General features: G+C 46.3%; 2 protein-coding genes across 6 annotated transcripts in view; both read right to left on the bottom strand.

The window, feature by feature from the left end:
• CNNM3 (cyclin and CBS domain divalent metal cation transport mediator 3) overlaps positions 1–1,723 on the bottom strand; it is a 16,859-nt gene extending 15,136 nt beyond the window's left edge. For both annotated transcript variants that reach the window (XM_073653692.1, XM_073653693.1), the window contains exon 1: positions 273–1,723. In XM_073653692.1, the coding sequence (XP_073509793.1) occupies positions 273–1,716 (1,444 nt within the window). In that variant the 5' untranslated portion in view covers positions 1,717–1,723. The remainder of the gene's footprint in view (positions 1–272) is intronic.
• Positions 1,724–14,100: 12,377 nt separating this feature from the next.
• Positions 14,101–65,089, bottom strand: CNNM4 (cyclin and CBS domain divalent metal cation transport mediator 4). 4 transcript variants are annotated; one of them, XM_073653688.1, is made up of 9 exons: positions 64,003–65,089; positions 52,030–52,393; positions 48,278–48,421; positions 36,222–36,359; positions 35,401–35,570; positions 33,586–33,685; positions 33,414–33,464; positions 27,697–27,872; positions 14,101–18,170 (listed from the first exon to the last, which is right to left on the bottom strand). In XM_073653688.1, exons 1-9 carry the CDS (start codon positions 65,017–65,019, stop codon positions 17,982–17,984), a joined length of 2,349 nt encoding a protein of 782 aa, XP_073509789.1. In that variant the 5' UTR covers positions 65,020–65,089; the 3' UTR covers positions 14,101–17,981. The 4 variants fall into 4 exon arrangements, with proteins under 4 accessions (XP_073509789.1, XP_073509790.1, XP_073509791.1 ...); XM_073653689.1 differs by having other exon boundaries at positions 27,697–27,869; XM_073653690.1 differs by lacking the exon at positions 33,414–33,464.
• Between the last annotated feature and the right edge of the window lie 7,000 nt (positions 65,090–72,089).

Below are 72,089 nucleotides of genomic sequence, written 5' to 3'. Positions count from 1 at the left end.
GGATACTGAATTAGGGGACTTATTTCAAGGATCTGATCTGGTTCTCGGATATAATAAATCTTGAATGCAAATAGTTCTACAAAGTTTATAAATCTTTCCCAATCTAACATCTATACTGCTGGTATTGAGCTCAAACCTTCTCACGGCCACAGACCTTCACTAAATCTAGCAGAGCTTCTCCTACTTTACGCAACTTTATTTTTTTAGTTTTTAAACAGCGGACACAGGAATTTGCATCTAGACCCTCCTTGAACATGGTAAGAACCCCTCACCCTTCTTGAACTCCTCCAGCACGGCGTCCAGCTTGGTGTCACTGAATACAAAGTGGACAGGGTGACTGTAGAAACGTGTAATGGTGCTCAGAGGGGTGCAATCTTCGGGGTCCACAAAGGCCAAATCTTTCAGGTAGAGGATGTCCACAATGTTGGATCGCTCATTCTCGTACACGGGAATCCGGGTGTAGCCGCTCTCCATGATGCTGGACATGGTGTTGAAATCTAACAGGGCATCGCCGGGTAGCATGAAGCAGTCTTTCACAGGGGTTAATATATCTTCCACCGTCCTGTTCCTCAGCGCCCCCTTGCTGAATTCATCCCGCACCAGCTCGCTGTAGGGATCCCCACATCGGGCCAGTTCTAATATCCGCAGTCTCAGGCGACAGCAGCTTGGGTCCTGCCCAAACACCTTCTCCAGGACCCAGGATAGAGGAAATGAGACCGGCACGGGCAAAAGCAAGAAGAAGTGGGTGAGCCACAGACACTTGGATGCCAACCAAGGACCCCAGACAGCAGTAATGGCAGCTGGCAGGGCCTCTCCAGCAAATAAGAGCAGTCCGGCTGCTGAAAAGATGGCGCCAGCTATGGAGTCTAAGGCATAGTAGAGCAGGACGGCCACAGCGGCATTAGTGATACAGCACAGGGTGAGAAGGGAGAGGAGCGTGTAGCCGCCCCATCGAGTCCTGAGATAATCCAGGCGGGTGGCACCGGACCTTTCCGAGGGGGAGCCCCAGTCCTTCAGGATGCCCAGTTCTGGGGGTTCCAGAATGAGGGTGCTCAGCTGTAGGCCCCGAAGCAGGCCGGAGAGCAGGACGCAGACCACGATGAGTAAGGCCAGCAGCCACACATCCAGGTAGTCCCTCTGCGAGAAGAGTGCGCCCTGGAGCCTAGAGGTGGGCGAGAAGCGGGCACACTGCTGCTCGGCCCTCACCCAGGGCGGCTTCTCCTCCTCATCCTCTGCCACAGTGACCACAGTGTCACCCCCGGGGTACACGCTCCAGGCTGCCCCCTGCCGGACACACAGGTTGTACAGGAGGCCCTTCCCCCCTCTCAGCCCGTCCTGCACCCGCACAGTGACCAGGCCCGAGTGCTCCCCGCACACCACGAACTCCTCCAGCAGGTGCACGGGGGCGGCAGTCGCAGGGGCGCAGCCCTGGCCCTCGGGGGCCCCAATGGACAGCCAAGGCCAGGTATCATTCCGTAACCCGGAGCCATAGAGCCGGAGACGGAAAAGTGACCCAGGACGAGCCCTGATTACACCTCCACTCATAGATACTCCACTGCCATCTTCCAGTCGCAGTCCTACCACCTGGGCCTGGTCCCCGGCCTCACCTACCAGCGAGGCCGCTCTAGTTACCCCTAATGCGGCCACAAGCAGAAGCCGCACAGCCGCAGCGGCCATGTTGGTAGAGGCAAAAGGTAAAATAGCCGTCCCACACATACACCAAGTCCAGCAGCCAATCACAGGGCGCCGCTCCTACTGCAGTCCAACCAATAGGAATGGCCGCAATCTCTACCAACCAATAGAAATCAAAAGGTATGCGCACTGGGCGTGGCTACAAGCCGGGCTGCTGTAAACAAGGAGGGGAGCACGGAGAGACTTAACCCCTTGTGCCCCTGGAGGTCAGGATTAAAAAGAACGTAGAGAAAAGATTACTGCACAGAACAGAGGACGCATTATGTGGGGACTGGCACAGCGAGTACCGCGGATAAAGCCGGGGGGCAGCACCTGGGCCAGCAGCAGCGGAGGGGACACATCCGCATTCTGTGCATTCCAAGCCGGGCATCAAATTACATCCCTGCAGTCTGTCATTGGAGTGAATGGGAGTCACAGTGAAAACCGCGTCGAACACGTGCAGCTGCTGCGGCCGCATACACCTCAGCTGTCAAGAGCTTGGCTTGCTGTCAGTGAATGAATGGGCAGTGTCCCTGTGCGTCCTGGGCCCGGACCTCCCTCCTATGTGACAGGTGCACACAGCCCAGCACATGCTGCCATCCAGTCACTGACAGCAAGCACAGATCTAAACTGTCAGATCCTAAAATACAAAGTATATTAGAAAAGTGTCAAACATTTCATTATGGAAAAGATAAAGTGCCACGCCGGGGTCAAACAAACAGATATAAAAAGTATATTTTGGGTGGGGGGCAGTTGGACCATTTTCCATCCTTATGTCCGTTTTTACACCAATTAAAAAAAAAATGATAGAAAGCCGTCAGATTCTTATATTAATAATTGCCATGGATCAGTGAGGACCTGATGTGCGACGGCTGGATGGTTTTCGTACGTTTTTGTTGCGCACCCTGTGAGTCACATCAGCGGAGCGCACCCTGATAGTCTTTCCTTCCGCTTTCACACTGCGTTTAGTCGGGATTTGGACGACAGGTCCATAGACTATAACGAGGAGTCGCCGTCTGCTCTGTCGTGCATCATTTTCTGGCATATACTCCTACCGGAGGTGGACACTTACACTGCGGTCACACGTTCAGTATTTGGTCAGTATTTTACATCAGTATTTGTAGCCAAAACCAGGAGTGGGTGATAAATGCAGAAGTGGTGACGTGTTTCTATTATACTTTTCCTCTGATTGTTCATCTCCTGGTTTTGTCTTACAAATACTGATGTAAAATACTGATCAAATACTGATAGTGAGACCGTAGCCTTAGACACAGTCTACTACAGATCCAGGTGTATGTTCCGTCACTCAGTAAATCAAGTCCTGTTCTCATCCATTTCTGTATATCAGACTCCGCTATTCAAGTCTATGGGAATCAAAACAGATAACATTCAGTTTTAACTGATTCATTAGTAATGGAAAAAAAAAAGTCTCAGACACTTTACCTCCTTCAATTTTAAAAATGGAAGAGGGAAAAAAACAATGAAAAATGAATGTAAAAACGGGCAAAACTGATGACACACGGGGGAGGAAAAAAAAAATGATGGTCCATTTTGACTGATGTATAAACTAAAACGAATGTTCATAAACAAAGCAGCTTTATTTAACCCATGACATAAAGACAAAAAATGCAGCATCAAAAACATGATTAACATGTAAGTAACCTACCGTAATTCACATTACTGGCGCAGAAATTCTGCAGCATCAAAAACTCACCAGAAGCCGATGGTGGGAGTGTAGCTTTAGGTCACTAAGGCTATGTGCCCACGTTGCGGAAATGAAGCGGAAAATTTGCTCTTCATTTCCGCATGTCCTTTCCAGGAAAAACGCATGCGGAATTTCTCAAGCGTTTTTCGCGCGTTTTCGACATGCAGAATTGCCTTGCGTTTTTTATTGCATTGAAAAGGCAATTCCGCATGCGGAAACGCAAAATTGACATGCTGCGGATTTTAGTGCGCATCAAAAATGCTGCGGAAAAATCCGCAGCATGGGCATAGAACTTGCGGATTCTCATTGGGAACCATGGGGTGCGGATTAACAAGCGTTTTGCAAGCGTTTCCGCTGCGGAAATTCCGCATGAAATGCGCTTGTAAAACGTTACGTGGGCACATACCCTTATTCCTCTCTCCATTGAGAACACATGCACACCCGGCCCTGCTGAGTGCTCTGTATATAGAGAAGGCACACAGAATAACTTCCACTTGCAATGCTCATGATACAACTTTTGCTCCCCCAGAATACCTGGCACAGGTCATGGGCATTAATATTGGACAGTAATTTGTAGAATTTATATGCAAATTGCCTCTTTAGAGAAAAAGAGGTCTTGTACTCTATAGCGCCACCTATTGATTTTATATAGTACTAATAGAAAAATAGGCCTTGTTGCCGGTAGCAACCGATCACAACTCAGTCTCAATTGCGCATGCGCATCGCCCTACACTCATGTTTTAAAGGGGATGGTTTGACATGAGTTTTATATATATATATATATATATATATATATATATATATATATATATATATACACACACACACACACACAATACACATTTCTATATTGCTTATTAGCCTTTGGAAAGTATCTGAAATCCATTAATATTGGGTTTGGGGTCGGTTCACTATATTATATCTTATTTACTTGTTTCTCATTTCATTTTTTTCACGTTTCTTCTAGTTCTTTTTCTTCATGTAATTAATTTTACGTTTAATCACTATGGTGGGGGAAACAACCCCATCACTTCTAAACACATTTATTGTTATGATACTGTAGCACCCCGAGGACTCGGCTGCTACAGGGGTATTGCACCTCGAACCAGAGGTGTGGTATTCCACTCCCGGGTAAGGATGGAGTGTGGGACTGAGCTCAGATTGCTGCATGCACTACACTCATCCCATTTCCGGGGGACAGAACTACGGTACTCCCACCAGTTAGATGTGCAGGTACGACAGCGTCTGTCCCTGGCTGGAGTGGGAGGGGGGGAGGAATATCCCAGTGGTGCAGGAGCAGAGAGGGGAGGGACTCTGGGCATAGGAAGGAGCCCATTGGTGGCTAGTCACCTGGGCTCGGGTGTCAGAGGGAGTATAAAAGGTGGGCACCATCTTAGGAGTTCAGTCAGACAGAAGAAGAGGAGAAGAGTAGTGACAGGGAGCAGCAGCCCTGTCTGGGTGCTGCTCCTGAAGGGAGCAAGAGAGAGAAAGACAAGAGGAAAGGAACAAGGAACAAGGAAGGAATGGAACCTGGAGAAAGGCCCAGAGACATGAAGGAAGAGGGAACCCGAACAAGCTAGGAGTCAGCGGGTGAAGGGTTGGCAGATCAGGGTACCGGATCCCGAACTGGTGGAGGCCACTTATCCTCAGCCAGGAACCGGAGGTTGTGGCCACGTCTTGGCGCGACCACTCACTACACTCAGCACGAAGGCACGCCACATAGGGTCAGGGAAACCGGAGATAGGTTTCGCCACCAGAAGGCCCGAGGAAGCTGGACATGGGTGGGTCCCTAGTGGGGACGGCCAGAGAAAGGAACGGAGAAAGGAGTTCAAGGTCACACTCTGGAACTGCCTGGGGGTTGGTCGAGCCCCGTACCTGGTGGACGCAGCACGGCTCGGGTCGTCATCACCTGCAGGACTGACACTGATAACATCTGTGAGTAAAGCATTGAAAACTGCAATCAGTCTCTGTGTTCCATCGCACTACCAGCACTAAAGGTACCGGGACGCCCTTTCTATCACTCCCTTCACCCGCACCAGCTGCCCTGGGGCCATACCCCTCCCGTTGGGGGTTATACCATCTACGCTGCACAACCATATCACCGGCCTCAGCGGTCTGCCCTGCAGCGGCGGTCTCATGACCGCATTCAACGGGTGGCGTAGTCGAACATTTCTAACATCTACTGCAAAACAGTGCCGCTCAGTTTGACTCCCTGGGCACGGACCGGGTCACCGCCACGAGACTACTACTCCCATCGGATCCGGCTCCGGGTAAGCCCTCCCCCGTGCGCGCGATGCCGCGCAATGAAGGCCCAGGGGCGCGTCAACTTTGGCGTAGTCGGCAGGATTACGTGCCCGCAACCACCGGGTACTGCGTGCCTGAAGAAAAGCTTATATGTACCGTAAGAAGAAGTCTCCCGCCAATTCCAGAGGGTCCCCGCCATCGGACGCCATCTCGGGTCGTTTCCCGCCGCTTGCCCGCCATCTGCAGCCTTTTCCCGCCATCCACGGAGTTTCCCGCCATTAGGAGACGATTCCCGCCATCTGAGACGATTTCCCGCCCTGGCAGAGCGGACGCCATTATGGGCGTGCCAGAGGGTGGCAAGAGACCACCTCCCATCGTGGGCCTGGTCCCAGAAGAGCGCCAAAAGCGGAGACCGCCCCCACCAGCGGAGACTGCAATGATAGAAATGTCCATCAGAGCGAGGGGTCTGCCCCTGGAACTGACAATCACCAAGTGGCCCCGGGACCACCCTCAGTATGGGCGGATCAAGAACAAAAGAGAGAGGATGGGTGCAGCCTGGAGGAGTCTGGAAAGATCGCACCCGGAGATGGAGGGAGAGTCAGGCAGCACCGACCCTCTGGTCAGGAGCCTGTTGCAGGCCGCCACCCCAGAAGGCCTGGTGGAGATCCTGGCACAGCTCCCCAAAGATCGGGAGCATGCACAGACCGCGCTGGAGGGCTTGGCTCGGAAGATGGCCCGAGTGCAGCAAGAAGTGCTGGCCGAGTGGAGCAGAGAAATGGCCCTGCAGGCTGGAACCCGCCAGCAAAGGACGCCACCCGGGACGAGGAGTCTGTCTGCCTCTGAGGATGGTGCAGGAGGGACGAAGGCCGGAGACGACGCCGTGGAAGGAGCTGAAGAGATGGAAGCAGGTAAAGGGGACGTCACCACCCCAGGCCTAGTAGCCGTGAGCCTGCCCCAGCTCCCCGTCGCAGAGCCCAAAATCCCCCTTACCGTGCCCGTTGCTGCACCGCCACCGCTCCAAACTAGGCCTCAAGCGGCAGGAGCCGCGGCCACGCCCCTTGTGACGTCACGCGCCTTAATCCAGAGCGCGGCCAAGCAGGAAACGCCACCGGCCTGGTCGCAAGGCCGAGTACCCCCGGGCGCCGCCGTATCCACAGTGCCCTTCTCCTTCAGAGTGCCACCGGCCTGGTCGCAAGGCCTGGTGAATCCGGGCGCCGCTACCACCACCGCGCCCTCGACCTCCACAGTGCTGCCCTTAGGTGAAGACCTGTTCGCACAGCATACTTGCCCGGATGGGCAGCCCTTTGAATGGCCACCGGAGTACCTCAGTCCCCGACTCCGGAAGGAAAGGCTCCTGTGTGAGCCCCTGATCCCGGCTCCGGCGCCCGCCAAGATCACCCCACTCCCGTTGGAGGAGGCGCAGTTCGCATGGGACCCCACCGGTGAAAACCTCATGGGGTTCACCCAAGAGACCCGGGCGGCCGCAGCCTTGCGTGCGGAGTGCTGCCGACAACAACTAGAGATCTTCAACAAAGAACGGCGAGAGAGGCGGGTCCGCGAGGAGCGGCTGCAGGTCCAAAGTGCGGAGCAGAAAAGCCGGACCCGGCGAAACCCCCGTGCAGCCCACGGTCCCCACGCCACCGGGACTGTAATCAAGTTCCAACTGGAGCACGGTTGGGGCTTTATCAGGGATCACAGAACCCCCGGCGACGTCTTTGTTACCCGCAGGGATGTCGAGTCCCATCTGCCAGAGTGACACCGTGGACGTGACCTTTACCTGGGTGACGAGGTCACCTTCACCCGGCATCAGTGTGCAAAAGGACCATACGCCCTTCATGTGCACCGGCTGACGGAGGAAGAGCTGCGGTATGAGGAGGAACAAGAGGACCCGGAGGGGTCTGAAGATTACCCTCAGGAGGAGACAAGGAGAGGACACCGCTGCTGAAGGGAAGTAGCATAAACTGAAACTGTATATAGTTACCCGTAGGGGTACTTGTCATGCTGCCAATTTAAGTGTGGTCCCCATTGGGACTAGTGTGAACTGTTTATCTGTGTGTCCCTATCCCTAATCAGGCTGAGGACTGTGAGCAGCCATCCCTTATCCCCACTGGCCGAGGACTGAGAGCGGCCATACCCTGTAAATAGTTGCGCTTCCTAAGGCGCCCCCTACCGGTTTTATAGGAGAACTGCTGTTTTTCTTCCAGTGACTGTGGCACTTTACCTGGTCACAAGTTGCACCGTGGCCAGAAGATCAAGAACGTTTATTATGGAAAAGTTTTATATCAAAAGTTTATACTGCTAGAATAATATATAAGAAGTTACCTGTCATGTTATATTTGCTGATAATGTTTATGATGTTTTACCTGTTAGTGTATGTTTTAAAAAGTTTGTATGTTTTGGTATGTTTTACTCTTTTCCAGCCCGAGGACGTGCTGTGGTTTACCAGGGGGGAATGTAGCACCCCGAGGACTCGGCTGCTACAGGGGTATTGCACCTCGAACCAGAGGTGTGGTATTCCACTCCCGGGTAAGGATGGAGTGTGGGACTGAGCTCAGATTGCTGCATGCACTACACTCATCCCATTTCCGGGGGACAGAACTACGGTACTCCCACCAGTTAGATGTGCAGGTACGACAGCGTCTGTCCCTGGCTGGAGTGGGAGGGGGGGAGGAATATCCCAGTGGTGCAGGAGCAGAGAGGGGAGGGACTCTGGGCATAGGAAGGAGCCCATTGGTGGCTAGTCACCTGGGCTCGGGTGTCAGAGGGAGTATAAAAGGTGGGCACCATCTTAGGAGTTCAGTCAGACAGAAGAAGAGGAGAAGAGTAGTGACAGGGAGCAGCAGCCCTGTCTGGGTGCTGCTCCTGAAGGGAGCAAGAGAGAGAAAGACAAGAGGAAAGGAACAAGGAACAAGGAAGGAATGGAACCTGGAGAAAGGCCCAGAGACATGAAGGAAGAGGGAACCCGAACAAGCTAGGAGTCAGCGGGTGAAGGGTTGGCAGATCAGGGTACCGGATCCCGAACTGGTGGAGGCCACTTATCCTCAGCCAGGAACCGGAGGTTGTGGCCACGTCTTGGCGCGACCACTCACTACACTCACCACGAAGGCACGCCACATAGGGTCAGGGAAACCGGAGATAGGTTTCGCCACCAGAAGGCCCGAGGAAGCTGGACATGGGTGGGTCCCTAGTGGGGACGGCCAGAGAAAGGAACGGAGAAAGGAGTTCAAGGTCACACTCTGGAACTGCCTGGGGGTTGGTCGAGCCCCGTACCTGGTGGACGCAGCACGGCTCGGGTCGTCATCACCTGCAGGACTGACACTGATAACATCTGTGAGTAAAGCATTGAAAACTGCAATCAGTCTCTGTGTTCCATCGCACTACCAGCACTAAAGGTACCGGGACGCCCTTTCTATCACTCCCTTCACCCGCACCAGCTGCCCTGAGGCCATACCTCTCCCGTTGGGGGTTATACCACCATTGCTGCACACATACCACCGGCCTCAGCGGACTGTTCTGCAGCGGCGGCCTTGCGACCGCAAATCAACGGGTGGCGTAGTCGACACTTAAACAACATCTACAAAGACTGCCACACACTTAGTTTGACCACCCTGGGCACGGACCGGGTCCCCGCCACTCGGAGACTACTACCCCCATCGGATCCGGCTCCGGGTATTCCCCCGCGCACACGTGCGCCGCGTCAATACATCTTAAAAAAATGTCATAATTGATATGTAGTATTATTCCGATCAAGTAACAGACATTATAGCTTGATTATATCTTATTTGTAAACGTAGTATCAATCTAAGAATGCTGGATATGGGATATAGTATCTTAAGATCTTACCGGCAAATAGATTTGTGATATATAGATGCCTCCATTCTTTCCTCTGCTCCCCTCGCGGTGTAACTTGCATTGGGCACTGGTGATCGGCTCGCGCATGCGACTCACGCTCTCGCGGGGGGAATCCATTGACAGCTTCAATATACCTAGTGCGCATGTCTGTGACGTCAAAATGGGATTTCCCTATGACGTGCGCGCTACGTGAATGCTGGAAGTGGATTCTTCCTTCCGTGAGTGTAGGGCGATGCGCATGCGCAATTGAGACTGATCTGTGTTAACTCCACTATAAGAAGCTGCACAGTACAGTGGTGTGAGTACCTCCTTGCTGATAAAGCTAACGCGAAACGCGCGTCCAAGGGTGTCTCCTGGGTGTGAGTGTCACAGTTAGAATGGGTAAGTCACCTTAATATAAACAATAGTATGTAAAAGCTGCATAGCTGTATAGCCGCATAGCTACATAGCTCTTTATTTGTATCCTATGCTTAAGGCAGGGACTGACTCTATATGTGGTTATATTGACAGCATGTCTGCATACATGAGGATATTAGTGTTGTAAAAATATGAATATATTCGGATGACCTACTACATCATATGTGTTATTGCTCACCTTGCAGAGACTATATATCGAGTCTCTCCAATCACACCTCTATTTATTTTTAATCATCTTTGTGATAATTGTATTTATGTATATTTAATAAAGTTAATGTCATTTTATTAAGCATACGACTCCGACTGGTGCTTGTAGGTTATATATTTATTATGGAGTGCGCTTTCCATAAAATATCATGTCCTGATTGGGATAAAAGGTGGGCGACGATTATGACTAATTAGCTAATCCTCACCAAACATGTGGTATTCTGTGAATTCAATAATAGTCTTATTTCTTTTTAACTGCCCTGAAAATTAAGAACTGCACTGTGATTGGTTGCACTGGGTAACGGGGCACATAGTTTTGAAGGACGGCCCCATGTGATAACTTTGTAAATTTGTCCCATTTGCATTTTGGGCCCTTAGCATCCATTAGATAGATAGATACAGCGCGCACACACGGTCAATAACCCCGCTCACTTCAGTGCCAAAATAGCAATCCCACTGACAGCCATGACGGGACTTTCCCCTCTTCTGCTAGGGTGCAACACAAGGTAAGAGGAGTCATAGCCATTAATATGGGGCTCCTCTGGTCAGGACGGCACAAATATCCCACTACTTCTGTGGAGGAACTACAAATGAAAGCATATCCTTTTCACTTTAGGTGCAGTGTTCTGGGATTTGTAGTTCTACAACTGAAGACAAACCTTAATTCTATATATAAGCACAATTATAGACAATATTAGCACAGCCCCTCTTCTACTAATGGAGTGTGTCACACACACTCTCTCCCTGCCCTCCATGTGTAGTGTGGGTCTGTCACACACGCTCTCTCCCTGCCCTCCATGTGTAGTGTGGGGTCTGTCACACGCTCTCTCTCCCTGCCCTCCATGTGTAGTGTGGGGTCTGTCACACGTGCTCTCTCCCTGCCCTCCATGTGTAGTGTGGGGTCTGTCACACGCTCTCTCTCCCTGCCCTCCATGTGTAGTGTGGGGCCTGTCACACGCAGTCTCCCTGCCCTCCATGTGTAGTGTGGGGTCTGTCACACGCTCTCTCTCCCTGCCCTCCATGTGTAGTGTGGGGTCTGTCACACGCGCTCTCTCCCTGCCCTCCATGTGTAGTGTGGGGCCTGTCACACGCAGTCTCCCTGCCCTCCATGTGTAGTGCGGGGCCTGTCACACACACGCTCTCTCCCTGCCCTCCATGTGTATTGTGGGGTCTGTCACACACGCTCTCTCCCTGCCCTCCATGTGTAGTGTGGGGTCTGTCACACGCAGTCTCCCTGCCCTCCATGTGTAGTGTGGGGCCTGTCACACACGCTCTCTCTCCCTGCCCTCCATGTGTAGTGCGGGGCCTGTCACACACACGCTCTCTCTCCCTGCCCTCCATGTGTAGTGTGGGGTCTGTCACACGTGCTCTCTCCCTGCCCTCCATGTGTAGTGTGGGGTCTGTCACACACGCTCTCTCTCCCTGCCCTCCATGTGTAGTGTGGGGTCTGTCACACGTGCTCTCTCCCTGCCCTCCATGTGTAGTGTGGGGTCTGTCACACGTGCTCTCTCCCTGCCCTCCATGTGTAGTGTGGGGTCTGTCACACGTGCTCTCTCCCTGCCCTCCATGTGTAGTGTGGGGTCTGTCACACGCGCTCTCTCCCTGCCCTCCATGTGTAGTGTGGGGTCTGTCACACACGCTCTCTCCCTGCCCTCCATGTGTAGTGTGGGGTCTGTCACACGTGCTCTCTCCCTGCCCTCCATGTGTAGTGTGGGGCCTGTCACACACGCTCTCTCTCCCTGCCCTCCATGTGTAGTGTGGGGTCTGTCACACACGCTCTCTCCCTGCCCTCCATGTGTAGTGTGGGGCCCGTCACACACGCTCTCTCCCTGCCCTCCATGTGTAGTGTGGGGTCTGTCACACGCTCTCTCCCTGCCCTCCATGTGTAGTGTGGGGTCTGTCACACACACGCTCTCTCCCTGCCCTCCATGTGTAGTGTGGGGTCTGTCACACACACGCTCTCTCCCTGCCCTCCATGTGTAGTGTGGGGCCTGTCACACGTGCTCTCTCCCTGCCCTCCATGTGTAGTGTGGGGTCTGTCACACGCTCTCTCTCCCTGCCCTCCATGTGTAGTGTGGGGTCTGTCACACACACGCTCTCTCCCTGCCCTCCATGTGTAGTGTGGGGTCTGTCACACGCTCTCTCTCCCTGCCCTCCATGTGTAGTGTGGGGTCTGTCACACACACGCAGTCTCCCTGCCCTCCATGTGTAGTGTGGGGTCTGTCACACACGCTCTCTCCCTGCCCTCCATGTGTAGTGTGGGGTCTGTCACACGCAGTCTCCCTGCCCTCCATGTGTAGTGTGGGGTCTGTCACACACGCTCTCTCTCCCTGCCCTCCATGTGTAGTGTGGGGTCTGTCACACGCAGTCTCCCTGCCCTCCATGTGTAGTGTGGGGCCTGTCACACGCTCTCTCCCTGCCCTCCATGTGTAGTGTGGGGTCTGTCACACACGCTCTCTCCCTGCCCTCCATGTGTAGTGTGGGGTCTGTCACACGTGCTCTCTCCCTGCCCTCCATGTGTAGTGTGGGGTCTGTCACACACGCTCTCTCCCTGCCCTCCATGTGTAGTGTGGGGTCTGTCACACGCAGTCTCCCTGCCCTCCATGTGTAGTGTGGGGTCTGTCACACACGCTCTCTCCCTGCCCTCCATGTGTAGTGTGGGGTCTGTCACACGCAGTCTCCCTGCCCTCCATGTGTAGTGTGGGGCCTGTCACACACGCTCTCTCTCCCTGCCCTCCATGTGTAGTGTGGGGTCTGTCACACACGCTCTCTCCCTGCCCTCCATGTGTAGTGTGGGGCCTGTCACACACGCTCTCTCTCCCTGCCCTCCATGTGTAGTGTGGGGTCTGTCACACACGCTCTCTCCCTGCCCTCCATGTGTAGTGTGGGGTCTGTCACACGCAGTCTCCCTGCCCTCCATGTGTAGTGTGGGGTCTGTCACACACGCTCTCTCTCCCTGCCCTCCATGTGTAGTGTGGGGTCTGTCACACGCAGTCTCCCTGCCCTCCATGTGTAGTGTGGGGCCTGTCACACGCAGTCTCCCTGCCCTCCATGTGTAGTGTGGGGCCTGTCACACGCAGTCTCCCTGCCCTCCATGTGTAGTGTGGGGCCTGTCACACACGCTCTCTCTCCCTGCCCTCCATGTGTAGTGTGGGGCCTGTCACACACGCTCTCTCTCCCTGCCCTCCATGTGTAGTGTGGGGTCTGTCACACGCAGTCTCCCTGCCCTCCATGTGTAGTGTGGGGTCTGTCACACACACGCTCTCTCCCTGCCCTCCATGTGTAGTGTGGGGTCTGTCACACGCAGTCTCCCTGCCCTCCATGTGTAGTGTGGGGTCTGTCACACACGCTCTCTCTCCCTGCCCTCCATGTGTAGTGTGGGGTCTGTCACACGCAGTCTCCCTGCCCTCCATGTGTAGTGTGGGGCCTGTCACACGCAGTCTCCCTGCCCTCCATGTGTAGTGTGGGGCCTGTCACACACGCTCTCTCTCCCTGCCCTCCATGTGTAGTGTGGGGTCTGTCACACACGCTCTCTCCCTGCCCTCCATGTGTAGTGTGGGGTCTGTCACACGCAGTCTCCCTGCCCTCCATGTGTAGTGTGGGGTCTGTCACACACACGCTCTCTCCCTGCCCTCCATGTGTAGTGTGGGGTCTGTCACTTTCTCCTTGCCCTGTCATCCAGCAAACTGCAATGTTCTACAGCTATCTACATTTAATTCTGTACTGACCATTATAGTAATATATAATAAACATATTAAATCATTATTTTTTTTAAATTGTGGCACCCAAGAGGGCCAGAAGCAGGGTGATATCAAGCCATATCTCATAAGGTGAGGGAAGCTGAAGATCGTCAGATCCCTGCATGACTAGCTGACATACCAGACACGGACAGACCCGTCCATACAAAAAGTGGACAGACCCGTCACAGCAGTCATCTCAGCCATACGCCCCAATCTACACAGTGCAGACACCACACGTACAGAATGGCTCCGACAACAGAACAATTAAATAATAAACTCTTTAATAATTAAACAATTTATATATTTACAATCATCGTAAATCATACACACTTTATTTTCCACCCACCACCCCTTCCGAGGGTAAAGAAAACAGGGAAAAAGAAATTAAAACCAAAACCATTTCCCTTCTTCTGGAACTCTGTAAACAGGTGAAGATTTTAATTCCAAAATTCTGCTTGGCTTCCAGTCCCTGAGCAAGAAGGATCCGATCCTGAGATCTCCCGCACAGCAGCGAAGGCTCCCGCAGCAGACGGCGTATGGCTTGTGCGCATTACTAGTTTCCACATTAGTACTTGCAGCCACCGATCAGACCACGGCTTTCATATCCCAAACCAGGCTAATAAAAGCCGGAATCTGATTAATATGGGCAACCATTCTGTGTTTTATAGGCCTATTTTTCCTTTTTAAAAAGAGGGTCTCCCGAGCTACAAGAGGAATCCAAAAAAAGATTAGAGAAACACTTTAAATGTATGATCAGTGCAGGGTCCTACACTGGTTATGAAACAGAGTGCCCCCAAGTTTTACTGAACAAGTGCTACTGCTCTATTTCATTATTAAGGGACTGATGGAGATCTTGGTTCCATAATACTGAATAGAGCAGTGGGGCACATACATGGCCACCAAATACAATGGAGAGGGGGTTACAGGACCACTGCTCTCATGAAAGATCCAATGATGTAACAATAATCGCCCACCCGATTCACGAGTATACCGCTAAGATGCCGCTCTGTTCCATCAAAGCCTCCTCTGTGTACAATGACACTTTGGTGCTTCTTCAATGGTGAGATCAAGATGGACACACACTCCAGACAGCATGCACGCGTATAGGTGGGTCTGCAGAGAACGTGAAGGCTGAGGGTGCAGGTGTGCTGATCGGGGAAGGGAAATAAGCCAACGGTAGAGGAGTCTGATAGCAAGTCATCTCCTGAGAACAAAAGAATTGGGCCTGTGCGAGTCCATAGCCCCCACCCTCCCATACAAGATAGAGGTTTCATCTGGTTATGCCAAAATATGTGGGTTTGGCCGCCACCATCAAGTGTGTGCCCACGCCTACAGCCGCTACCATCAAGTGTGTGCCCACGCCTACAGCTAGTACCATCAAGTGTGTGCCCTAGCCTACAGCTAGTACCATCAAGTGTGTATGCTCACCTTACAGCTAGTACCATCACATGTCTGCCAAACCTACTGCCGCCACCATCAAGTGTATGCCCACTCTACAGCCGCCACCATCAAGTGTATGCCCAACCAGCCCAGCCTACGGCTAGTATTAGGAAGTGTGCCCAACCTACAGTTGCCACCATGACGTGTATGCCAACCTACAGCTGCTACTATAATGTGTATACTTAGCTGAAGGTGTGCCAGGCCGTGTGCACAATCGGCTGGTATCAGGCAATAGAATAAGATGTGCACAATGCCAGCCAATCATGCACACGTATAAGTCATTATATAGAGGGTGTACAGTCCTCAGCACCACTCTCCGCCCAAAAATGAAGTGAGCAACACACCAAACAACCCCTTCAAGTGATAATTCCCAGAGTATTGCCACTATATGGAAGACCACGGGCCGTACATGTAAAACGTGTGTGATATTTTATTGTATGTGACTAGAGATGAACAAAAATTCAAAAGGACCTTAGTCCAAGCGATTCGGTCAGTATTCCGTTACCTGTGGACTGGAGCCCCAGCGAGCCTCCTCCTATCTGCAGGCACCCATGGCTCCTCTTAATCAGCTGGCTTGGTGAAACGTCATGTGTGTGTCAGGCCAGCTAATCAAAAGAGGAGCCATGGGTGCCGACAAGTAGGAGGAGGTTGGCAGGGGCTCCCGTCCACAGGTAACAGAATACTAATCTGGTCTCTTGACCAAGGCCCCGCAAATTTATACACTCTCCTATACGTGACCATTTATTTTATTGCTCATTACACTTGTGGTGGATAACAGTCTTATCAAAAATGTACCATTTCTGTGATGCTAGAATTAGACAATCGTTCCAATCAAGACAAAAACAAGTGGACAATAGTAAAAAAAAAAATCCAGTGCCAACTTCAGTAAATGTGCATAGCCCGCTCCCGCAGTTAAGTTCCCACCCTTTTCCTATAAGTGCAGTTTGTGCCCACTTCACCCTCACTTTAATTAAGCATTAGATGGCTGTCGGCTGAACGAAGATTCAACTAACCTTCCCATACACAGGAGCACTCGTTTGGGCGAGCGCTCCTTTGTTTCTTATTATAAAGCCGACAACTAATATCTCTACTGGCAGCTCATCTCCAGAACAAAGAGCTCAGCAGATCAATATCTCTGACCCAGTCGGCCTGCGCCCCCATACATATTAGACAGTCTGTTAACGAAGGAGGTGTAAGTTACCCGTCCTGATTTGGAAGTTGCCTAAAGCCAAACTGCAGATCTACCCAAGCAAGAAAAACCGCTACAGCAGGTTCAGAGATGTGGCTGTGATACAAACTTTTCCTCCGAACATATGGTGAATTTGACAGACACGCCATCATTGATGCCCCCTTACAAGTACCATTTAAAAAAAGATGATCTAGTCGGTATACCTAAAAATAAAATGTCTGTACACGTGTCATTGTACACAGACAAAACAGACTCCGGTTTAAAATAGATCTGCAAGCAAAGCTTGTCGTTACACCCGACCGTATGATTTTTCTTTATGTCGCACCTTACTGCAATGTTATGTGTATGATGGACACTAAAATATAATAGTTAAAAAACATTCCCATTTTTGCATCAAAGTAAAATAGGCAATGCAGGGCTGCAACAAGACAAGCGGTCATGGGATATAAATACGTAGCACAACAATATACAGTGTGTGCTCCATACCATATCTATGGAGAGGCGTCAGTCTGGTGCTCCAGGGTTGGAGTAATACACTCGATTTATAATCTATACGACGTGGTGCCACAGCTCCAATGGGCACAGTAAGCTATAATTATAGGGCATGGTGGGGGAGGGTTGTCTTGTAAACTTGTAAAAGGAGCGTATGGAATAGTTTCTGTCTCAGGCACAGACACCGTCCATACTGCCCTGCGATATCAGCAATGTGAATAGTTACCAACAGATCCCAAACATTGGTCAGTAATGCAGATTCCCTTACACAACACTGGTGGTAAATGAAGGCTTTCTTCACTGCCCGGTTATCTACCCAGAGGCATAATCCCGGCACAAATAAAGCTTCACCAACACTGATGGAAAAGTGGCAAGAACAATTTTTACCAATACCGTTAAATAGCTTATTGATAAAGACTCCTTGTTTTATCGTATAATATGGAGTCCTGGATACTAAAACTGCTTGAGATCACAGGAATCAGAAATACCACCCGGGTAACTTGGCAGAAGCTACAGTAATCAAAGTCAAGACCACCACTCATATAATAGACAGTAAGTGGGGGTGGTGGAAGAACGGGCAATTTGTGGGCATGAAGCCCACATAAAAAAGGAAGACTGAATGCTACCCATTCCCCGCAGGAAGACAAACAAATCGACCCCCTTATTTAGAGTTGGGGGGGTCTCCAGTGCACATGTAGAAATCCTTCCCTGAGTTGATGCTTGCCCCAGCATCACGCTATTCCCAAATTATTGCAGAGCCTTGATCTGCCAGATCTCCTTTGGTAGCCATGAAATCTCTGGTGTAGATCGGTATTCGCTGCAGAAGATCAGATAAATGACGGAGGACTAGTCAGATGTGAAGAGGGCCTCCCAAGTTTTCTGGCAGTCAGTTATGTTTGACCCTAGGAAGATAAAGCTTGGCATGCAGTGTATTGCCGCTCTGTGTCCAGTCAGATATTGCAAACGGTTTGTCTAAACGGATGGAGTACTGGCCGAGCCGCGCTCCGTCAGCACCGATGCGCTGTCAAACCGCGTTGTGATGCAAGCTGTGCTGAGAGTTCCTTTGGTTCAGAAGACTGGTTGTTTCATCCACCAAAACCTCGCTGCGCTCCGACAAGGAGTTGTCAGGTTTGTGGTTTCCTCCCTCGGGAGACTGTGGACTACTGTCCATACGGGAAGACAACAGGGCACCTTGGTACTGTTCTCTGGTGATCTGAAAAAAAAAAAGCGGCAACCATCACTAATAATCCGGGGTACCACGTAAACCCACCGACTCCCATCTACCCAGCCGCAGCTCAACGGACACAGCCACCCCGAAGTAACTGCTTCAGGTCATCAGTTGCTGTGTACGGCCTTGTGCACACGTTAACTATTTGCAGTGGACATCTCTGCACCAAAAACGTGTCTATTGGCAGAAAAACTATAAAGTGTGTGCAGTTTTGCATGCGTTTTGTTTTATGCATTTTTTCCCCCATTCATTTGAACGGATCAAAAACACGGTAAAACACTGTGGATTTGAAGGTGTTTCCATTCTGCAGCTTTTCAATATTTTTCAAAGAAAAAAATTCAGACAGACAATCATTTTCCTAATACTGTAAAACGCATTTTTTTGCGGCAAAATCACAACCTGTGAACAAGCCCTAAGTGACTAGAATTGCTGCCTTTATAATGGATAGGAACTCAAGTAGCTAAAAACTGGCAACAGACAGATCCTTAACCCCTTTACCCCCGAGGGTGGTTTGCACGTTAATGGCCAGGCCAATTTTTACAATTCTGACCACTGTCACTTTATGAGGTAATTACTCTGGAACGCTTCAACGGATCCCCCTGATTCTGAGATTGTTTTTTTCATGACATATTGTACTTCATGATAGTGGTAAAATTTCTTCGATATCACTTGCATTTACTTGTGAAAAAAACACAGAAATTTGGTGAAAATTTCGCAATTTTCAAACTTTGAATTTTCATGCCCTTAAATCAGAGAGATATGTCACCCAAAATAGTTAATGAATAACATTTCCCACATGTCTACTTTACATCAGCACAATTTTGGAACCAACATTTTTTTTGTTGTTAGGAAGTTAAGGGTTAAAAGTTGACCAGGGATTTCTCATTTTCACAACAAAATTTACAAAACCATTTTTTAGAGACCACATCACATTTGAAGTCACTTTGAGGGGTCTATATGACAGAAAATACCCAAAAGTGACACCATTCTAAAAACTGCACCCCTCAAGGTGCTCAAAACCACATTCAAGAACTTTATTAACCCTTCAGGTGCTTCACAGGAATTTTTGGAATGTGGAAGAAAACAATGAACATTTAACTTTTTTCACAAAAACTTTACTTTAGACCCAATTTTTTTTTATTTTCGCAGGGGTAACAAGAAAAAATGGACCCCCAAAATTAGTTGTGCAATTCCTCCTGAGCACACTAATACCCAATATGTGGGGGAAAACCACTATTTGGGCACACGGTAAAATTTGCTTATATAATTAACAGACGCCATGTTGCGTTTGGGGAGCCCCTGATGTGGCTAAACAGTGGAAACTCCCCACAAGTGACAATTTTGGAAACTAGACCCCTTAGGGAACTTATCTAGATGTGTGGTGAGCACCTTGAACCACCAGGTGCTTCACAGAAGTTTATAACATTGAGCCATAAAAATAAAATTTTCACATTTTCCAACAAAAATGTTTTTTTCAGCCTCCAATTTTGCATTTTCATAAGAGTAAAAGGAGAAATTGCACCATGCAGTTTGTTGTGCAATTTCTCCTTAGTAAGCATATACCCCATATGTGAGGGAAAACCACAGTTTGGGCGCACGGCAGAGTTCGGAAGGAAAGGAGAACCATTTGACTTTTTGAATGTAAAATTTGCTTGAATAATTAGCGGACGCCATGTTGCGTTTGGAGAGCCCCTAATGTGCCTAAACAGTGGAAACCCCCCACAAGTGACACCATTTTGGATACTAGACTCCTCAAGGATTTTATCAAGGGGTATAGTGAACATTTTGAACCCAGAGGTACGACAGAATTTGATAACATTAGGTCATCATATTTAATAAGTTGTCATTAGTCTTGAGCGCAAGTGCTCGCTACTTGAGATTGCATCGGGTACGCACCATGTATCACGGGTGCTCAAGTGACATGCTCGAGTCCCCGCCCCGCATGTTTCACGGTTATTAGACACCCAGGATCGCTCGTGCATGGCAGGCAATCCCCGCAAGGTTTTTTTGTCTGTATAAGAGCTGAAAAACATATAGGGCGAAGACTCGAGCATGTCACTCGAACACCCGCTATACTCGGTGCATACCCAAGCACCAAATGCAAACTCAAGTAGCGAACACTTGCGCTCAACACTAATCGCCATATCGTCAACATTTTTTTTTCCTTTACTTTTGAAAAAACCCTAACCTCAGCACTTATTTTGTACGCAGTTCCTCGTGCGGTATAAGTGATTAGATGACTTTATTCTTCGGGTCCGGTGTGATTACAGCGATACCAGATTGATATCGGGTTTTTAGGCTTGACAGCTGTCACACACTATGTCAGGGACTCCACAGCGACGACACAGGGGAGCTCACGCAATATCTCGCTGTTGCCGTTACTGTCACGGATTTGTCACGAGCACACGACCCAGACTACTCACTCCTTAGGTATCGGCGTCACACCTCTGGATTCCAATGCATAGAATATGTGTTTACGCCCCCGTACTGTCACTGTCAGCTTCAAGATAACCTGATCATTAATATTATTCGCTGCCACCACCGTCCAGATTTGAAATATAATACAGGCCTGGACGGATGCCTGCGTTTTGGAAACGTATATGGCTTCGAGGGAGGGAACGATTACAGGACAAAAAAAGAAACAGAACTATTAAATTTTAGATTTAATCCAAAAGGGAGGAAGTGTTTAGGAAAAATATATAAGGATGTTACAAAGGAGACATTGAAATACATAAGCAGTTACACAAAATAATAAAGATTAAAGAGGAAACTTACGCTATACAGTTCGCAGGGACGAATCAGCATAGGTGGAGGGGAGACGCTCCACTTAAACTGTTATTGTAAAGGGTCCTCCGTTATGATAGACATATACTCCCGGACAAAACACGGCTCCAGCCTCAGCAAACCATTTTATGCTGAAGGGAGAGACCCCACCCTCCCTGGGATGACATCACAGGGGCTGGGCTCCAGCTTGCAAAATTTATTAAAACTCTAACTTCTGGGATAGCTTATTGCTAGTTTATCCCAGAAGCCTAAAAGTGTTAACATATTTTACCTTCATTTAGAGACCACACATGGCATAGATGCAGTCTGCTATTCTGGTGTTTTTGCGCTACTGCTCTACGAAGAATTTTTCAGCAACAGAAAAATATCTCTATCATTCCCTAGCTGATCCTACCCCTAAAAATATGGGTCCCGTTCTTGTCGGACGTATGGAACTTACAATATTTCGTTTTCGGCTCCGGAGTGCCTGGAGATTTCTTTTTGAAGCTCGAGAAGCAAGATTCCACAGTTACACGAAAATTATTGCAAGCCTGCATTTTAATCACCCCCTACATCTTCCAGGGGTAATCTGCTCGCATTTTAAGTAGGCTGGTGGCACCTTTCTGGCCAGCATTTGTGTACTGACCAAAAGGGGAAAAAAAGGCAGGTGGGGGGGGGGGGCACTACTTTCAATATTCCGCAATATTTCCCACTATTCTTCGGGTCAGTATGTTTACAACGGTACCACATTTATATATTTTTTTATGTTTTGGCGCTTTTACACAATAAAAACTACTTTATAGAAAAAAAATTGTTTTTGCATCACTTTATTCTGAGAGCTATAACTTTTATTTTTCGGCCGTTGGAGCTGTGTGGCGGCTTGTTTTTTGCGGGACAAGATGACGTTTTCAGCTATACCATTTTTATTTACATTCGTCTTCTTGATCGCATTTTATTCAACTTTTTGTTTGGCGTTACGATAAACCATCATTTTTTGCTTGTTTGTTTTTACCGTGTTCACTGAAGGTGTTAACTAGTGGGACATTTTTATAGGTTAGGTCGTTCCGGACACGGGGATACCAAATGTGTGCACTTTTATTGGTTTATTTTTTTTTTTCATAATATTTATGGGTACAGTATATTCTTATTTTTTGGGGATTATTTTTTTCATTTTTTTATATTTTTACAATCCCCCCCCACCCACACTTTCTGACACTTATGGAACTTTTATACTTTGTCCCACTATGGGACTTTCACTTTTTACATTCTGATCAGCTGTATAGCATAGAGAGCAGCAGTATCACTGTGCTATGCAGACTGTCAGCGCTGCACAGGAAGAAGTTACTTTGGTCGCACACTGTGCATGACCAAAGTAAACTTCTTGCCTCCTGGTTACCCGGATGTTGTCATGACAACATCGGGTCACCATGACAACACCCGGGACCCGGCACAGACACTGCGGGACGCTGGAGAGGAGGTGAGTATTGGCGCTTACCTCCCCACTTGCTCCCGCAATGCTGTGATCAACTTAGATCGCAGCATTGTGGGGGTTAATGTGCAGGGAGCTGTGCGGGACTGCTCCTTGCATGTAGCACCGGGTGTCAGCTGTGAGAACCAGCTGACACCTGGCGGCGATTGCGCCCGCACAGCCTGTGTGCTGGCGAAATCGCCAGGGCGTACTAATACGTTTCTGGCCCATAAGGCCTAGGGCGCAGATACGCATTAGTACACCTTGGGCTGGAAAGGATTAAAGGGGGTTTTCCCATGATCAAAGTTAATTTTAAAGTTGTAATCAATAGATCCTGGAATGATAATTTTCACAATTGGATGTTTAAATAAAATGTTCCTGTGCTGAGATAATCTTATAAATGTGTCCCTGCTGTGTACTGTGTAATGGCTGTGTCTGACCCAAAAGAGTATACAGACATTATTGCACGGGATCACAGCTGATTTTTTATGTGAGATAAAACATTTCCTTGCCCATTTTTTAATAAAATGTTTTACTTCAAAGAAGGAATCAGCTGTGATCCCCTGCTGTAATGTCTGTATACTCTTGTTTCCTCCCGTGCCCAGGAGCTGTGATATGATCAGACCATGACCCTGTACGGTCAGACACAGCCATTACACAGTACACAGCAGGGGCACATATATAAGATTATCTCAGCACAGGAACATTTTATTTAAACATATCCAATTGTGGAAGTTATTATCATTCCAAGTTGTACTGATTACAATGGACTTTGTTCATGATTAAACCACTCTAAAGACGACCAGGTGAAAAGCGGACAGTTTTGGCTCTGATTTTATTCCTGCTGCTCGTCTGAACATTCTGCTTTCTGATTCCTAAAAGTCCTTTGTGTGGTTCCAGAGATAAGGACCTTTTTATTTAGTGCTGAAACTGACCTGCCATTATTATTCTCCAGGTCATTACGAGTTTGTAGACACCAAACATGTATAGGTTATTTTTTATTTAAGTGGTGAAAACAAAAAAACAAAGTTTGCTTTAAAAAAAAATAATAATAAAAAAAAAAAAAAGCGCCATTTTCCGATCCACCTGCGGCTGTTAACCAGTTAAATGCCGCTGTCAATCTCTGACAGTGGCATTTAACAGCGCCGCGCCAGAATCGCGGCATTAGCCCCGCCATCGGTGACCCAGTCATGTGATCGCCGGTCACCGATGGGTGGGCATGACAACCCGGGGTCTGCAGCAGACCCCTGTGATTGTCATGTCTCGTTTGCTATGAACGCCACCCAGTGGTCGGCGCTCATCGCAAGTGAGCATTTCTGCTACACAGAGGCGATCTGCTCATCGCCTTTGGGTAACAGAGCTGATCAGATAACTGCAGCTTCTATTGAAGCCTACAGAAAGTGGAAAAAAATGTTTTTAAAAATATATATATAAAAAAAAAAAAAAAAAAAAAAAAAAAAAGAAGTTTAAATCACCCCCCTTTCGCCAGATTCAAAATAAAATAAAAATTCCACATACACATTTGGTATCGCCACGTTCAGAATCGCCCGATCCATCAATATAAAAAAAGACTTAATCCGATCGGCAAACGGCGTAACGAGAAAAAAAATTCTAAACGCCAGAATTACTTTTTTTTGGTCATCGCAACATTGAAATAAAATGCAATAATGGGCGATCAAAACATCAGATCTACCCCAAAATAGTATCAATAAAAACATCAGCTCGAAGAGCAAAAAATAAGCCTTACCCGGCCTCTGATCCCGAAAAATGGCGCTTTTTTTAAGCAAACTTTGTATTTTTGTTTTCACCACTTAAATAAAAAACAACCTATACATGTTTGGTGTCTATGAACTCGTAATGACCTGGAGAATAATAATGGCAGGTCAGTTTCAGCATTCAGTGAATGTGGTGAAAAAAAAAAAAAAAAAAACAACCGTGAAATTGCATTTATTTTTTTTATTATTATTTTTTTTGCAATTTCACCCACTTGGAATTTTTTTTCCCCCCGTTTTCCAGTACACGTTAAGGTAAAACCAGTGATGGCGTTTAAAAGTACAACCTGTCTCGCAAAAAATAAGCCCTCACATGGCCATACTGACCAAAAAATAAAAAGGGCTATGGCTCTGGAAAGAAGGGGAGCAAAAAATGAAAACGCAAAAACCCAAGGTCGTTAAGGGGTTAGCAATCCTTTCAAGGCTGCGGTTCTCCCGGTTACTTGTGCACCTTTTTCTACCACACTTTTTCTTTCCACTCAACTTTCCGTTAATATGCTTGGATACAGCACTCTGTGAACAGCCAGCTTCTTTAGCAATGACCTTTAGTGGTTTACCCTCCTTGTGGAGTGTGTCATTGACTGCCTTCTGGACATCTGTCAAGTCAGCAGTCTTCCTCATGATTGTGGAGCCTACTTAAACAGACTAAGGGACCTTTTTAAACACTTAGGAAGCCTTTGCAGGTGTTTTCTGTTAATTATTTTACTTTACCGAGATAATGACTTTTGTGTTTTCATTGGCTGTAAGCCATAGTCATCAACATTAACAGAAATAAACAGTTGAAATAGATCACTCTGTGTGTAATGAATCTATATAATATATGAGTTTCACTTTTTGTATTGAAGAACTGAAATAAATAAACTTTTTGATATTCTAATTTTCTGAGATGCACCTGTATAGGCCATGCAATGCTCCTCCACTACATTGAAAAGGGTGCAATCCACAGTCATAATAGAAACTGACAAATAAAAAATTTCTTAAATAGCTCAGTATATACAGCACCTGACACTGGATTTCTTAAAGGTTTAGGGTTACACAAGGACACAGTATAAAACATGGATAGGGAGAGGGAGGCCTACTTTTGCATTTCTCGCACCTTAAGTCACAGTGGATAGTAACTATTTCTGTGCAGTAAATTGCACAAGAGCTACATTTATACAGCCATTTTCCAAGCAAATTAGCACTAGGCAAAGGCTGTCAGCTTGTAATGCATCACCGCCCTGGTAATAGCAAGCAAAGGGCAAAATACAGCAAGAATGGGGCTCAGCAGGTGGATAGTCCGACACTACTGCACGAGCATGGACGCGGAGAGAACCGCTGGTCATATGTCTGACCATTTAGGAATGACATTGTGGACCAGTACTCAAGTTCCTTAAAGTGAAGCAGTCAGCAGAAAATGATCTAATGTCTACAATCAGGTTTTTGTCTCAAATGTATTTAAATATTTTTGCCAATTTTTTTTTTTTTGTCACTTCCTAAACTGTGAATTTTGATTAGTGGGGAGGGGATGGGGGGAGGGGATGGGGGGAGAGGTCCAGACCTGGACTCCCACTGACCTGCAGGCAATGCAAGTGGATATATATTAAAAAAATATATATACAAATTAAACTATTTACCCTTTCACCACCTTGAGTTTTTCAGTTTTTGTTTTTTTGCCCCTTCTCCCCAGAGCCATAACTTTTTTTATTTTTCCATCAATATAGCCTTATGAAGGCTTGTGTTTTTTTTTTCGCAGGACAAGTTGTACTTTTCAACGACACCATTGATTTTACCATATGGTGTACTGGAAAAAAAATGAAATTGCAAAAAAAAGTGCAATTCCACAATTTTTTTTTTTTTTTGTATTACCATGTTCAGTAAATGCTAATACTGACCTGCCATAATGATTCTCCAGGTCATTACGAGTTCGTAGACACCAAACATCTATAGGTTCTTTATTATTTAAGTGGTGAAAAAAAATCCTAAATTTGCAAAAAAAAAAATGTCGCCATTTTCCCAAGACCCGTAGCGTCTCCATTTTTCAGGATCTGGGGCCGGGTGGGTGCTACTTTTTTGCGCACCAAGCTCACGTTTTTTTTAATGACACCATTTTGGGGTATATACGATCTTTTGATTGCCTGTTATTACATTTTATTGCAATCTTGCGGCGACCAAAAAAAATGTAATTCTGGAGTTTTGATTACTTTCTTGTTACGCTGTTTACCGATCGGATTAATTATTTTTATATATTGATAGATCGGGCAATTCTGAGTGCGGCGATACCAAATGTGTATATATTTGATTTTTTTATGGTTTTATTTTGACTAGGGCGAAAGAGGGGGGTTATTTGAACTTTTTGAAATATATATAATAAATAGATATACTTTTTTTTTTTTTTTTTTTTTAACTTTTCACATGTTTCAATAGTCTCCATGGGAGACTAGAAGCTGCGATCATTCGCTAAAGTGCTCACTTGCTAGGAGTGCCGACCACTGGGCTGTGCTCATAGCATCCCAGCAATGATAACCACAGGGGTCTCCTGCAGACCCCGGGTTGTCATGCCAAACCATCTGCGACCCACGGTCATGTGACATGGGCGCCGATGGGCAAGACTAGTGACGTCCTTTCGTAGCCATGTTAAATGCCGCTGTCAGAGATAGTCAGCAGCATTTAACATGTTAACAGCCGCGAGTGGATTGCGATTCCACCTGTGGCTGTTAGGGGCACATGATCAGATCAGCTGTGGTGTCCCCGGAAAGGTGCAGAGGCTCATCGTCGGAGCCCGCAAATTAGAGGGGGATGCGACCTTGAACGTACTCATACGTCCAAGGTCGTTAAGGGGTTTTCCCACAAACAAAAAGTTAATTTTATTCACTAGATCTTGGAATGAATAAAAGGTCCGCAATAGGAAGCGATTAAATAAAATGTTCCTGTGCTGAGATAATCTTATAAATGTGCCCCTGCTGTGTACTGTGTAATGGCTGTGTCTGACCGTGCAGGAACATGGTCTGATCATACCACATCTCCTGGGCAGGGGGGGAAGCAAAAGAGTATACAGACATTACAGCAGGGGATCACAGCTGATTCTTTTTGTGAGGTAAAACATTTCTCTGCCTGTTTTTAAACAATGTTTTACCTCACAGAATCCACTGATCCCGTGCTGTCCTGTCTGTATACTCTTTTGCGTCCTTGTGCAGATCAGCCCACTCCTCTGTACCCGGCACTACATCCCTGCCGTCCACAACCGGGGGACGACATAACATGACTTTTGCAGATCAGCCGCAGACTTCATCTGAGCAAAAAAAGCCAACTCGGATGGAATATGGAGTTTGAAAGCTGCAGCGGTCCCTTACCAGGGGGAACAGTACAGCGTATAAAGAGGCATTGTTGCCTTATATGAGAATCCATTTTGTTATCCACATTCAGAAAATGGAAGTTGGTGGACAATGCCTTTAACACGTAGATGTCTGTCCTGCACGCACCTGAGAACAGAACGGTCATGTCACTCTCTATCAATAACGACACCCACCTTTACATACTGCAGGTCGCCGAGGGCTCGCACGCTGAAGTCCGCCGTGTACTGCGCCTGGGTGCTGAGCTGGGTGTTGCTGCCACTTATGGTAGAGGACATGGAGTCTGAACGTTCATGGCTCAGAGACGTAGACCGGTTCAGGCTGCCCATATGAGATGGGGAGCGCAGCTCTGCTGTCACATGGGGAAAGGAGATGGACATCGGTAACAATGTCATACATACCGCAAGAAAGATTATTTTTATTCAATTTCAGTATAAAAAAACAAGAAAAACCTCTAGTTAAGGTAAAGCTACACCTGACGTGTGCCCATCAGGTCACCCAAATCAGAATTTATAGGCGTCCATACTGTGCCTAGTATCCAACTGAACAGGACAATTCGGAGGATGAGCCGATATCTGCCGGTCGGGTGGGCCAGGCTGGGAGCCAAATATGGCAGGGCTGTGCCCGAGAGAGGATGGACAGGCCGGCTCCTGGGACATGACCAGAACCTCCGACTGACAGCTTCATCCACGAGATTCCGCATTAAATAGCGACCGAGGCTTCTAAACAGTTAGAAAAGGGGGCTCCCTGTCACCCCCCATGCAACGCGATCCCAGGGTGCAAGCGCGTTGCTATGGAAACTGGAGGCCATTACATCCCAACACATCCTAAATCTCAGATCCTGACGAAGGACAGACAGGAATAAAGTGCAGCAGTCTGTTATATAGTGATCATATCTTAGGGTCCCCTTACAAGATTAAATATTCTGAGGGGGAAAAAACAAACAAACACCTTTTGCCAAAATGAAACGGTGCCAAAATAGCAGTTTTTGTGAATTCCCTCTAATCCTTCATCCACACACAAAATGAATGATCTTCATAACAAAAGTTGACAGCGTTATGCTGCATGTGTAATTCTGTAAACATTTGTTTTGTTTTTTTTAAAACCCAATTCTGGAATTTATTTTTATTTTATCTTGCCTCCAAAAATAAAATATTATGAAAAAAAAAAAAAAAATATGGATCAATGAAAACTACAATACAGTTCACAAAAATCAGTCCCTCACATAGCTGTCAACACAAAACAACAAAAAACATACAATTGGTATGAAAAAAAAGGGGTGGGGGGGAGCCACTGTGTCCTAAAAAAGTCCAAAATAGCAGGGTCCTTAAAGGGTTGAGCCACGACAAATAAACACATGAAAAAATGTAATTCCCTATTCTACCAGATGAGGGCAGTATATACAGTTATTTGAAAAAAAAAGTTTATTACCTCAAAGGTTTCAGGAAATCAAAACAAATCATATAGGGACCTAATATTAAAATTTAACCTTTAATAAAAATATTGCTAAAAAGGTCATGCTATGACATGAACACAAACACCCAAAATGTGAAATTATCTCAAAGCAAACTATAAAACTTAAAACCAAATCCGATTGCTGTATATAAACCTTTTGATGACCCCTGTATGCCCCTATTTCTCTCCCCTTCCTACCAGCGGAGGTTGGCACCCTATGGGGAAAGCGTTGTGGTGCCCCAGCACCTCGGTGGCTGTCCCTCAAATGTACTAAATTCCCTTACTAGATAAATTGACACTTAACAGTAAAGCATAACGGGAGCCAGTACTTCTAGACAGAGATCACACCTGGCATACTGAGGGTAGGTTAATATCCTTGGCAGTCCTATAGGAACTTGGCTAATTTTCTATCCTTGATTACTTAATACTTTGTCAATAGATCTCAGATCTATTTAAATTACTCATGGACCGTCTCCCCCCACCTTCACCACCTCTTTTCACCTCCCCACCCGTCTACCTCTTCTTTCCCGTTCCCCTTTTGTTAAGATTCAATGACTCCATTTATCTTCGAGTCTATTTAGTTGAATTTCTCTTACATTGTCACAACTTATAAAAATATGAAAAAATATGGAATCATCTACTCAGCCTTCACTGTTTTTACATGTTATCCCACCACATCTATCTCTGTGATTTAATTGTAAGATGCCTTTGTCTTTTTGCTTCACAAATTAGGGCATGACTGGTTATATATGCATGTCAATGGTTCTTACTTAACTGTCTTTATTTTTTGATTCCTAATAAACAAAACATTGAAAATAAAACTAAGGGTAGGTTAATAATGCAGCAAAACAATTTAGATATAAATCACATGTAAATAATCAATGGCCGGAGATAATAATAGCCCCCTATTTGGAGAGTACCAGTCTATTCATGATCACATTAATGACCATTTAGATGTACATTACATTAACATCGATAAAGTGCACAGTGCAAAATTCAAGTTTTTCAGGATATTAAATGACTGATCAACCATGCACACAGTTAAATGGCTAAACAACCAAATAGGGTTTATACTGATATTCAGATGTCTTGTATAGGCAGAATAGCAAGCAAAACTCTGGTAAACCTTCCCCTGCTAAATGCATAATCATATGCACTATTGGCCACAGGGTTGCCATCCCCAGCTAATGGGGGGCGTTCCCATACCACCCATGCTTCGCTGTATTACCACAAAGGCTCCAATTTACCTATATACAGATTTATTCTGGACACATTATCATATTGGCTCCCTGTTCTAATTTATGTAATGTGGACCTGTATCCCGATGTTATTAATCAATTTTCACTCTTTGTTTCATTGCAGCCATTTGGTAAATTCTAAAAAGTTCATTTTTTTCTCATTAATGTACACTCTGCACCCCATCTTGACTGAAAAAAACAGAAATGTAGAAATGTTTGCAAATTTATTAGAAAAGAAAAACTGAAATATCACATGGTCTGCCATTCTTCCTTGCAGATCCTCTCCAGTTCCGTCAGGTTGGATGGTGAACGTTGGTGGACAGACATTTTCGGGTCTCTCCAGAGATGTTCAATTGGGTTTAGGTCAGGCCTCTGGCTGGGCCAGTCAAGAATGGTCACAGAGTTGTTCTGAAGCCACTCCTTTGTTATTTTAGCTGTGTGCTTAGGGTCATTGTCTTGTTGGAAGGTGAACCTTCGGCCAAGCCTGAGGTCCAGAGCACTCTGGAAGAGGTTTTTAACCAGGATATCTCTGTACTTGGCTGCATTCATGTTTCCTTCAATTGCAACCAGTCATCCTGTCCCTGCAGCTGAAAAAGACCCCCATAGCATGATGCTGCCCCCACCATGTTTCACTGTTGGGATTGTATTGGGCAGGTGATGAGCAGTGCCTGGTTTTCTCCACACATACCGCTTAGAATTATCACCAAAAAGTTCTATCTTCATCTCATCAGACCAGAGAATCTTATTTCTCATAGTCTGGGAGTCCTTCATGCGTTTTTGAGCAAACTCTATGCAGGCTTTCATATGTCTTGCACTGAGGAGAGGCTTCCATCGGGCCACTCTGCCATAAAGGCCCGACTGGTGGAGGGCTGCAGTGATAGTTGACTTTATGGAACTTTCTTCCATCTCCCTACTGCATCTCTGGAGCTCAGCCACAGTGATCTTGGGGTTCTTCTTTACCTCTCTCACCAAGGGTCTTCTCCCACGATTGCGCAGTTTGGCTGGACGGCAAGGTCTAGGAAGACTTCTGGTGGTCCCAAACTTCTTCCATTTAAGGATTATAGAGGCCACGGTGCTCTTAGGAACCTTGAGTAATGCAGAAATTCTTTTGTAACCTTGGCCAGATCTGTGCCTTGCCACAATTCTGTCTCTGAGCTCCTTGGGTAGTTCCTTTGAGCTCATGATTCTCATTTGGTCTGACATGCACTGTGAGCTGTGAGGTCTTATATAGACAGGTGTGTGCCTTTCCAAATCAAGTCCTATCAGTTTAATTAAACACAGCTGGACTCCAATGAAAGAGTAGAACCATCTCAAGGAGGATCACAAGGAAATGGACAGCATATGACTTAAATATGAGTGTATGAGCAAAGGGTCTGAATACTTATGACCATGTGAAATTTCAGTTTTTCTTTTTTAAATAAAATTTGCAAAAATTTCTACATTTCTGTTTTTTTGCAGTCAAGATGGGGTGCAGAGTGTACTTTAATGAGAAAAAAATGAACTTTTTAGAATTTACCAAATGGCTGCAATGAAACAGAGTGAAAAATTTAAAGGGGTCTGAATACTTTCCGTACCCACTGTATGTTCTGCACCTCATTTTGTGTTTGGTGATATAGGTCCTGGCAAAATGCCCTTGTCCAAGATGGAAGTCTCTATCCCAGACTCGTATGAGGGTTGTGACGACAGCGCTGACGTCATTTGAGGCCTGCGCAGTAGATCACATGCGTGGATCTAAAATAGCGCCGGAATCTCCGGTGTTTGGAACGCAGGTGCGTTCCAATGTGACCTATTCCTTCCGGACATGAGCAATAGTAGTGTTATATTATGCCAAAATCTCGGCGTCTGTGTTTATCTAAATGTGTGGCGAGTCATGTTATTAATTGAATACACACAGCTGCTATTTAAAGATTAATTGTAATTACATATGTGCTATATTGCTCTAATGTAGATACTGTGAATTTGTTCTGCACTTTACACTGTATCACTGTTGTAATGTAATGTATACTGTATATAATATGAATTTCTATATGAATTGCTGCTAATTAATGTTGTGATTAAGCCGCCTTAAATACTCTGCTTCATGCTTGAGAAAGGTCCCCAGTTTGGTACCGAAATGTCGCCACAGCCACATGGGCTATTAAAGAAATATATTTTTTCACTTTCTGCTTGACTGCTGCCTCCATCTTTTTTTGGATATTCTTAGGTCTGGTATGTACCTCGGGGGCTTTTTGCACCTGAGTATATTTTATATTATATTTTTTACAGAATATAAATTGAGTAGAACTGGTGAAATGAATACCAAAAAAAAAAAAAAAAAAACACTAATTCCACCAGGTCACAATTGCAACCCACTTGGAATTTGTTTTTCGCTAAGATATGGTCACATTATTGATAAAGTTAACTGGCTAGTAAATTTGGAAAAAGGCATATACCTAAAAAGAGATGCTATCTCTAAATATGACAAGATATGGGGTCTGTGGATTGATGGCTCTGGTATGACATCTAGGGAACGGAGGAGATTTCGCCTCGGCTTGCTTTGAGTTACGTTTCTATGATGCCTCAAATTAAACTTCTTTGAAAACTAATAAAAATGTTATTAGTACTTCCACAAGTTATATGTAATTGGATTGACTATTGTTACTATGTTCAAATATTTGTTCATCTAATTCTGCTGGTTTTGCAGAGCCAAGATGTTTAAATAACTGATGTTTAATGCTCCTTAAGGTTTGGGGGTGGAGAACTGTGTTTCTCTAATGTTTGGTTGTTGTTTTTTCCTTTTTTTTTTTTTTTCCTTTGTGTAAATCTATATAAAAATCAATAAAAACATTTGATTTAAAAAAAGAGATACGGTCACATGAATGCCGTCACTCAAAATTACAACTCATCCCGCAAAAAAAAAAAAAAAGTCCTCATATGGCTATAAAAGGGACAGAAAAAAAAAAAAAGAAAAAGTTATCGCACTTGAAAGAAGGGAAGTAAAAAACAAAAACAAAAACAAGAGCCCAAAAAAAGAACAAATGTGTAGACTTCATGCAGGACCCCCGCGGTTGGTTAGATTAGAGAGGAGGAGCGGGTCACTAACACCATGCAGCTGGATAGTGTTATACAGTGTAACGTATGTGGCGACATTACACTGCGCCACATTCCATACAAGCTGTGCAGGGGGCACGCGCTGGACACATGCATGCAGTCTGCTTTACCTGCTAACCTCGAAAACAGAGACCCCCTTTTAATGGAATGACGGACAGGAGCTGGGAGATGGAGGTAAGAAAAAAAAGATGGGAATATGAGGAGGAAACAAAGAATAAGGTAATGGGCAGACAAGGAGATGAGACATGTGAGCGACGCCTGGACGGCGAGGACAGCACTCACCAGTAGCTGATGGAGTACTCATGGCCATGACCCCATAGTACGAGAAGGCTCCAGACTCAAATTTCATGTTCTCCTTTCCTGCCTCAACTTCAACTTTACCCTGGAAACAAAGATAAAAAAAAAAAGGAGGATTAAATCTGTAAATAACAATGGCCCCTGAAGGGTAACTATCCTTTCATACCAAGCCTGTAGAGATGTATGGCCTTACTGACCTCACCTAACAAGTCAAACTAGTTAATATGTCCAGGAATTGTTCATTCTCATACATTGTAACTTACAGTTCACTCTTGCTGAGTGGGTGGTTTAATCTTCATTAGCATTCTACCAGCACTATAGGCGCTGGCATATTCTTTTCCTCAATTTCCAGCATGCATTATTCCTGCCATATTCCAATGGTTTGCCTGCCCAATAGCGAAAGACTCTTACGTCTGTTTGCAGTTAGAGCAGACAGAGACAGCCATTGGAGGCTGAGACCACTACAGCTCCGTCCTCTGGTGGCCGTTCTAAGGTACTGCAACTCAGCTCCCATTTAAGTGAATAAATAGTACATCTGCAGTACTAAGAATGGCCACAAACAGGACAATCACTTTATATAAAGTCACTTCTCAACCTGGAGGACCGGTCTGTTTTGCATTAGACAGGATGCTTCTATTTCAATCAACATTGCGCAATGCGCCAATTCACCTGCGGAGGTGCTGCAGGCACACTGAACACTTTCTGCCTGGTTTTCCAGCAGATTACGATTGAATGGTCAACAGAAGGACACCGGGGGGCCCAATCCTGCGCCATTTGTGTCTGTTTTTTTCCCCATTTTCATCTTTCATATTATAAATGAGTATTCAATTATTTTCTTGATGTTCGCCTGTGGGTGGGGTTGGGGGGGGGTTCAGGTGTTTCAATGATTAATTGCGACTTTTTAAAGAAGTAGGAACACTTGTGAAAATATTCTCCAGTCACCCCCACTTTGCTTGGAGTGATTTCATGTGGGTCATGTGAGAAGATCAGAAATAAGGAATCACGCAGCCACAGCCCAGACCTGAATCCAATGGAAAATGTGTAAGTGACCTGAAGAGGGCGCTGTACACAGGAGATTCCTTCACAGACTGACAGATTGGAGCTCTACAAGGAAGAGTGGGCAAAGATTCCCAATTCTAGATGTGCCATGCTGATAGACTCCCAACCAAAAAAGACTGAATGCTGTCAAAAAATGCAACAAAGTATTAGTTTAAAGGGTGTGCATAGTTATGCAACCATATTATTTTAGTTTTTTCATTTTTATTTCTCCACTCAATGATTTTTTCCAATGGATTTGTATAGATTCTAGGTGACATTAAAGGTGGAAAAAGTTCTGAAATGATTGGTATGGTATTTTAAACAGGGGTGTGAAGGATTTTTATATCCACTGTACATTAATTTTTGTGCATATTATTGCGACTCAGCAAACACAAAAAAGCCTCATGTTGCGCTATTAAAAAAGTCGCAAATAAGGTTAAAAACAAAAATTAATACAGTGTTTGATTTTCCGCAAAATTCATGAACCATGTGGACTATTTTAAAGAATTTAACATTTAAAAAAAAAAAAAATGTCAAGTCAATGACTACAGGGGTAAAAAGGGGGGCAAAAGGGACTTCTAAAATACTGAAAATAATGAATCAGCCCTGTGTGTTCTACTTATTGTAAGGGACTCCTCTAACAACTCTGAATATACAGTATATTATATTTCGACACGCACACAGACATATCAGAGAGGGATGGATACACACAGTCACACCCATCCCTCTCTATAGCCACAGATGATTTCAGTACACCCTCACCTGTAAGATCAGGATGAAGTAGTCAGCCATCTTGTTGCGCTGATACAAGTAATGCTCAGATGCCTTCTTCTCATCCTCGTTGAAATGCAGCTCTTGCACCACATCCGGATACTTGAGGAGCCGCAGAAGTGTCTTCTCCGACACCAAGGAAGGAGCAAACAAAGCCACTTCTAAGAACAAAAGGGGTTATAATGATGGGGAAACCCAATGCCGGCCATACTCATTAGATAGCTTTCGAACAATGCTTTGGCCGATCGTCACCTCAGTCGATTTATTCACGCACAGGAGAGCTCGTTCCACTGATCATTCCTTTGTTCTTTAGGAGAAGGCCATTGACTGACAGGTTGGCCGGTGACTTAGCTCAGTGAGAACAATGTGATCGGCAGTCTGAAATCAGACGTGTGATCCACATCTCTCGCGACTATCAGTCGGCCACACCACCATACACATTAGGCCACGGCCCCACTATCAGTATTTGGTCAGTAGTTTTTCTCAGGAGTGGGTGATAAATGCAGAATTGGTGACTTGTTTCTATTATACCTTTTCTCTGATTGTTCCTCACCTGGTTTTATCTCCTACTCCTGAGAAAAAATACTGACCGAATACTGACCAAATACTGATAGTGGGGCCATGGCCTTAGTGTTGGCTGGACCCGTCGATATGGGTGGGATCAGCCGACTTTAGTCTAATGTATACGGGGGCTCTAAGGCGCTGCTCACCTCTGTCTTTCTATTGAATGACAGATCAGATTTGTACAGATCAGAAGTGTCAGACTTTCTGGACTGTTGGATTTATATAATATGTACATATAGGTTATTTACCTGTGGACAAGAATCGGTGGGCAGCGAGGAGCAGCTGGGGGGAGATTTTCACTCTCAGTTCATTATCCGGATCTTTGAAAACTGAAAAATCCTTTTTGTCCTGACGACGACCAACACGTTTCTTACTGCGATTGTCGGCTGGTGGGGAGAGGAAGAATAATCAGTGGGAAAAATATTCACACAGCAAAAAGACTGACAAAAAAACACAACAGGCACAGCAGAAAAAAAAACAACTAATTAATGAATACAATTTTTAACCCCTTTACCCCCGAGGGTGGTTTGCACGTTAATGACCAGGCCAATTTTTACAATTCTGCCCACTGTCACTTTATGAGGTAATAATTCTGGAACGCTTCAACGGATCCCCCTGACTCTTAGATGTTTGTTCATGACATATTGTACTTCATGATAGTGGTAAAATTTCTTCGATATGACTATTTGTGAAAAAATGTAATATTTGCAAAAATTTTGCAATTTTCAAGATTTTAAATTTTCATGCCCTTAAAATCAGAGAGCTATGTCACACAAAATAGTTAATGAATAACATTTCCCACATGTCTACTTTACATCAGCACAATTTTGGAGCCAAATTTTATTTTTTTGTTAGGAAGTTAGAAGGGTTAAAAGTTGACCAGCGGTTTCTCATTTTTCCAACAAAATTTACAAAACTTTTTTTTTTTTGGGAACCACATCACATTTGAAGTGACTTTGAGGGGTCTCTCTGACAGAGAATACCCAAAAGTGACACCAATATAAAAACTGCACCCCACAAGGTGCTCAAAACCACATTCAAGAAGTTTATTGACCCTTCACGTGCTTCACACCAATTAATTGAACATGAAAGGAAAAAGATGAACATTTAACTTTTTTTCACTAAAATTTTACTTTAGACCCCAATTTTTTTATTTTCACAAGGGTAACAGGAGAAATTGGACCACAAAAGTTGTGCAATTTCTCCTAAGTACGCTGATACACCCAGGGCTGTGGAGTCGGAGAATCGGTGTCGGAGCCCATTTTGGTGGAGTCGGAGTCGGTATAAAATGGACCGACTCCTAAAATATATAATAAATTGGGTACAGTAGTTCGATGCAGTTTGTGGGAAATATTTTTTCAAAAGAGTTTGGGAAAGTTATGAAATGTTCTATAAATGTCTGTCCTATTCCTGATCTAAGGATCTAGACTTTTAGCTGAGATGAATCTGTGCTGCAGTAAATTTATCACTTAAACATGAGCCCTGTATGAGGGAGTCAGAGTCGGTTTCATGGAAATTGAGGAGTCGGAGGTTTGGTTTACCGAATCCACAGCCCTGGATACCCCATATGTGAGGGAAAGTCATTGTTTGGGCGCACGGCACGGTTCGGAAGGGAAGGAGCACCCTTTGACGTTTTCAACGCAAAACTGGCTGATATTGACAGCGAACCCCATGTCACGTTTGGAGAGCCCCTGATGAGCCTAAACAGTGGAAACCCCCACAATTGACCCCATTTTGGAAACTAGACCCCTTAAAGGAACTTATTTAGATGTGTGGTGAGCACTTTGAACCCCCAAGTGTTTTGCAACAGTTTATGACGTAGAGCCGTGAAAAAAAAAATCATTTTCTTCACACAAAAACGATACTTAGCCGCAATTTATATAATATTCATGAGGGTCACAGGATAAATAGGACCCCAAAAGTTGTTGTTCAGTTTCTCCTGAGTACGCTAATACCCCATATGTGTGGGAAAGCCATTGTTTGGGCGCACAGCAGGGCTCGGAAGGGAAGGAGTGACGCTTTGGAATGCAGACTTTGATGGACTGGTCTGTGGGCGTCATGTCACGTTTTCAGAGCCCCTGATGTGCCTAAACAGTGGAAAAGCCCAACAAGTGCCCCCTTTTTGGAACTGACACTTGATTTGTGAATTGTATAATGTAGTGTCATACGTCAGTTGCATAGTGTCCGTCAGATTGTTGTACATCTGAAATTAATTTAGTAGTGGATGGAAATATGGCACCTTCTGAAGCAGTCTTTCATGCACAGGCCAGGTTTGTCGGGGCAGGTGTCGCATTGATAAGAGGTATCCTTGCGTAATCCCCTTCGGTAACACACTTGGCACCTCTTTTGTGACTTAACTTTTTTTCCGCTGTGAGCGACCTCCCCTGGGAAAATGCTGACCTGGCACAATTTGAGGTCCTTCAGTTCCGGAAGTACTGGGGCCCGCTCCGCCACCACTGCCAAATATCAGGGCCTTGATAACTGTCTCCTGGAACTGAAGGTACGACATAGAAGTCTGGCCTGCACATTGTGACAGAAGTAAAGCGTTGTGCATTGCCATCTGTACGATGTGCACGGCCAGCTTCTTATACCATACCTTGGCCTTTCTCAAAGCACTGTACGGCTGGAGGACTTGATCAGAGAGATCAACTCCCCCCCCATGTACTTGTTGTACCCCAGTACACAGTCTGGTTTGAAGACCTGTGTAGAGAAACCTCATACAGTGCTGAGGGTGCTGCCATCACCATGTTTGGTGGTAAAGAAAAGGACATCCCTCTTGTCCTTGTCGCCACATTGGGCTCTGCTCTCACCACTTCTGACAATGTGCCTAATTAGTGTCTTTGGGAGGCCTCTCTGATTTTTGCAGAGAGGGACTTGAAGAGTGGGACACTGGTATAAAAGTTGAGGATGAGGTGATAACCTTTATCCAGCAGTGGATGCACCAAGTCCCACACAATTTTTCCACTCACTCCAAGAACAGGGGGCATTCAGGGGGGGGTTCAATCCGGGAGTCCTTCACTTCGTAAACTCTAAACTTATGAGTGTACACCGAGGTACTCACAAAGTTTATACAGCTTGACTCTGTACCTGGCCCTCTTACTGGGCAGGTACTGCCGGAATCCAAAGCCGCCTCTTAAAATGGATTAAGGACTCATCCACGCAGATGTCCCTTTGGGGCACTTACACTTCAGCAAACTTGTTGTTGAAGTGCTCGATGACCGGCCGAACTTTAAAAAGACGATCAAAGTTCGGGTCATCGCATGCAGGACACCTTGCACCGGTCACCGCACGGTCGCGCTCTGATTGGCGAGATCGATGTAATCGGTAATCGCACCAGAGTGGGCTGGCGTTGCTGTTTCAGGCAATCTGATTGGTGGTTCAGAATTGAACAGCCAATCATAGCGATCGTGGTTGGGGGTGGGGGGCGGCGACACCCCCCGGGATGATGACACCATCTACCCTAAGGGAAGATGGCACCGGAAATACAATGTGATCACCGCGACTTCGGTAGCGGGACCGCATTAAAGATCGCGTGTAATAGTACATACCTGGTCCAATAGGCCCGGGCGAGTGCGACGTACTATTACTGACCACGTTGGAAAGGGGTTAAAGCAGATCTGTTACCAAAAATAAACAGATCTATAAATGAGCCAAGGAGGCTGATAAATACAGATCTTACTGACCTGGAGAACCAGGTAGCCGGGTGAGTTTTAAAACAAAAGCCATACATCTATGGTGGACTTGCATTTAACATGTCACAGCACTTGGTCCCTTCCTCCCCATTTCCCTATATATTGTAAGATAAAATGTAGTTTTGAATTACACTACTCAATTTTCTTTAATACATATGGTAGTGATATATTTTTATCTATCTTCTCCAACTCGTTTTATTGAAGATTGTACAACGTAAGAAGGTTACAACATAGAACAAAAGAACAAACAGTATTTGTCATTAATACGGTCTGGCAAAGATAACCTTGCCCTTAACATGGCATGAGTCTAATATATTACCCAAAAGCATAAGAGACCCATGCCAGGCACCAAATAACACAGTTTATCATGAGCGAATGCTCCTCACCGCCTGGAGACTATTGTTAGTCAAAAGGAGAATCAAACCAAGGCTTTCATACCTTAATCAAATTTTTGAAGACCATGTCTATTTTTCTATACCACCCTCTCATAGGAAGCTGCAGTATTTACCATGTTGACCCAGTGTGAACTTGCCAAAACAATGTTTCCTGGAGAAGAGTGTGAGGGTAGTGAGGCTAGGTCTCCTCATCAAGGATTGAGAACAAACATACCTTAGGGCAGAGTAGTACAGGGGGTTGTACGAGCTCAATGAGGATAGCTATGACCTCTTTCCAAAGGTCTGCAATACTGTGGGGAGGTCAAGGCCTCACTCCAATCCTCCTTTGATAGAGCGGGATTACTGCCTTCCATTTGGCCTCAACCAACAATGGCGATGAGGAGAATCTCCTGCTTATTAACTGGGTGTATAAGAAGATCAACCCCTTGGGTTCCTGGCTCCTTAGAATCCCTATTGGGGGGTGTGAGGATATGAGAGAACATCCAAATGTCTGGAAACTGGGTATTTAGGGCATGCCTTCGATGCAGTTAGATAAAGAAAGTCTGGGAACTTGATAGTTGTTGACATTGATCAAAATGAAACAAGAACACCCTGGATATATACCTGTGCCAGTGTCTTGACTCCTAAGTTCAACCAAAGCTGAGCATCTTGGGAAGAGCACAGTTATGACATAATGGGGACTCAGCTACTGTGTCCTTGAACTGAAAATCTTTTTGGTGGCTTTCCACAGTTGAACTGGAAATCTTAATTGGGAAGAAGGAGCGCGAGTATTGCTCTGGTGCCTCCAAGACCCCTCATAGACTTTGAAGACTCAAACAGTGTGCAAGGTGGTGTTCAGAATTAGGCAAATGATTATCTGCTATCCAGTGTTGTAGAAAGTGAAGTTGGCCAGCCAAGTAGTATACGAAGAAATCCGGGAGTGCCTCACCTGCCTCATCCCTGGGACTCTGAAGAGCAGTCAGCTTCAGTTTGTGTCTGTTTGAGCCCTATATGAAGGATGCTAAATGGGAGCTGATCATGGCAAAGTCCCTTTGTGGGACTATGGCGGCTGAATGGTCCAGATCATAGGAAGTTAGGAGGACTATCATTTTAATGACATTGATTCTCCCAGCTACTGACGGAAGGAGGGCTCTCTATAATCGAATTTTCTCCCGCAGGTATGACATGAGGGGCTATATTTAAATCACAGTGTTGTGTGTGATTTCTTGTTATGTGTATACATGGATATTCAAAGTGGGATACTATTCGTAGCCTGCAGAATTCATACCCTACTTTCCATCCCATGGTGCTTAGAGTTAACATGGATTTCTGCCAGTTTATTTTTAGACCGGAGAATCGGCCAAATTCAATAAGATCCATTACGAAAGGCAGTGTAACTCTTGGACTGACCATAAACTGGATTAAATCATTCACATACAACCCCAAGTGGTCCTCACGGGAACCCACTTTAATCCCTTGATGCCCTGCAGTCTGATGGATCCTGACAGCTAGTGGTTCCAAACAAAAGGGGGAACAGAAGGCACCCCTGTCTGGTTCCTCTCCCCTAGGGAATCAACGAGGACATAAAACCATTAATCAGGACCTTAGTTTTCAGAGATCTACAAGACTGCAATCCACCTTCTGAAGCCTGGTCCAAAGCCAAATCGTAGAAGGGCCTTCTCAAGGTAGGTCCACTCAACTGAATCAAATGCCTTAGAAGCATCCAGAGATGCCAAGACCCAATCTTCCGGTCCTTTCCAATCGGACTGTGCAATTACCTCCACTCTCCTTATATTATCAGATGTAGACCGACCCAGATTAAATCCACACTGCTCTGAGGGAACCATGTCGCAAATTACTTTAGTCAATTCACTTGAACTTTGATCAATATTTTGTAACCTAAATTTAATAAGGATATGGGTCTATATGATGCACGCTCTTGGGGGAGGCTCTTCTGGTTTTAGTATTACCACGATATTGGCATTGTAGAAAGATTTGGGTAGAAAGCCTTGTTCCAGTGAGGAATTACAGTCATGGCTGAAAGAGTTGGCACCCTTGAAATTGTTCCATAAAATGAAGTATTGCTCCCAAAAAATGATTGCAGTTCCTTAGTTTTGTTCTACACAAGTTTATTTCCTGTGTGTGTATTGGAACACACAAAAAAAAACAAAAAAAAAAATTGGACACGATTTCACACAAAACTCAAATGGGCAGGACAAAATTGTTGGCACCCTTTGGTATAAATAACTGCAATCAATCGATCCCTATAACCATCAACAATCTTCTTACACCTCTCAACTGGAATTTTGGACCACTCTTCTTTTGCAAACTGCTCCAGGTCTCTCATAGTTGAAGGGTGCCTTCTCCCAACAGCAATTTTAAGATCTCTTCACAGGTGATCAATAGGATTTAGATCCGGACTCATTGCTGGCCACTTCAGAACTCTCCAGTGCTTTGTCTCCATTTCTGGTGCTTTTTGAAGTATGCTTGAAGTCCTTATCCTGCTGGAAGACCCATAACCTAGGACGCAAACCCAGCTTTCTGACACTGGGCACTACATTACCAAAGTATTTTTGGTCACAATCTTCAGATTTTATGATGCCTTGCACACACTCAAGGCACTCAGTGCCAGAGGCAGCAAAACAACCTCAAAACATCTTTGAACCTCCACCATATTTGACTATAGGTACTGTGTTCTTTTCTTTGTAGGCCTCATTCCATTTCTGGTAAACAGTAGAATGATGTGCTTTACCAAAAAGCTCCATCTTGGTCACATCTCTCCACAAGACGCTTTCCCAGAAGGATTTTGGCTTACTCATGTACATTTTAACAAACTGCAGTCTAGCTTTTCTATGTCTGTGTCAGCAGTGGGGTCCTCCTGTGTCTGCTGCCATAGAGTTTAACTTCATTCAAATGTCAGAAAGTTTGCGCCGACACTGATGCACCCTGAACCTGCAGAACAGCTTGAATTTCTTTGGAAGTTGATTGGGGCTGCTTATCCACCATCCAGACTATCAATTTTGCTCTGCCGCCCATGTACAGGGAGCTCAGCTACAGTGCCATTGCACACTGTGGACAAAGGAACATAAAGATCTCTGGAGATGGACTTTAATCTTGATATTGTTCAACAAATTTGGTTCTCAAGTCCTCAGACAGTTCTCTTCTCTTTCTGTTCTCCATACTTTGTGTGGCACACAGAGAGACAAAATGATAAGACTGAATTAACTTTTCCCCTTTTTATCTGCTTTCAGGTGTGATTTTTATATTGCCCAAACCTGTTACTTGCCACAGGTGAGTTTGAACGAGCCTCACTTGCTTGAAAACAAAGATGTTTACCCACAATTTGGGAAACTTGTCAATTTTGTCCGGCCCATTTTTGGGGTTTAGTGTGAAATTATGTCCAATTTGCCTTTTTTCGTGTTGTTCCAATAAACACAAAAGGAATAAACATGTGTAATTGCAATAAATAGAAATACTTCATTTTCTAAAACAACTTCAAAAAGGTGTTAACACTTTTGGGCATGACTGTATATACTTTAAGAACCTGAGGAGCAAGTTGATCTAAATCTCTTAGATTGTAAATATCTTAGATAGATTGGATTTGATATACAAATTTTAATTTGTACTATAAAGGAGGACATAGTTGCGCCCCATTGCACATAATGATACCTGTCTCAGGTATGCTGACAGGTGATGAATGAAAACGGACAGGTAAGCAGCACTCAGTAATATCATCTAATGCCTTGTTGTAAAGGTTTAGGTCTTCTGAATAGTTTGCCTGTTGAGGGTGATTAAGAAACTTATTAATCATTGTAGACAAAGGAGTATTTACAAAGCAGCTTGTAGTTTTATCTTGTGCAATTGATTGGTTTGGCTTCGGAAAGATTGAGCAAATAAAATACTCCGACTGATAACAGAAAAAACCACGAGCGTGGGAGCCGATACCCGCAGGCCCCGACGCGTGCTCCTCAGATCTTACATACAAACACACGATCACCCAGGACCTAAACCACTGCTGGCACCTCCTTATACCTCACTTTGGTCACTGCACTGTCAAGACAACTTGATTTTTTTAAGCCCTGTCCGACTGGGCAAATGTTCAGTTTTGCACTTCAATTTTTTTTTTTTGTTTGAGCCATAATATTTTATTATTTTAGCATCTACATAACTGTGCAAAAGGGATCTGTTTATTGCATGACGAGTCGTAGCTTGAAGGACGCTGTTCATTTCACTATAAAATGTAGTGGAAAATGGGAGAAAAAAAAAAAAAAAACAGTTCTGCCATTGTTTCTGAATTTTTAACAGTGTTTATTTTCCGTTTAGGCTATGTTCACACTAGGCGTTTTTCCAGCTTTTTTTCATGCAAATTTTCAGCTGCGTTTTACAGTAGCAGCAAAGTCTATGAGATTCCAGAAATCTTGATTTTTGTTTCATCAATATTTTGTGATTTGCATGTTTTTTTGCAATTTGCACGTTTTTTTGCAGAATAGAGCATGTCACTTCTTTTAGCTTTTTCCAGAATTTTTCACCCATTGGAAGTAATTGGTGGTGTAAAAATACTGAAAAAAGATGCAGCAAAAAAACACAGGTATCAGGATTTGCAGCGTTTTTTGTGCCAAAACCTGATGAAATAGAATGAGATTTTTTTTCCTTTTTCACTGAACTTTATTGTAGATGCATAAAGAGACAAAAGGAAAGTGAAAAAAACGCTGAAAAAACAACAAAGGAAAATCCTGAACAAACCTTCCTGGCAAGAGATCAGGTTTTGCTGCAGAAAAAAAAACACCTAGTGTGAACATAACCTGAAAATGACCTGGCACCATGGTCAGTATGGTTACAGCGAATTTTATGTATATATAAATAATATTAATAAAAATAAAATTTTATATAATTTTTTTTTTCTTAATATTTTAGATTAGGGGTTAAAAAAATAGATGTTTTGTTCTGACATTCTTTGAGATCTCCAACTATCCAAGCTTGCCCGTTTTTATCGATACTGTTTGGGGTACATACAACACTAACAGCATTTTGTTGCGGAAGAAAGAGAAATGTGGCGACCAAATAAATGGAAATTCAGGGATTTCCTATTATTTCCCCCCTTTACACAGCTTTTACCCTGTAGGCCAATTATACATATATTGATGGATCAAACTTTTACAGACAACAATACCAAATTAAATTTTCTGATTTAAAAACAATTTTTACACTCTTCCCCCTTTTTACTTACTTTTAGCCTCCTTGGGGTCCTGAACCTTCAATAGTTCAGTATTGCAATATATGGTAAAAATCAGTCTCCTATGAAGCCCAGCAATTGAGTGGCATTTAAGTGGTTAACTAGCAGTGACTAGAGCCAGCTCTGATTGATGCTGTTAGGGGCAGGTGCTGGCTGTATAACACAGCCGGCACCTGCCAGGTATGGTGTGGACTCAGCTTCTGAGCCAGCAAACTGATTTAGGATGTGCTAGTACACCCTATGTTGAGAAAGGGTTAAAGGATAATGTAACAAATAAAGAATCTGCAAATTGCTTTATTCATAAATGTTGTATTACACCCCTCACCCCTGCAAAATAAAAAAAAATATATATATCAGTCCAAGGTGCCGGCCACTAGGTGTCTCCCTTCTATCTAGCGTGCTGTCCTCTGCCTGCTGTAAAGCGTAACCTGTCTCTTGCAGCAGAGATAGAGAGGTTACAGTAAGTGAGGGCAGTGTCTTGATCCAGTGTCTATATAACTGAGTACAGGCATAAAAGAGAGGTAGAGTTTGGGTCAGGCAAGTTATTGGACCATCACAGGAGCAATGCACGAGGGAAAGAAAGTTCCAGTGCCTATAGTGCAGGCAGCATGTTGCTGAAGATCAGTTCACTCAAAAAGAGCAGACTCGTTACAGAGCATTAGAATTGGGGCAGTTCCTGGACATATGGGACTGGCATATGCACCAATAGCAGTTTTACCTGGTTAAGGGGGATGAGAGCAGCAAGACCAGGCTTTCCCACAGTATTTGCGCAAAAGGACTGGTAGATTTTAAAGTCACAGCTCCGACATAAGTAGACATTTAAGACTTGGTGAAACGTATCATTGGGTATTCTGGTGGGTATTTATTTCCCCCTATTTTCCTAGTGAAGCAGGCACGCTCAGCCAAGTCAGCCAGGCACACAGAGCCAGATAGCCGTTGGGCTATCAGCCATTTATATGAGTTGCCGGCATTACCGTAATGCCCAGTCTGGTGTGATCTCCCATATATTGCTTGCATTACAGATAATATAGTGACTCGCCCGTCTGACATTTGCTATGTCATGATGAGTCTTGACAAAAACAAGATCTGATAACATTCAGAAGACTGACAGATCTCCTTCCATCACATCAGCCTCACAGGCCATGTTAGCTTAGTCATTATTGCCCTTGTCATACACTCCCTATGAATGAAGCATTCCCATGGTCCCACCACCACCTCATCTTCCCCCTCTCTCCTCCATCCAGACCTCGTCCTTGTCCTAGGCGGTCTGGGACCGCTCACAGAACCAGAGGACTTCCAGCACCACTTCTGTGCAGATGATACAAAAAACTAATCTTACAGGACATAGCAAAAAATGTATGTACAACGCCCTGGAGTCTCCTCTGGAAGTTGGTGGGACAACTCATTAAAACCCTGCCATGGCCCACACCATGGGGACCATCCAGATTTTTCAGAATCATAGGCTGGCAACTTGCCTGGAGATCCATGAGTCGCTGCACTACATGACAGATGTAACATTGAAGGGGCACTCCAATCCTAGATCGCTCAACTAGAAGTTAGACCATGATCTAGGATTCTATGGAAGTCTTCATACAGAGGCTGGACAGATATCTGTCCGAGATGGTTTAGTGAATCCTGCATTGAGCAGGGGGTTGGACCAGATGACCCCTGAGGTCCCTTCCAACTAACATTTTATGATTCTATGACCACCTATATTTGGTAGGTGGAGTAAGGTTGTGAACCCTGTGATCAAACTCAAGGGGTCAGTACTAGAGATGAGCGGATCAATTTGCGGGACTCCAGTCTATCGTCCAGGTCAGTGGCACCTGGCATCTTAACGAGAGGCGTAGCATTTGATTTGTGAAGTCACACAGATGACGTCGCGTAAAACACTCGCTAATCAAAAGCCGGGGACGATGAAGGCAAGAGATTCAGAGGCCTCTCGTCTAGCTGCCACTTACCTGGACTGGAGTTCCGCAAATACATCTGCACATTTCTAGGCAGCACCAATCACGCAGGCACAACCACCGATACGCACAAACCTCTTTGCTTGGATTAACTTCTAAAAAGGGCCACCACAGCCCCTCATTATTATAATAAGCTGTAGAGGCCCCCCATGCACAGACTAATGTCAGCCAAACATGCAAATATCAGCAGGCACAGCCTACAGCCTAATATGTATGGGGGCCCTAGAAAGATGATGCCGGGGAAGATAAGGATCCGGCATGTCCAATATTGGACTGCCAATCCTTTTTCTTTTGGTGAGAAAGGTAGAGGAGTCTGACGGCAGCTCTCACAAAGAGCACAGGAGCGCTCAGTAGAGCAAACACTCCTACGTATGGAAAAGTTGGACCAGCCAAACATTGGTGAACCATCAGCAGTATCCTAATCCGTATGGAGGCCCGTCTGCGCCAAACAATGATAGCTTATCATAAGGCTAAGCCATTAAGGTCTTAAGCCTACCATACACAACAGACAGCAGTCAGCCATCTACCCCCACCTTAGCAAGCTGCTACTGCGGCTTATCTACTGGCCTGCAAATGGATTGGCCGTCAGAAGTCCGATGTGCTGGATCCTTCTCACCTGACAGGGAAGAGTTGAGAGGTCCCCATACACATTAGCCATCTCATTAACATTGGCATGCTTTGCGATTTTAGTTTAAGAAACCATTTTAAAAGTTGGACTATATCACTGAACTAAGGGTTCTCAAGTCTAGGGAATGGCTAGACTCATTTCATTGTGATTTTCTCATAATAAAGCCACAGACATCTCATGGAAATAAATGGCTTTTCATGATTGGAGATCTGGTATCACAACTGAATGCAATGACCCTCAGTTCCTAGGTCAAGAGCCTATGACATCTTTAATAGGTCTGTAAAAACCTTACCAACATGGACCTCATCTACTGTCTACAAGAGACAGGATTGTAGGGATACAGCCCATGTGGACACCTTGTGAGGGGTGGGGAGGGTTCCAGGTTCACAGATGGCAGGAAAACAACTTACTATAAAGATCCGATTCATCCAAGATCTCAGATTTGATGATTTCTTCTATGACATCTTCCAGGGTAACCAGCCCCATCACCTCGTAGAAAGGGTCTCCTTCACCGTCGCTGTTCACCTTCTGCACGATGGCCAAGTGAGACTTTCCTTTACAGAAAAGACAGAAGGAAATCATAATGAATATGTGGTAAAAATGCAACAAGCTAGTGTGATGCTAAAATACCACCTCTCAGCCTAAACACGGACCACCCAAGCTTACAAGAGACCGCCGCTCACACCCACACAAACCACCACAGGGAAGGAATGAGGAGCTTCTGCCATAAACATCTCGCAATATCCAGTTATTCCGAGAGATAATTACGATGAGGATTGTGCAATGTTGCCAGCTTCTACACAATGGGCACAGTGTACACGGGATATAACCTCGGCTACCAGCGCCAGGCAGGTAATTACACCATGACGGGTAAATAGAAGGGCATGGACGGCTCTGCACTGCCCTTCATGGAGAAGACTCGACTTTGGACTGAGGAGGAGGAAGGAGGTGGATCTGTGTGCTCAAGGTCAATCTCCTGCATCAGACTAAACACAAATGTGATTTATTATTATTACTGCACCCGTCTAGACCAATGCCAGCAACCTGTTACTTTTTGCCTCATGTGACCTTGGTCGCTGACGTGTATTTGGATGAGGTATACCGGTTCCAGAATAAAGGGCCATTTACAATGAAAAATTACCATGATCTAGGCAGCCTCGTTTCCCAATAATTGTGCAGTGTAAACAGGCTGCACATCACAAGATGAACAAGTGTCCTGCTTGTTCATCAGGTGAAATAATCTTTAGTGCTGTATAAAAGATCATTGCAGCACATCATCCTGTGTCAACAGGACCTAGGCTGCCGAGAAAAATGGCAGACTATGCACACTAAACAATTAAAGATCAGTGTACAGTTTGAGGCGGAGTTTGCCTGTGTGAAGAGATTATTAAAAGGGAGTCTGTCAGTAGGATGAACCCTGCCGTCTACATGGGCATGTAAGTCATAGGAAACTGAATAAAATGACACCCTGATATCTGCGAGTCGATGTCTTTTAAAGAAATGTGATTTTTCTGGAATATATAAATGAGCTGTAAAGATCTCTCCCCGAGAATCAGCCTCCAGAGATTACATTAAATGAAAGGAAACGTTACCAGTGTGAGACCTGTAGATCAGGAGAACAGACTGTCAGTCATTACATGGCAACTCCTCCTTTCATTTATAAGCAGCTCTGGAGGCAGATTCTCAGGGGGATCTATGTCCAGCCCTTAGATCTTAACAGCTCATTTACATATTAAAAAAAAAATGTGAATTTCTCTGGAATAAGACATCGGATCACATATCAAGGTATCATTTTATTCAGCTTCCTAGGACCTGCGTGCCCATATAGACGGCTTAGGAGGGTTAATCCTACGGACAGATTCCCAATAAAACGCCCATCGATCAGTAGATATTTTCTGATCAGCGGTAGTTTAGTGCCACCAATCTGTCAGTGTAAAAAGACCTTAAAGCCCCACTGCAGCGGCGTTTTTTTATTACAGCTTGGAGTGGCGCTTCTAATGCAAGTTCCCTGCTCCTAGTCTTATACTTACCCGCTGCCATCTTCACCATCTATCGACACATCGATCCTGTTGAGTTATGTCAGATTAGTAAGACCCCACCTGATTAGTGAAGCAAGGGGGTCAAAAGTCCCTTTTTTATTTCAATTTATATTTTAGTTGGGGGGAGGGAAGAAAAAAAAAAAGACTCCGAACTTTGAAAATATTTGCTTTGAGCTATTTTCTGAGACCAGTAACTTTTTTTTCCCCCCTCCATCAATGGAGATATTTTCTCCCATGTATGTTGGAAGGGGGTTAATGTAAAGGTATGTGCACATGTTGAGTATTTGATTGCAGAAGTTTCTGCAGCGTTTCTGCATTTCTAGGAATTTGTTGGCAGCAAAAACGCAACGGAAAATACGAGTGTTTTTGATGTGTTTTTTGACCGATTTAAGTGAAGTCAATGGTGAAAAACGCATAGAAAATTGACATGCTGCAGATTATTTTCTGCACTTCAAAAATACTCAAGGTGTGCATGACACTTCAGGTTTCTCATTCAGTTTGCTGGCATCAGGTTTTGCAAGCAAATTTGCAACGTGTGCACAGAGCCTAAAAGTGCCTGAAGAGAACATCAATTACCAGTAATTAGTAGGGATTAGCACATTTTGGGCCCAATTGTAATTTCACAGATGCGCAACAAGCCAGCCAACAACATACAATGGGCAAAACAATTGGAAATCTGCTTTTAATGAATTTTAAAAAAAGGAGGAAAAAAAATATTTAAATCTATGAGCACTAATAGAACATGTGATAAATGATAGATCTCTGGGGTGGAGGGGGTCCGGTCTGTAGTACAGATAGAGATTCTATGTCCCATTGATGACTATAGGACAGCAGAGCGCGAACTGTTCTCAGGACGATGCCCCCGATCTATTTATCACCCATCAATAGCTCCAAGAGGCAGAACCTACTGTTTTCTGGACAGTCTAGATATCAGGGTCACTAGTGAAAACCTCTCGATAACACTTTGAATGTTGTCTACAACTGATGGTCAACCGGAACGTACAACTAATTTAAAAAAATAATAATTTGATCTCGATGTCTTATTTTTCAAGTGAAGTCACCTCTGAACTGATGTATTTTTTTACTCAATTCCTGAAAATAAAGTTAAAAGGGGTTGGACAAGAGACTTAAAGGGGTTTCCCCATGAACGAAAGTTCATTTTAATCAATAGATCTTGGAATAATAATAACTTTCACAATCGGGTGTATTTAAATAAAATGTCCCTGTGCTGAGATAATCGTATAAATGTTCCCCTGCTGTGGACTGTGTAATGGCTGTGTCTGACCGAGCAGGAACATGGTCTGATCATACCACAGCTCCTTTAACAATTAAGTCCCTCTCCGTAGGAGATACACACCAATACTCGGCAGCTGCCACTAGGCTCTGGGATGGACTGGGATGCTGTGTTCGGCCCGTACATCACTTATATACAGCTGAGAGCAGATTTCAGCAGATCAGTGGGAGTATGGGGAGTCATAATCCCACTCATCTAATATTGAGGTCCTACCCAATATAAAAGTTATCAAAAATTAAGTCCCAGACAAAACCTTTAAACAATTTTCTAAATAAACCACTTTTCTGTTGTAGAGTCTGGGCAACTCCTTCACGTAGCTGTCTGTTCTGCTGATATAGATTCAACAGGATACTGCTATTAGAAAAAGAAACCACCTGTAATCTGCATGTGAGTTATCACACAAGCTCGGGAGAGAGAAAGCCACTACCGATACAGGAAGGTGAAGATCCCACAAACAGCACCAGAGATCTTACACATTCCTCTGCATTTGATCAGGTTAAAGAGAATAACAGCAGCTGTATTACAATACAGACATGTAAAGTAATCCATGAATGAAGAGGTGTGGATGAACGAGAGATGGAGCAGCATCTTTAATACAGACTTCCATTACAGCATGTATTACTGAGAGAGAAAAATCAATATGCAACAACTCAAATTAGGTGCTGGTGCAAATTGCTTATCTGGATGGGGCGGGGATGGGGGTCCGAAAAGAAAAGAACTGCCAATATATGTAACTTATTTTTCCTTGTCAAAGTGTAAATAGCCTTAAAATTCCAAAAAAAATGAACTGATTCTACATACACATTCCCTTCACTGAACAGACACCTACCCTTCTTGAACTCCTCCAGCACGGCGTCCAGCTTGGTGTCGCTAAATACAAAGTGGACAGGGTGACTGTAGAAACGTGTAATGGTGCTCAGAGGGGTGCAATCGTCAGGATCCACAAAGGCCAAGTCTTTGACGTAGAGGATGTCCACAATGTTGAATCGCTCATTCTCATACACGGGAATCCGGGTGTAGCCGCTCTCCATGATGCTGGACATGGTGTTAAAATCTAAAATGGCATCACTGCGCAGCATAAAGCAGTCCTCCACCTTGGTCATCACATCCTCCACCGTCTTTGTGCGCAGTTCTAGAGCCCCCTGAATGATGTTCATTTCTTCCCGGACAAGACCACTATACGGTTCTGTCACCTGAAACCAGATTGAATAGATTTGGATTAAAGGGAGTTAGTTTCAAAATTATTTGCCAAAAATTACTCATTCTGAGCTACATGGTTCATAATTACACTGCAGTACCCGACCGCGACCACTACAGAAATCATTGAGCTGCTATGTTCTGGCATCATGCAAGAACTTCCAAACCGGTGCCGGAAATATAGACAATCAGCGGGAATGCCAGGTGTCACACCCCCACCGATCAGATATTGATGGCCTATCCCAAGGATAGGCCTTCAATAAAAAAGTGGTAGTGACCAACCCCTTTAAAACACAAATATCACAGTTTATAGATAAACTATAGGCAAGGTCTACAGATATGATGATAGATTCGGTCTTGCATCTCTGGTCCAGAGGTAGTCACATTGGGTTTGTTTTAATGTACGTCAAATTGTATTGATATGACGACAGATATTCAGTGTATATATTAAGTCTACACACCCCTGTTAAATTTCACTATTTTTGTATTGAAAAAAAAAAAAAGAAGAAGAATTTCAGAACTTTTTTTCACCGTTAGTCACCCATAGTCTGTAAAAATACATTAAAAAAAAAAAAAAAAAAGTGAAATGTTTTCTAGTGAAAAAAAAAAAAATTGTTTAAAGGGTGTGCAGATTTATTCAAATTATTTTAGTTCTTAATACTTTGTTAAAGTTTCCTTAAAATTTCTGACAGAATTCAGTCTTTTTGGGTAGGAGTCTACCAGCATGACACTTCTAGTATTGGCAATCTTTGCCCATTCTTCCCAAATCTGTCAGATTGCAAGGGTATCTCCTGTGTACAGCACCCTCTTCAGGTGAGCCACAGATTTTCAATTGGATTCTGGTCTGGGTCATTCCAAAAGTTTGATCATCTTCTGGCAAAGCCATTCTTTTGTTGATTTGGTGGAATGTTTAACGTCAATGTTGTGGCTAAAAAGGTGAAATCTCTCTTCATCTTCAGTTTATTAGAGGCCTGAAGGTTTTGTTGCAATACTGACTGGTATTTGGAACTGCTCATAATTAAATTCCACAGCCCAAAACCATAATACTGCCTCTACCATGCTGCAATGAGGGCTTGGTGTTTTTTTTGGCAATGCGCAGTGTTGGATTTGCACTAAACAAACCTTTTGGAATTCTGGACAAAAACTTCAAACTAAGTACCAGATCAGAACACATTTTCCCACATGCTTTTGGCAGACTAAATGTAGGTTTTGGCAAAACATAACCAGGATGTTGGATGTTTTTCCTTTGTAAGAAAAGGCTTCCATCTTGCTCCCCTACCTTACATATGAAGAATACAGGAGATTGTTGTCACATGCAGTACACGACCAATACTTGCCACAAATTCCTGCAGCTCCTTAAATGTTGTAGGCCTATTGACAGCCTCCCAAATCAATTTTTTTCTCGTCTTTTCATCAATTTTTAAGGGATGTACAGTCCTAGGTAATGTCACTTGTGCCAAATTTAAGCCACTTCTTACTGATAGTCATCAGTGTTCCAAGCTTTGGAAATTTTTGTACCCTTCTGCTGACTGATAACTTTCAACAATGAGATCCCTTTGCTATGTTGCAAGATGTTTACAGACCATGGGTTTTGCTGTAAAATGCAACTAAAAATGTCAGAAAAATCCAACTAGAACAGCTAAACTTTACATGACGGCAGATGTGTACTGACTACTATGTAATATGAGTTTAAATGTGATTGCCCAATTCTGAACCCAAATACATCCTAATTATAAGACTCTTATGCAACCACATTATTTTGCCTATCGGAATGACTTCAGTTTGTTTATGAATGGATGAGCACAGATTATGGGCGACAATAAAAGGTGGAAAAAGTTCCAAAAAGATACTTCAAAAAAATCCTAGGGGTGCGTAGACTTTAAATGCACTGTAGATAACCAGAACTTAGATGGGATATGGAGTATTACATGTCCTCGGTTCTTCCAGCCATAGAAGGTCTTCAGCATCAATTTGGCCATAACCCCCACAGAGACAAATGATGGAAAAATATATGCCCCCCCCTTCCTCTGCTCAAACGCACACCACCTTCATACTTGGTCATTATTTCAAGGGCAGATTTGGGCATTACTACAGTACCACATGTACAATATGAATCTGAATCCCTCCAGTATGTCCTGTCCGGGGCAGGAGCTGCAGTCAGGCATGTGCACAATGCTCCGCCGTACGGCCCAGGGCTTATCTAAAAGTTTTTTATAGCACGTTGTCTTTGTATCACTTCTGAACAATCAGTCATCACAACACAAAGGGCAGAACGATTACTGTGCAGAGAGCAGATAACCCAGAGGTACGGCCAGCCGAGACCGACCTCCGCTGGGGGCCAAGACTATCAACAATGGTGTCATCAGCTACAATGATAGGAAAAACAGACCCCAATGCAAGGAAAAATGAAGGAGACAAAAGAGTAGGTCCTTAAAAAAAATTGTATGGAGGACAAAGAAATAGTAAAGGACGAGGTAACAAGTCATGACAAATTTTTTCTGGATTGGAGCAAAATACTAATCTATAAGCACAAGTCCTCCTCAGTGACCATTCAGGATTGTGTCCCCTCCCAGCAATCGCACCCTGGGGCCCGAAACCAGGCTCGCATGTTTCCAGTGCAGGTTAGAAACTGAAAGCTGAACTTTCTACTGTGCGACCACAGACAACAGCCAGTCATCGACAGGGGCGTAACTACAGTGGGGGCAGGGGTTGCAATCGCACCCGGGCCCTGGAGCCCAAAAAGTCCGACATCAGGAGCTGCGGGGGAAATATTTCATACTCTATAGTAGGGTTTAAAAAATAGAATTAGACTTACCGGTAATTCAGTTTCTAATAACCCACCACGATAGCACACAGGAGGATGTAACCCCACCCTAATAGGGACAGGAAAGCCGAAGAGGTTTAAATAGCCCCTCCCACATCCTCCCACCAGTGTTATCACAAAGGACCACAAGATTATAGATGCGTCAAATTAATTTTTATTTCTACTGATCAAGCTGTCGCAGAAACAATAAGCGAGGGGGAGGGAATTACCCGTGCTGGGTTATTAGAAACCGAATTAAGGGTAAGTCTAATTCTATTTTCTCTAATAACCCCCCCACGACAGCACACAGGAGGTATACCAAAGATATACTAGGGAGGGACAATAGCCTGAAGGACCTTCCTTCCGGCTAAATCTCCAACAGACATTAGGTCTAGTCTGTAGTGTTTGGAGAAAGTATGAATTGAGGACCATGTGGCAGCTCTGCAAATCTGTTCGATGGATGCGATGGCTTTTTCAGCCCAGGAGACAGATATCGCCCTTGTAGAATGGGCCTTGAGCTTTGCTGGAGGAGGTAGATCCTGGATCTGGTAAGCCTCCGTAATCTCCCTCTTAATCCAGTTGGCTATTGTGGATTTTGCGGCTTTCTTTCCTGTTTGGACCTTGTGTATGGACAAATAGGTTCTTGTCTTTCCTTCCTTCTTCTGTTTCCTGAAGATACTGCAGTACTATTCTCCGAACATCCAGAGTGTGGAATTCCATCTCTTTTGTCTTTTGGGTTGCCACAAAAAGATGGAAGGATTATCTCCTGAGATCTGTGGAAATTTGAGACCACCTTAGGTAGAAATGAAGGGTCAAGTTGGAAAATTAGACGATCTTCCAGGATTCTCAGGTAGGGTTCATTGACCGAAAGGGCCTGTAGTTCACACACTCTTCTGGCTGTAGTTATTGCCACCAGAAAAGCCGTTTTCCAGGTCAGCCTGTCCAGTCTTATGGTTGATAAGGGCTCAAAGGGTGGAAGGGTTACCCCATTCAGAACAATGTTAAGGTCCCAGGGGGGAACCAGGTCTGTTACTCTAGGGTGGCTGCTGTCAAATCTTCACACCCATTGATGTTTTGCTAGTCTTTAATCGAAGTATGAACTTAACGCCGCTACCTGGACCTTAAGAGTACTAGGTCTGAGACCTTTGTCCAGACCTTCTTGAAAAAAGTCTAGAATCTGAGCCACATCATCCCTATGAGGGTCTGGGCGAGTGGGTGCACACCACCTTAAGAAAGTTTTCCAGATATTATGGTAAATGGTGTTCGTTACAGGTTTCCTGCTCTTCTGGAGAGTTTTGATGACTTTCTCTGAGAGGCCTCTTGTTTTTAATATCAGGAATTCAGAAGCCAGGCAGTTAGGTGTAGTCTCTCAAGATCCGGATGGTGAATCGGTCCCTGGAGAAGGAGATCCTTGATGGGAGGAAGGATTAGAGGGCTCTCCACACTCCGACTGGTTAACGTTCCGAACCAACTTCTTTTTGGCCAGCGAGTGGCCACTAGGATTACTCTGGTCCCTTCGGTCCTTATCTTCTGTAAGGTTTTTGAAAGGATAGGTAGTGGGGGAAAAGGCATACGCTAGTTTGAATTCCAATTTGTAAGCGAATGCGTCCACGCCCAGGCAAGGGCCGTTTGGATCCAGGGAGAAATATTGAGGTACTTTCGCGTTCTGGTGTCCGGCGAAAAGATAGACCTCTGGATAGCCCCATCTCTCGACTAACATCTGGAAGACGTCCTGGATGAATCTTTGTTCTGCTTAAGTAGTCGGCCTGGATATTGACTGAACCTTTGATATGAAGAGCAGACAAGGATAGAAGATGTTCTTCGGCCCAGGAGAATATTCTTGCTGAGATTGCTTTTAAGCTTTCGTATCTTGTGCCCCCTTGATGACGAAGGCGGGCTACCGTGGTGATATTGTCTGAAAATATCTGAATGTGAGATTTCTGGACCAGAGGCTCTGCTGCTCTGAGGACTTCCTCTACAGCTTTTAGTTCTCTGAAATTTGACGAGCGTTGGCTCACCTCTTTGGTCCATATACCCTGGAATAGCTCTTGGGAGACCATGGCTCCCCATCCCTTTTCGCTGGCATCCACCTTTATGGTTACCAGCGGATTCTGGATCCATGGTACTCCTCTGTTCAGATTTTTTCTGTTCAGCCACCAGAATAGAGAGGTCCTTACTCATGGTGGTATAGGGATTCTCCTGTTCAGAGACCGTGGGGATCCGTCCCAATTCGTAAGCATGTGGGTCTGTAATGTTCGGGTATGCGCATGAGCCCAGGCCACCATCTGAATACAGGATGTGATAGACCCGAGGACCGACATGGCGTCTCTTAATGATACTAATCTTCTGCTCCTTAGGACATTGATTTTTGCCTTTATTATGACCCGTTTTTGTTTGGGCAGGAATGACATCTGGCTATGGGAATCCAATAGTACTCCTAGAAATGTTTTTGTCATGGAGGGAACCATATCTGATTTTTTCTAGTTCACTAACCAGCCCAGAGACGATAGGATCTGAGTGGTCAACTGTAGATGTTTTCGGAGTACTAGTACTGAGGGCCCGATTAATAACAGGTCGTCGAGGTATGGTACTATTGAAATGTTCTGACCCCTGATATAAGCCATGACTTCTGCCATGACTTTTGTAAAGATTCACGGGGCTGATGAAATTCCAAATGGGAGAACATTGAATTGATAGTGGACTATTTGATCCCCCTGAGCCACTGCGAATCTTAGGAACCTCCTGTGAAGTGGATGTATGGGGATGTGGTAATATGCATCCTGGAGGTCGATTGTGGCCATGACATGGTCCTGTCCTATCAGGGGGACCGTCGACCTGATGGATTCCATCTTGAATCGTTGGTAGTGGATATACGGATTCAGTGGCCTTAGATTGATTATAACTCGGTGTGAGCCATTTGGTTTTTTATTAGGAAGAGTCTGGAATAATGTCCTGTGCCTATCGCTCTTGTAGGAACCAGGGATATCACCCCTGAGGACAATAGGTCTGTAAGACCGGATATCTGGGTGGCCTGACGACTCAGAGGAGAGCAGTGTTAACCTTATCCTCTCTGGAGGATAGGAGGAGAAATTTAATTTTACTCCAACTCGACAACCCTCAGGACCCATGGGTCTGAGCAGATTCCTTTCCAGAGGGAGAAAACTCGAGATGCGGCCCCCGTCTGTTCTGACGTTGGTTTTGGAAGAGAAAAAGATTTTTGCCTCCTCTACCTTTTGGGTAGCTCCATCGTCCTGTTTTGCCTTTACCCCTATATTGAGGGGTCTGCTCTTGGGAGGGACGAAAAGGACTCTTCCTCACATTCCTAGGTTCCGGGAGGGCCTTCTTGTCTGAGGCCTTCTCTAGAAGATCATCTAGGGCTGGCCCGAACATGTATTTCCCCTTAAAGGGGATGGAACACAACTTAATTTTTGATGCCACGTCGCCGTTCCAGGATTTCAACCATAGTGCCCTTCTTACAGAGTTTGATAGCCCAGATGCTCTTGCCGCCACTCTCACGGATTCTGCAGAGGCATCTGCTAAAAACCCCGTAGCTTTCGGTAGAAGTGGTAGGGATGCAAAGATATCTTCTCTGGGGGTGCCTGAAACTAGGTGTTCCTCCAGTTGATCTAGCCAACGAGCCATTGATCGAGCTACGCCCGTAGAGACTACGTTGGTGCTTAATAGTGTTGCCGAGGTCTCCCAGGATTTTCTGAGTAGTCCCTCCATTTTGCGTTCCAAGGGGTCTTTTAATTGAGAGGAATCTTCAAAGGGCAGTGTGGTATTCTTTGCTACTCGTGCAATTTGAATATCCACTCTTGGGACTTCAGACCAGCATTCTGCCGTCTCATTTACAGAAAATCTATCCCTTAACTCTGTAGGGGTATTTAATCTCTTTTCTGGAGATTCCCACTCCTCTAAGACTAAGTCCCTAATACTCTTGTGTATAGGGAACACTAATATTTTCCTGGAACGTAGCCCCCCAAACATATAATCCTGTACTGTTTGGGGCACTTTTTCTTCCTCGACCTCCATAGTTCTCCTTACTGCCATGAGGAGTTCCTCCAAGCTATCTGATGGAAAGTAATCTCTCTCTCCTTGGGAGTTATCAGGGGTTGGACTTAGTTCACCTTCCTCTGGAAGATCTTCCGAGATATACATCTCCTCTTGAGAGTCTTCCTTCCCTCTCTCTGGCGGGCTAATTTTCCTCTTTTTGGCTGCTGAGGGAGTAGATGTAGAACCCTGACTAGGTGAGGGCGTAGGGAGAGTGACCGAGGATAAGGAGGATTTGATCTCCTGATGGTACAATCACCTTTATCTCCTCTAATAAGGAAGGTTGGTCCTGCCTGATAATCTTCTCCGTACAGTCCTTGCATAGGGGCTTTGTATGGGAGGACGATAGTTTTTTTTGTACAGTTGGGTCATCTGCGTGACGGTTTAACTTTTTCTCCAGATGCAGGTTCCTTGTCCCCCTACAAGAGAGGGGAGAAGGGGAGGGGAGCTATAATCACTATTTCCTGCATCTGGGAGATGGACTACCAGTGCCATACTTACTGGGACCGGACCGGTGCTGGGCTCTACAGATGCAGAGCGAGAAGCTTCAACAGACATGGTTTTGGCCTACCTGTAGATGTCTTCCTGTCCAGGGCTCCTTTTATGGGCGACCAGACCAGCGCCTCCCTCTGTTTAGAGGGCTCCTCCCCCGGTGTCCAGGTGAAGATTTCTGATCACGAGCGGCATTCCGCTCTTTTCCCCCCATAGCTTTTTGATGCGGTCCACAGTGGAACGCAAACTGTCAGAAGTGACATCATCAACCGCCCGGCGTCCGACGTCACTTCCGGCGCCGTGGCGTGCACTCCACATTCTGGAGCCAGCATTGCCCGCGCATCCAGCGGGGGAGAGGAGGAGGAGAGGCCTCCGGTCAGAAGATCCTGCACACCTTGCCCGAGAGCGCAGACTGCAGGAGGGGGTCCCGAATCCGGAGGAGACAGGAGCAGCGCCTTGAGAAGGAGAGGTAAAGACCGCTCGATCCTCAGCTGCCCGGCTAGTAGCTTTCCCCCAGTGCCTGTCGGCGGCCCAGCACACCGGGGATGACCTCTTCATCCCTGATAGTAACAGGAAATAACACTGGTGGGAGGGGCTATTTAAACCTCTTCGTATTTCCTGTCCCTATTAGGGTGGGGTTACATCCTCCTGTGTGCTATCATGGGGGGGGGGGGGGTTATTAGAGAAAAATATTTTGTTTGAAAAAAAACAAACAAAAACAAACAATGGAAGTTGCTGCAAACACTAAAGCTGGCTGGATCAGGAGCGAACAGTGCACCCAGCCAGATGCAGAGCAGCACTTACAAGCTCTATAGGAAAGATCTTGTAAACTCTGTGCTACTGGTCTAGGAGATCAGCTACTGCTGATAAGTTACTGACCACCTTCGCAGGCTTAAGTGACCAGTATACAAACTTAATATTCCCTCTGTTTTTGATGAATGGAGGGGGATCTGTAAGTACTAAATTTGTCAGTTGATTGTTTATACAAGCACTTTGCAATTTTACCTATTAAAGAACTTCAGAATAACCCTTTACCTTTTCTAGCTCTGATGTCCTGCCGAGCTAGAGGACGATGGGGGTCTCGGCAATCGGACCCAAATGCAATCAGGCACTGGTGGTACAGTATAACCTAGTGACAAGTCATCCAAGTATGTAACAATAAAAGGATAATATGAGGTGTAGTCCAACACTCAGACAAATCATCTAAAAACATTTAGTCTACAAAAAGCACGTTGGTGAAAAAAAACAAAAACGCATTTCAAGTGGATAGACCACCCTTACTCATGGTTAGATACATATATGTCCTCGTCAGCATACGTTTCAATGTGCTGCCGAGAATGATACATAAATGTATTTAACCACTCTGGTCTATCCACTTGAAACGCGTTGGTTTTTTTTCATTGTGCTTTTTGTAGACTAAATCGTGTTTTTATACGATTTGCTCAAGTGCTGGATTACACATTACTCTCCTACAGTCTGCCTGGGTAACCAGCCCTGCTCCTCAGTCCGTGACACTTAATCCCGGTGCGCCAACACATAGGTGGGACTGGAGCTGATTCATTTGCACTTGGAAACTTTGGAAAAATAAATCTAGAAAATCTCAGGAGGTCACTGACAGCGACATATAGCATACAATAAGGGAACAACCAGACCACGGTATACGGCAGAGCAATGATCCCCTCTAATGTAAGTACGGTATATGGGGAGAGGTGACATTGCTCGTGTGTGAGATCAGATCCATGACCATGAAATGACAATGATTCTGCTCTCTGGGGTTGTTTTCTATAGCTATATAAGAGGGGGCAGGAAGGTCTGAGACTTGCAAAGCTGTAGTTGAGTGTCTGGGCTACTTACGTGGTTCTGTGGCCACAGACATACAGCCTGGCAAATCTCAATGCTATCTGATCCCGGCACCTCTTCTGATTAATGTTATCATAAAGCCCCATACACAGGTGTGACCAGCTCACCTCCCCTGGTCTCTGCCAACAGCATGCTGATTGTCAGCTGGCTCCCTGCAGTTAGGAAGTGGGGAGCCGGCTTACAATCAGCATGACATCGGCAGTCACGCCCTGTCAGGGCAGAGCAGAGGAGAAGGCACTCTTCTGTTGATGTGATTTCAGCAAAAACTAGGGAATTAGCAGCAGAAGTGAACTATGACCACTCTGAGCCGGCAGAGATCAGCACTGGGCAGGATAGGCAAGTAGTTGGCAACTACCTGCCTGTTAATTCTTAGCCCCATATACAAAAATAATAAAAGACCAAGATATCCATAGGAAAAAAAAAAGACCATGATAAATATAGCTAAGTATCAGACATATAATGGGCTCCTTATAATGGTGGATCAGAAGGTCAGCAAAATAGGAGGCTCTGTGACACCATCAGAGGTCACTAACCATGAATGAAATTATCAGCGATCCAGCGCCGTTCTGCTCCTTCTCTCAGTGACCGCCCCGCTCCTCGGGTTACCGGATCACTATGTGAGCCGCAGGAATCTTTTACAGCTCTAAACTCTTACATTGTAACACCACCTCCAGGTCATGCAGAGCGGTGACGTCACTGAGAAGAGGAGAAGACCGGCGCTGGACACAGAAGACAGTGGTAGGGGAGTGAATTAATACACAGGATTAGGGAGGAAAAAAAAAAAAGTCATGGGAGGAGTCCAAGCCCCAACTAGTACAGTCAGAATGTACACCAGTCACACTTCCAGCTCACTGTAGAGACAGAGCCACATGGTCAGTCTTCTGTGTCCCCGCTACGTAGGGTGAGCTTTGTCATTAGGACAGAACTATACACGTCCTCACGCACCCCACTGTACCCTGATCATGCCAGAGGTTGGCACCCTAAAATTAACAGCAAATGGTGCCCCCTCTGTCTGGCCATATCGAGCCCTATACTGGCACTTCATGGATAAAGTCACCAACACCACATTGATATGGTGGAGATCAGACCCCAGACTGGTGATCAGGGTCGCCCTGTGCACAGTACAAGCCTGTTCAGATTAATACTCATGTCAACGCGTTTCCCCTTCATAAAAGGTTCTTCAGGAGAATAAGCCAGTTCCCCAAAAAATCCAGGACGGGGGGTCACAAGATCCCTCCTATCTTGTTGACCTTCTGGTCCTTAATGGAAAGGAACTTCTTATATGTCTGATACTTTGATAGTCGCACGTCGCCTCTTTTACTCCTTCTGTAGGGTTGTTCGTGGAGATCTAATAAATACTTTTTTATAAGGTGGATTTTTCTGTTATTTTATTTTTTTCCTTTTAATACCAGTCACGGAGAACCTTTTCCTAGAACTCAGCATTGTGTCGTTCCTCTGTTTTAGTACTCCTGGTAACATGAATAAATTGACAATGGGGCGTTACCAGTCAGGGGTGTGTTCTTATACACAGACACTGTCCAATCAGAACTGGCAGTATCAGACTAGGGGACACATCCCTTTGACAAAGGAGATGGTAACAAACGTTTGCATCTTCTGACTGGTTATCAGGAGGAACATCATAATTTGCATTACTGAGCCAACAAGTCCTGGCTGCAGGAAATGAATGAAAGGAATGATTCACAGGTGAGTAACGGCGATTCCGTCATGAATCCCTTTCCCTGCAGCTAATCTCACTTCCTAAACTCTTCACCGTTATAGGAAATCAGCGCGGAGTTCTGACTGGTCGCTCTGACACTACGTATGTCAGTAAGCGAGCCGCTGCGTCAGTCACGCGGGAAGAATGGAGGGACCCGGCTGGCCAGACAGGGGGCGCTCCTGATCAGGTTGAGTGTTTATGCCTGTGGAAGGACCAAGTTCTACCCCGAAACGCGTTGACAATGAATTGAAAATTTTTGATAGCGCCTGGATTAATCTGGCAGCATCCAGGATCCCCGCACTCCTTTTTCCTTGACTTCTTTTTAGGGTGGAAGGGAACGTTCTACACGCCGGACTGTTTTGATCCAGTCTAAAAATCGAAGACCAAACAAACCCCCCAATGAGTGGGACCCTCTACTTCCACAGACGGCGGCGGCACGGCCCGCACCTGCGACCCCAGTGTGGTGGCGGCACCACGGCCCGCACCTGCGACCCCAGTGTGGTGGCGGCACCACGGCCCGCACCTGCGACCCCAGTGTGGCGGCACCACGGCCCGCACCTGCGACCCCAGTGTGGCGGCACCACAGCCCGCACCTGCGACCCCAGTGTGGCGGCACCACGGCCCGCACCTGCGACCCCAGTATGGCGGCACAGCCCGCTGGCACTTGCAGTCCCCGCACCCACCTTCAGCATCTCCAGCAGCTTCTCCCGGTTGTACACCGTGCCGATCTCCTGGCCCAGGATGCAGTCCAGCAGGCGGCTGACCGGGTAGGCCAGGGGGAAGGTGGCCACCATGAAGATGCGGGTGAGCCACAGCGTGTTGGCGCCCACGGCCAGGCCGTGCCGGGAGCACAGGGACTGGGGCACGATCTCGCCCAGCACCACGATGCCCATGGTGGAGGCGGCCACAGCCCAGAGGCCGGAGCCGATCAGCTCGTCCAGCAGGGTGGTGAGGGTGGTGTTGACCAGCACGTTCCCGAGCAGCAGCGAGCACAGCAGGTAGTTCCCCTTGCGCCGCACCGGCTCGATCTTGGCCGCGTACCTCCGCTCCCGCTCGGATCCGCAGCGCTGCACCACCCGCAGCTCCATGGGGTCCAGCGCCATCAGACCCAGGTTCAGGCCGCTGAAGATGCCGGACAGCGAGAGCAGCACCGCGATGATGATCGCCTGCAGCCACACCGGCAGCAGCGGCTTGTGCTCCTCCAGCACCCGCAGCCGGCCGTCCGGCCCCGGGTGCAGCGTCCACGGTAAGCCGCGGCCCCGGCGGGTGCACAGCGCGTACAGGCGGGAGCTCTGGCTCTTCCGCAGCGGCAGGACCTCCAGGCGCAGCAGCAGCGCCGCCCTGCCGTCCGCCTCGTCCGTCACATTGAAGCCGGCGGAGTCCCGCACCAGGTCCCGGGTGTCCTGCAGGCAGCTCCGGTTGTCCTGCGGCCCTTCGGACGCCTCGGTGAAGGCGATCAGCTGGTCGCTATCGGGCCGCAGGTACAGTCCGTAGAAGCGGAGCTGAAGCCGACTGCCCTCCCGCACCTCCAACTCTCCGGCCGCCGACAGCTCAGACTCCCGGTCACTGCCCTCCAGCCGGAAGCCCAGGATGAGGGGCAAGTCCTGCGGCGAGGAAGAGTTATCCTGAGAGGCGCCCAGCGCCGGCAGCAGGAACAGGAACGTCAAGCAGCCGGCTGTAGAGACCGCCAGGCCGGCCATAGCTTGTGTGACTATCCGGGAACCTCCGCCGGGTGTGCGCGGTTCTAACCACGCCCTCCTGTATAGGCCACGCCCCTTATCTGCATAAGGCACATCCTTGACTCCGCCTACTCACCCGCTATCCTACGCTGAGTCTCCTAGCGTAGACACGCCCCAAGGCGTGCCCGATTGCTTCACCGCCGAGACACGCCCCAGACCCTAACAGCACGCACCCCTCTAATGTGACAGATCCCGCCCACATGGGCGTGGTCAGAACTGCTGAGCCGAGAGATGGGCGGGGCCAGAGCTGTGAGCGGGTACAAGGAGCAGCAGGTCAGCAGTCACGGGGGGTGATCCTGGGGAGAGGAAGGATGTCTCCCATCATGTAGCCAGTGCGGTAGGAGGCGCACTACAAATTGTCACTTTTTTTTTTTTTTTTTTTTTTGTGCAAGTTTTGAAAAATTTTTACAAAGCACAGTGTGATGTAATGTGCACGTGATGTACATCTGTTCTACGCCATAAGGCTTTGTTCACACATTGCGGGTTTTTTTGCTGCATATTTTCAGCTGTGTTTTACTGCTGCATACCAGCAAAGTCTATGAGATTTCAGAAATCGCATGCACACACATTGTTTTATTTTCCTGACTAAATCTGAAAACTGCTGCATTTTTTTTATAACTGCAGCATGTCACTTCTTTCAGGGTTTTTGCAGTGTTTTTTTTCACCCATAGAAAGCAATGGGTAAGTGCAGAAGCGCAGCAAAAAACGCAGGTATCCGGTTTTGCAGCGTTTTCAGTGAGGGGGAAAAAAAACAAACAAACACCGGTACAGCAGGATGTGAAAAGCATTTATTTTTGTGATTTTTTTTCCCAAGTTTAAACCATAATGTTTTGGTCTCCTCACATGAGCATGGCTGTTAGCATTTGTACAGTTTAATTCAATTAGTGACATGTGTTAAAATAAACATTGGCCGACCAAGGTGTGAAATTGAACAATACCTGATCAACTCAAGGGCTGACCAAAGTGTAAAAGTAAACAGTGTCCTACAAACTCCATGTTCTGCTAATGTCTTAGGTAAACTATTCCCTACCAATTCACCCCCCCCCCTGTTACATTCGTAATTGTGTATTTTTTCATGAACTTTCTTGATCAGAATAGTTACTATTTTTTCAAACCTAAAAAATCTTTTTCCACTAAATAATTTGATGAAATTGCCCTTTTTTTCCCAAAATGGTTTTATGGTTTGACATACGTCATGCATTGGTGACCTAACACACCTTGCATTGTTCGTGATTCTGTGGTGGAAGCAAAGTCGAACTTTGGGATCCTGAAAAACGCAGCAATACCTGCTTTTTGTAAGCAGATTCTTTACTGCCAAGAGAGCAGGCTTTACCTGTAGAAAAAAATGCAGCAAAACGCAACGTGTCAACATAGCCTATTAGTGCTGCAAATACTGATCATACAGAGGTGCAGCCAGAGGTTCATAGGGGGCGAAACACATCTCTCCCATGTATGCCCCTTTTGAAAGCTATAATTCCCTGAATCTCCCCTATAAAGTAATAATGCTGTGAGGGTAGTCTTATGAGGTAATGATGCCCTGAGTGTTATTGCCACTTTCAAGCCCCCTAAAAAGTAAAAATGCCTTGTATCCCTCTTTTAAGTAATATTGTCCCATAACAAGTTATTGTTCCCCCTTACAAACAAAAATGCCCCCTAAGTATCCCATTAACAATTAATGATGCCCCCTAGGTATCCCATTAACAATATAGTGCTCACCAAAATGTAATAATGACCCCCGAGGTGTGTTTTTAAAAGTGATGTCCCCCTAAAAAATGATTCACCCCAGGCTCCTAACAGGGTCTGAGTTTTTTCATTCTCTAAGGCCACATTCACACGTTCAGTATTTGGTCAGTATTTTGCCTCAGTATCTGTAAGCCAAAACCAGGAGTGGAACAATCTGAGGAAAAGTATAATGGAAACACGTCACCACTTCTGTATTTATCACCCACTCCTGGTTTTGGCTTATAAATACTGAGGTAAAATACTGACCAAATGCTGAACGTGTGAACGTGGCCTTAGAGTCCAAGTTCAGACTGCTAACACTGTGAAGTCATCATGCCGCCTGTGCCAGGACCCCGAGGTCGTGTTGGTGCTCCTGCCGCTGTGGCAGAGCAGGGAGCCCTTGGCACACATTTCTACTACTGGTGTCAAATTTGCTGGCGTTTTGTGACTGCTGATCTTGTAGGGTGGTCCTCTCCTGAGGGTCCAGGAGTGACCTATGTGTGGGTAGTGACCTACAGCTCTTCATTCGGGAGATCTTCCTCCTGCTTTGATCTATTCCCCCAATGTCTTTGCCCAGCATTTATTGTCTGTTCTTCTTTTGCAGACCCCGCACTGACCAGTTTCTGACCCAGAGACTAGGGCCCACCTGTGCATGGACCCTGACTCTGCTCTAAAGCCTGGATACTCAATCCACCATGGGCCACAAGCTCCGGCACAATTCCTCTATCTACAGCTCTAGGGTAAGCGCAGGTGACATCTGCCCATCATCAGACTCCACAAGCATTTACATCACAGTGAGTTATGGCTCCCGACTCGCTGACAGTAAAATGAGCTGCTGGAATGTAAACAGCAGCGTAAGTCTTCAGCAACCAAAGGGCGGGGAGATCCTTCATGTGTCAGATCCTCTGCACAAAGGAGAAGCCACGGCAGAGCAGGACGGCAGGAAGTCCACGCAAGAAGGAGCAACGGTCAACGCGAATTCAGAATGGAGCGTTCTTACTGTAACCAGCGCCATGGGAGATGGCAAAGCCGCGCAGAACTAATGGCTATTGGCCATCATGGATCACATGAAGGTTATCACGCTTAGTTCGGAAAAGCATTATGTGAGTCTAGTAGCCAGGTCGTGCTCGTGGTTTGGGGTAGTTGCTGGAATAGAAATCATGATTTTGTGATCCAAGCTCCCAATTGGCTGGTGCTATCTCAAAGACTGGAAAACACAAACAGCTCACAGAGGTCAACAGGGGTCATTGTTTGAGATAGATATATACAGTTGAAACCAGAAGCTTCCATACACTATATAAAAAGACACATCTACATGTTCATCTCAATATGTGACATGAAATCAGAAGAAACCTTTCCCGTTTTAGGCCAATTAGCATTACCATAGTATTTAATATTTGCCAAATGCCAGAATAACGAGAGGGAAAGAATGTTTTAAGGCATTTTTATTACTTACTGCAAAGTCAAAAGTTTACATACATTTCATTAGTATTTGGTACTGTAGCACCCTGAGGATTCGGCTGCTACTGGGGTATTGCACCTCAACCCAGAGGTGTGATATTCCACTCCCGGGTAAGGATGGAGTGTGGACCTGAGCTCGGTAGGCTGCATGCACTACACACATCCCATTTCCGAGGAGCAGGCCGACGGTACTCCCACTTAGAAATGTGCAGGTACGACCGAGTCTGTTCCTGGCTGGAGTGGGAGGGGGGTGGTACATCCCAAGTAGTGTAGGGGCAGATAGGGGGAGCAGCCTGGGTAAAGATAGGAGCTCATTGGGTGCTGGTCACCTGAGCTCACACATAGAGGGAGTATATAAGGTGGGCACCATCAAAGATCAGGGTCAGTCTGTCAGAGTAAGAAGCAGAGGTCCAGATGAGCCTGCAGAGAGAGAGAGGAGCAGAGAAGGAAAGACCCAGAGGGGACAAAGAGAGGACTCTGAGAACCCAAATTCAATCCCCGGGTGAAGAGTCGGCAATAGGGTACCGGATCCCAAACTGGTGGGGGCAAAAGCACACCCTAGCCAGAGACCGGAGGCCGTGGGCAGCGTCTGCCACGGCCACCCACCACATCCACCCCGAAGGCAAACCACGTGGAGGGTCAGGGAACCCAAGGCCAAGGGTCTCCCAACAGAAGGCCTGAGGGAGCTGGACCTAGGTGGATCACTAGTGGGGACGGCCAGAGGAAAGGACAGAAGGAGAGCTCAGGGTCACGCTCCGGACTTGTTTGGGGGTTTGCTGAATCCAGGACCTGGTGGACGCAGCACGGCTCGGGTGGTCACTTGAAGCTGGAGTGACCGGAACATCAGCAGTGAGTAAATACCTTAAACTGCACAACCCGACTCTGTCTTCACTTAACATCTATGCTGCACCACCACAACCCCCATCCTCTGCACCTGACCCCCTGAGGCTATACCCCACCCGTTGGGGGTTATACTACCAAAAGCTGCACCAACACCATCAGCCTCAGCGGACCCTGCTGCAGCGGCGGCCATAGTGACCGCAATACAACGGGTGGCGTAGTCGACATTAAGAACTTTATAACATCTGTAGGACTGCCACATACTCTGAGCTTGACACCCTGGGCACGGACCGGGTCACAGCCACTCGGAAGACTACAACCCCCTTCTGATCCGGCTCCGGGTATTCCCCTAAAGAATATGGCCCAGGGGGTGCGTCAACTTTGGCGTAGTCGGCAGGATTACGTGCCCGCAACAACCGGGTACTGCGTGCCTGAAGAAAAGAACGAGTTTACCTCAAAAAGAAGTCTCCTGCCGGTTCCGGAGGGTCCCCGCCATCGGACCCCATCACAGGTCGATTCCAGCCGGTTGTCCGCCATTAACAGCGTTTTCCCGCCATCTGCAGAGTTTCCCGCCACTGGGAGACGATTCCCGCCATTTCCAAAGGTTTCCCGCCTTGGAAGAGCGGACGCCATTATGGGCGTGCCAGAGGGTGGCAAGAGGCCACCTCCCATCGTGGGCCAGGACCGAAAATGGCGCCAAAAGTGGAAACCGCCCCCACCAACAGAGACTGTGATGCTAGAGGTGTCTGTCAGTGTGAAAGAACTGCCCCTGGAGCTGCCAATCACCAAGTGGCCCCGGGACCGCCCTCGAAGTGGGAGGACTGAGAAGAAGAGAACGAAGATGGGTGTCGCTTGGAGCAGTCTGGAGAGAGCGCACCCGGAGGCAAGAAGCCTGGAGAAGAGTATCGGAGGAGCTTACCCGGAGATGGCGAGAAAGCAGAGCAGCACCGGCCCGTTGGCCAGGAGCCTGCTAGAAACAGAGGAGGGAGAGCAGAGCAGCACCGGCCCGCTGGCCAGGAGCCTGCTGGAGACAACAGAAGGAGAGCAGAGCAGCACCGACCCGTTGGTCAGGAGCCTGCTGGAAACAACGACCCCACTAGGCCTAGTGGAGGTCCTAGCACAGCTCCCCCGAGACCGGGAGTGTGCACAGACCGCTCTGGAGGGCCTCGCAAGGAGGATGGCCCGGGTGCAGCGAGAGACGTTGGCGCAGTGGAGCTGAGAGATGGCCCAGCAGACCGAGACCTGTCAGCGGAGCACGCCATCCGAGACGAGGAGACAGACCGCCTCTGAGGATGGCACAGGAGGACTGAAGGCCGGAGACGGCGCCGAGAAGGGAGCCGAACGAGTGGAGGCAGGTAAAGGGGACGTCTATACCCCAAACCGGGAAACCGCGTACCTGCCCCAGCTCCCCGTCGCAGAGCCCGAAGTCTATCCTGCCGTGCCCGTCGCTGCAACGTCACCGCCGCAGACTAGGCCTCAAACGGGAGCCGCGACCCCTGTGACGTCACACGCCTCGACCCCGAGCGTGACCAAGCAGGAAGTACCACCAGCCTGGTCGCAAGGCCTAGTACCCCCGGGCGCCGCAATACCAACAGCGCCCCCTAGCTCCGCGGAGCCACCGGCCTGGTCGCAGGGCCAAGTAGCCCAGGGTGCCGCCGTCCTTACGGTGCCCTTCACCTTCCAGATACCCCAGGCCTGGCCGCAAGGCCCGGGCAACCCGGGCGCTAACACCACCGCGCCCATAAGACCAAGAGTGCCGCATCTGGGAGAGGACCTGTTTACCCAACACACGTGCCCGGATGGGCAGCCTTTCATCTGGCCCCAGGAATATCATGAACTGGAACGGCAGAGGAAGGCTGGGGCCATGTGTGCACCCCTGATCCCGGCTCCAAAGCCCGTAAAGAGGGTCTCGCCCCCGCTAGAAGAGACCCAGTTTGAGTGGGACCCCACCGGAGAAGACCTCATGGGGTTCACTCAGGAGACTCGGGCAGCTGCAGCGGAGCGTGCTGAGTGCTGCCGCCAACAGCTCGAGGTCTTCGAGAGGGAGCGGAGAGAGAGGCGGGTCCGGGAACAGCAAGCTCAAATAAGGAGCGCGGAGCAGAAGAGCCGGGCCAGGAGAGACCCCCGTGCAGCGCATAGTCCCCGCACCACCGGGACTGTGATCAAGTTTAACATGCAGCATGGGTGGGGCTTCATCCGAGACCACCGCACCCTAGGCGACGTCTTCGTGACCAGGAGAGACGTTGAGTCCCACCTACCGGAGGGACACAGAGGTCGTGACCTTTACATCGGGGACGAGGTCACCTTCACCCGGCACAAGTGTGCCAAAGGACCCTACGCCCTCCATGTGCATCGCCTGACGGAGGAAGAGCTGCGGTGTGAGGAAGAACAAGAGGACCCGGACGGGTCTGAAGCTAAAGGTAACAATAAAGAAAGAGCAGGAGGACGTCGTCGTTAAGTACAGCAGAGTACAAGCTGTATATAGTTGCCCGTCGGGGCACAGTGAACTGTTGCTAATATAGTCCCCGTTGGGACCAGCAAGTGTGAACTGTTTACCCGTTTATCCCTTAAATCCCACTGACCGAGGACTGAGAGCGGTCATTCCTCCCTAATACCTGGCCGAGGACTGAGAGCGGCCACCTTCCCTTTTGTATATAGTTGCGCGTCCTAAAGCGCTCCCTACTGGTTTTACAGGAAAGCCACGAGTTTTTCAAGAGAAGACTGTCGCACTTTACCCGGTCACACGTTGCACAGTGACCGGAGGAGGAGCCAGAGGCGACGAGAATGTTATTTATATGAAAAGTTTTATTGATGTACATATATATAATGTTTTATATGATGTTTTATATGTTTATGCAAAAATTGTATGTTGTGGATGTTTATCTCTTACAGCCCGAGGACGTGCTGTGATTTACCAGGGGGGAATGTAGCACCCTGAGGATTCGGCTGCTACAGGGGTATTGCACCTCAACCCAGAGGTGTGATATTCCACTCCCGGGTAAGGATGG

The sequence above is a fragment of the Phyllobates terribilis genome, unplaced genomic scaffold (assembly GCF_046119375.1).
Source record: "Phyllobates terribilis strain yellow unplaced genomic scaffold, ASM4611937v1 Scaffold_11__3_contigs__length_659146591, whole genome shotgun sequence".
In the NCBI taxonomy this organism is placed as follows: Eukaryota; Metazoa; Chordata; class Amphibia; order Anura; family Dendrobatidae; genus Phyllobates; species Phyllobates terribilis.
This window is presented reverse-complemented; position numbering and strand designations above follow the sequence as displayed.

Coding starts and splice junctions, on each gene's coding strand:
- CNNM4 (XM_073653688.1), bottom strand. CDS start 65,019: ATGGCCGGCCTGGCGGTCTCTACAGCCGGCTGCTTGACGTTCCTGTTC. Junction 33,686..35,400: donor ACTTCATCCTGATCTTACAG/GTGAGGGTGTAC, acceptor CTTTGTTTCCAG/GGTAAAGTTGAAGTTGAGGC. Junction 33,465..33,585: donor GAGTACTCCATCAGCTACTG/GTGAGTGCTGTC, acceptor TCCATCTCCCAG/CTCCTGTCCGTCATTCCATT.